Here is a 71,595-nt window from a genome sequence, read left to right as displayed (position 1 = left end):
ATACGAAATCAAGTAAATAAGCAAACTAGAGAATAGTTAGAAGATCATGAGTGCTCTGGAGAAAAATAAAGCAAGCAAAGGGCAATTGAAATACGAAGATCAGGGAAGCGCACCTGGGGAGATGACACTGGAACCAGGACTTGAAGGAGCCGTGGGCACTGCCGGGGATGAGAGCTCCAGGCCCGCAGAGAGCAAGGGCCAAGGAGTGTGTCCGGGTCGCTCAGGGACCAGCAAGGAGGCCGCTGCAGCTGGGGCCATCTGAGCAGGAGAACAGCTGGAGGAAGTGGAGGCTGGGGCAGTACGGACACCCAGTGTAGGGCCTGGTAGGAACAGTAAGGTCCTTGGCCTTTGCTGAGTAATGAATAGATGGTTTTAGGCAGAGAACCAACAAGCTATGACTCAGTTTTTGCAATGAATGCTTGTACTGGAAATTCTCCACTCAGACCTCTCCACCTTGCTTTGAGTCCCACAAGGCTGACGGTTATGCGGAGACAGATCCAGATTTTGCGGGGACTAAAGCTTAAACAACTGGGGAGTCTTGTTCAAGAAAAATGACGCAAAGTCATAAACATGTGACCTGGGAAGGGGCCCACGCAAGTGAGAGCCCTCAGGGCTCAAGCTTCCTGAGCATAGTCCTAAGCTGTCCTTTGACTGTATCATGGGTGCTCCTTCGCCCTCAGTGCACCTTGTAGCCCCACAGTGCACACATGGCCACGTGTATCCTGCAAACCCCATAAACTTGCTGACCAGCACCCCACTATTTTTTTAACTATCTGGCTTGACTTTTCCAAGTCTCAGATCCCTTGTGGGTAATATGGAGATAAAACACACCTCCCTTGAAGGTATCCTGGAAGCACCCAACCTGTAGCAGATGCTCAGATGACGTTTTCTTTTAAGGTCCACTTGGTGAGTCTCCATTTTCTCTGGAATCTTCCCTGATCAATCCAGCCACGTGGAACGAGCAATTGCTTTCAAACCTTCTGTTGCTTCCAATCAGCCACCTCCAGGCTGAAGCTTTTGCCCGTTTTCTGTGATGCTGGTATTTGGTCTCTTCAGCTCGGTTTTAGACTTTTGCAAACCAGGAACCTTGTCATCTCTTAAACTCCTCTCGGAGCCTAGGTACAAGGACATCAATTTCAGCCACAGCATTTCCCGAGCACACGTCACATACTAGGAACTGTCAGAAGCATGTTAAGCGTTAAGCGTATCGTCTTGTTTAATCCTGGCCGCCAGCCCCCATGTTAGAGACAAGGAAACCGAGGTGCGCGGTAGTTGAGGAACCTGCCCAATGTCACATCTTGCCAGCAGTGGATCAAAGATTCAAACCCAGATCCATCTCACTCCATAGCTGGCCCTGTTCATCGCTGCACTATGCTGCCTTTTATCCATATTTAAAGAAATATTTACTTATTGATTAATTGGTAGCCTCTGAGCATTAACGCTTCCAAGACCGTCTCTTTGTATGTCAGTCTGTTTTTCCCAAATGGCGGCTCCACGGAAAACTATATTGATCATTCCCTGTAACAATTTGTCATCTGGTGGTGGTGACTTCCAAACTGCCAATTGGCCAGGAGGGTGAAAATTGGGGCTGTTCAAATATCTTTTTTTTTTTAAGGAGTGGGAGTTCTTAAATGCCCCCATTGTAGCACATGTATCTTCTCCTGCTGCTGGGCATGTGTGGAAAGGGAAAATCCTGCCTGATTATGGGAGATGATCTGGGGCCTTGGGACCCTGAGTCTGGCTGCTGGGCTCTTTCCCTCCCCTCTCCCAACCCCAGAGCCAGCTGGCTGATGGGCGGTGACAGTATCTCAGGATAGAGGCCTGTCAAGTGGTTCTCATGTTGTGACAGTAGGCAATTATGATTTATTTCACAAGGAATCAACAATAAAGTTAGGCGGAGGGGTAAAAAAATCAGAGAACTTAGGATAACAAAAGCACTTGAAGGAATTTGGTTGATGGGTTTTTAACTAGAAGAGAGAAAAGGGAATATTTTGTAGGAAGAAATATACACATAAACATAGAATCACTCCCTGCATCTCTGACGGGCAAGAAATTCCCATTCTTCTAAAGCCCTGCTGAAACCTCACCTCCTCCAGGAAGCTCTCCAGATTTCTAAGCCAGACCAGATGACTTGGTCCTCTGAGCCCTCCCTCCCCACCCCCACCCATCTTTCCCTCTCTGGAGGCACATACTGTTTGCACATTACCTTGAAGTTCCTGGTGAGCTCATCCCATCTGTTCTGCTGGATTGTAACATCTTTCAGAGATGAGGCAATGAATTGTTTATGTGTGGTAGGTACAGGCCTATGGGGTATTTTGCACATAATACTTACTGTTTAATAAATAAAATGCGTGTGTGTGCGTACAATGCGCGCACACGTGGGTGAGGATTGGTGTCCGGTGTCCCCAGAGTAAAGCAGCTGTAAATAACCCCACCTCAGAGATGGAATATTTTTTGTCAGCTTCATTCCAGTGGGAGAAGAAGGAACAAATAAACCCCCAGAGGCCTCTCTCTGTTCAGTTCTGCACCGTTGGTTCAGAAACCTCACCCAACAGGTGATTCCCTGTCGTGTCTACACCCAAACCTCCCCCACATCTTTCCTCTCCGACATCAATTGTAAACACTGTCAAATTTTGCATGAAAAATGCTTCTCTTGTACCTAGATGTTTGACCCAACTATAAATAGCATCTAATTTTGTTTAAGAAGTCAAAATTAGAGAACCAAAGCATTCTAGAATCTTAGTAACCTAAGCATGAAACCAAGTTGTGAGGAAAGAGCCGTTGAAGGCATGAGTTTAAATCAAACAGGCCTGGTTTCAAATTCCAGTCTCACTCTTTCTAAAGTGTATGAATACCAGAAAGTCACTCTGTTTCTTCCTCTGTAAAATGGGGATAATAATGCTTGCCTCTGGGGATTGTTAGGGGTGAAAAGGATGTCAGTCCTAAAGCTCTAAGCACAGTCTACCTCATAGTGAGCCCTCAGTAAAGAGAGAGGATAAGGTTTGTTGGAGGTGGGAAGCTGAGGTTCCCATCTGTTGACTCCTCCATGTTTCTCTTTGGGCCACTGCCCCCCTTCTCTGGCCCTCAGTTTCTATGCCAACCAAACAACTGACTGAGATGGTCCCTTGTCCCTTCCACTTCTAAATGTCTATGAGTCAGGCCCAGGGAACACACAGCATGGCAAACAAGAACGTCATCAGAGACAGGCAACAAACCTTGGTACCAACCACTTCTGGCAGCGTGGCTTCGAGCAAATTATTTAACTGTTCTTAGCTCTATTCACTTCATCTGCAAAGGAAAACAATCCCCCTACACACTTTATAAATCCAAAGGCCCATGTGATCCAGTCCTATTTAGCAGTGAAAAATAATTTACAAGGAATTCCATTTGCACTAGAAACTCTCAGATAGTTCACAATAATATTTTTTCAAGTCCCCACCCCCCTGCCACTCCTCAATCGTCTTGTCATCTCCCTAGTTGCTCTGGAACATCTTACAGAGCACAACCATGAAATACTCCCACCAGCCTCAGCTACACAGGGTTTGTGCCCTCCTCTTGACCACCCCCATCTTCCTTCCCATAAGAATCCATCCTTTTTAGGAGAGGACTGGAGGAAGAAAACTCAGCACAGACAGAGTTCTCTTCATCAGGAGCAGGTGGGGTCAGTGGGAGCTGTGAATATTCCCGAGGAAATAAATAAGTAAGTTTTGTTCTGTCACTCATAAGTGGCTGTGGGAAGGCTGAAATTAGATTATTTGTATTAAGCAGTCAGTTCAGCATCTGACATGTAGGAAGTGCTGGAAATATGAGAGCCATTAGCGTTGTTGTTTCTGTAAACCTGCTTTTTCATGAAGACTTATCCCACTGCTGCCACCACAAAGCCCTCCCTCCCATGTCCCTCTTCCGTCTGACCATCTCCCTCACTCCCATCACTGAATTTCATTCAGCTCACAAGTCATAGCCATACCTGTGCCTGGAACAGCCCCTGTCGCTTCCTCCTTAGTGACATCTTGGCTCCTCTACCAACCTTTCAGTGTTTTGGGCCCAGGCACATACACCCTGGCCCGTCTGCCGACTCCCACTTGCCTCTCCCATTGCACAAAATGCCTTCCCGCCGTTGCTGCCAAATGTCATCCCATCTCAGAGTGTAGCCTCTAGTAGGACAAGGGCTACATCTGTTTTACAAGCTCCGTGGAGCACCTGGACCCAGACAGGGACTACTGGAGAGAGAAGCACCTATGTGTCCAGGCCTGGGTGAGGCACACAGAGGAATGCAGGAGAAGCTATGGAACTTAGAATACTACAAGGAAAGCAAAAGCTACAGGAAGCCATTGGGTTGTACGGTAGGCACCCAAAGGCATAAGACTTACTGAACATTGAGGGAGCCCCACTGGAGCTCATTTAAGGCAAAAGAGTGAAGTCTAACTTTGTGCCCTCTATTTTGTCCATTTCCCCACCCCAGCTCAGGACTAGAGCCTCCCTTTTACCTCCTACTGTACCTTGATCTTAAAAACCACAATTTCTCCATAGGTGGCATAGATGACCAGGAACAGTGTGACATAGTGTGACATCCTCCCTCCACCATTCCTAGGGTCATGAATATTCTAACCAGGATTAAAGCTTTACAAAATCAATGACGCCCCAATGGACAGATATCAGGCATCATCTTGCAGACAAAAGAGGCTGGATGGAAGCCTTCTTAGACCCCAGACATCCCTCCAAGTAGGAAAGTCAACCTTTCCTACTGGTTGAGTGAGTGATTGGAAGTAATGCTTAGCAGAAGAAGACACTTCTAATCTTTTCTAGCAGGAAAAGAAAACCTCAAAAAGCACTTTTTCAGCTGGATCCATGGTCACCGTTGAGGTTCACGTGGGGAATTAGTGGCACATGTGAAAATAATTTGTAGGTTTGGGAGACCTGGCCACCCATTATATGACCCGTGAGATGAGGCCGTCAGACCCCAAATGAGGCCACAGTAATAGCATCCACTGTGAGCGAGAGCCCCACCCAGCTCTGAGCTGCTCAGGACCCACATTGGAGCACCATATTGAGGAAAAACAGGGAGCCTGACCAAAAAGAAGGTCTGCAATACTTACTTCAGAAGGATTCATGGAAGGAATCCAGGGAATTTTTCCAGGAGAAGACAAGACTGCTGGTCTTTGGAGAGGGACGGAGCTTGGGGAGGGAGGAGAGAGTTTTGTAAATGAGTTGACAAGAGAGTGAGGTTCAAATATTTGCAGAGCCGTCGTATACACCACTGGGTAGAAATCACAGAGACACGTGCTTTCATGAGGACACAGATTTTTACAGGAAGCGTTCTCTGTCAGCCAGACCTGACCAAAGAACAGGAGGTCTTGCTGCACCTCCACTTGGAGAGTGTAGACTAGCAGAAGTGAGGGCTCTGTGGATTGGGTAGTTGGATGGATGGATGACGGATGGTTGGATGGATGAATGGATGGATGATGGATGGATAGACAAGCAGATGTATGTATGTATAAATGGAGAATTGAACAAATGTGTAGTAGGATGGATAAACATGTATGAAAGGATGGATGAAGGGAAGGACATACAAATGGATATATATAAGGATGTATGGGTGATAGATGAATGCCTTCCGAGGTTCTACAGTTACATGGTAATTTGGGCAAGGGTTACCTAGTCTTTGGGATTTCACAGACCAATACAATACAGGGGATTGACATAAAGTTACCAGCTTCTCATTTTGTCAAGTTAAGGACATCAATATAATAACTACCATCTATTGGAACAGAAGAAACAGATCAGAATGAAATAAAGAGCAGTCTTTCCCAAGTAGGGATCATTGATAATCTCTCTCTTCTTCTTCTTTTCTCTCTCTCTCTCTCTCTCTCTCTCTCTCTCTCTCTCACACACACACACACACACACACACACACACACGTGTGTGTGCTGGTATGACACTCATTTTACGCTAATATTTTTAGATATTATATTGTCCATATTTTTCTTATTTAATGGCCACATTATTTTCAACTACATTTCCTGAGCCACAGGCTCTAAGGACCTTGGAAAGGATCAAAGGGTCAAAAATTCATTGCCTTTGAGACCAGGCAGGTTGAAGCGGGTGCAGTGCGGACCGCGGGGATGGGACAGTGAAAGCCTAGAGAAGCCACACTCGTCTAGAGACAGCAAGGCAGCCTCAGCCCCAGCTGACCGTCACCACGCAGGAAGGCAAACCCAATGCGGCCAGCTAGATTTTCTGACCTACTGAGATAAGCTGGACATATGACTTTTATGAGGAACCTCTTGATTTAACAGTATTTGCGGCTAATTTTTAAAACTGGATCTGTTTTGGGGTCATCATCCTTGAGCCAATCAAAACACACACACACCTGTGGATCCAGTCTGGCCCGTGGGCCATGGGTTTGCAACCTCTGGTTTAGATACCCGAGTTGGGGTGGGTGGTGATGGAAAAAGGCACCATATAGGACAACCAAAGAGCTTCTCTGATTAATACGAGGGTCGAGGAGGGGCACCAAAAAAAAAGCCACCGGATTCCTCCGGGTGAATAATTTCTCTGCAGTCTATTTCCGAAATAGCTATAATTCGGGCTCTGAACAACCTATGATTTACATCCCGGCCGGTGTAAAAGATATTGTGCTGAGCCTTCCGAGTATGCTCTGTGTGTTTGTATAAATCTCCTTACTCAAAATATCTCCCACAGTTGACTGACAGCCCATGTAATTTAGCAGAAGGCTAAAAATTAAAATCTTCGAGCCTGCTGAGGGAGTGAAAGAATACAGTAACACTACGGCATCACCCCCTCGCCCGGCCGGGGCTCAGCAGATGCCAGGGCTGTTCATTTTGGAGACGGAACAAAATATTTGTATTTAGATTTATTAAGTCATTATTCCACCATTTGTTCCAATGCGCTTTATTAAAACCAGATCTCATCTCTGTTTTGAAAGTATTACCTGATTTACATAAGCTGGTCCCAGCCCTAATTACCGCTTCCTTTCGTGTCTTTTCATTTCGAGGGAGGTTTGCGCTCCCCTCCTGTTTTTGTCGCCTGGCTTTATGGCCCATATGTCTGCCTTGAGATAGCAAGAATCTTCAACCTATAAATAGACAGTTCAGAACAGCCCGGCTGCCAGTTATCTGTCCACACATCAACATTACCATAATTGCGACAGGGAATGTGTAATCTCTCTAATCACACGTTCCAGTCGGAAAACTGGATCGGGTTTCATAAATTGTATAATTTGAGGCTTTCCTGAGCTAACCACTGGGCGGGTAGGCTGCCGTGGGTCATCAAGGGCTTGGTCATGCCCTGCCGCCTGGCCCGTCCTGCCCAGGGTGGCGTAGCGACACACACACCTGTGGATAATGGCAGGGCCACCCTGGCTCTGGAATGAGGGCTCCTGGGGAATATGAGAAGCACGACTTTTTGAGGTCTATTATGAGCCTGGCACTTTGCACATGCGCTCTTTTAATTTTCACCCCATTAAACTTCTAGGGGACATACCATACATACTCCCATTTTACAGATGATACCAAGGCTCAGAGAGGCTAAGTGAGTATCCGAGTGTCACACAGTAAATAGCTGAGACTCAGATGCATGTCTGAGATTCCATACGGCGCTCTCAGTCAAGCAGCTTTCGTCTAGGACACGGCACCGTTGAAGGCTTCAGTGGCTTCCATTTCTTGTTCCTCTAGGATGCTTTCATTTCTGTCATTTTAGCTAATCTCCAGGACCAACCGAAGAGGTCTTTATAGATAACCAAACTGAGATCCTGAAAGTTTAAGTACACCGTCCAGAGTCACATAGCTGGTGAAGGTAGAACTGGGATTCAAAACCAGGCTGGATCCCACCCTTGTGTGTGCTCTTTCCCAAGCCTCCACAGCCCAGGTGTTGTCTGGGCGTCTTTCTTTCCTCTTTGGGAGGTTTTGTTTTCTTTGCCAGCCTCTCAGAAGGATGCTGTCATTGGGCTGGTGTCAGCAGGCAGAGCCCTGGGGGCAGGTGGAGAGAGAAGAGGGGCCAGCCTTCCGCCAGCCTCCCCGGAATTGCCTCTGAAGACCCCCAAGGAGCGCTGGGAAAAGGGCTTCTTTTGTTTTGCGTTACCAGCTTCCTCTGGGCAATGTTATTGAAGCTCAAGGTCTCCGGAGTGTGGTGAGTAGGCTGATGACACCCTGATAGATGGGCTGCTCCCCACAGGCCGAGCGCCGCTCCGGCTGTGCCCGGTAATTGCACAGCCTTGCAAAGTTTCAGATGTCTATTAGCTGCTTTGAATTGGGCGCTAATCAGATGATGGCCTTGTTACCAGGACGCTCCTTCAGGTCTCCATCCCTCTCTCCCCCAACCCTCTCTCTCTCAAAAGGAACCATCTAATCCAACCTGTTTAATTTTTCCAGATAGGAAACTGACACTCAGAAAGGGGAAGAGATCCAACGTATAAGTGCATCCCAAGTTCTTTTTTGTGTTGCCTGTTGAGCTGCGTGCATATGCGCACACACACACACACACACACACACACACACACACACATGCTACACATCCCCCCTCACTCCCATCTCTCCATTTATTAACTGGGTCTCCAAGCTCCTTTATCCCGTTCTGAAGAAGCACTCCCGGCCAGCATTTTAGGCAATAAATTTGGGACCAGGCTTTGCCTTCCCAGCCCTGTCCCTATAGTGTCCCCACGCCCCAAGGAGTCAGAAAACTTAGTTTTCAGGAGGCTCTATCATGGCCCCTGACCCATGGGTGATCTACCCTGAGCCTCTCCTCTGTCTCTGGGCATCAGAGCCGGGCCCAGCCGGTGGAGATGAGCACTCCGTACTCCCTCACTTCCCCCGCACAGGGGCTCTGGGCATCAAAGACAGTCCCAGAAATGACTGGACTAAGCAGGCTGAGCTCTGAGCAGGCCACCGCCCAGGGCATGGCACGGGAGTGAACCGGGTCACTACCTTCGGGGTGTGGTCCACAGACCTCAGCAGCAGCCCCTGGAAACTAGTTTGAAGTACAGACCCCCAGGCCCCAGCCAGCCCTACTGAATCAGAATCTCGGAGTGGCTGGGGGTGGGGGGGCGGGGGTGGTACTGTGTTTCAACAGGCCCTTCGTGTTTCAGTGTAAGTTTGAGAATGGTGGGTCCAGATCAGCCCATCCCTGGAGATCCTTCCCAGACGGAGAGTTCTTGGGGTTCACCCGCACTGTGATGGTTCAGGCCCCACTCAGACATTCCCACCTAGCCACAGCTTTTCCTTACCGTCCTCCACAGAATTACTTTTCCCCACCTCACGTCTTCTGTAGCATTTTAAGAATAATGCTCTTCAAGTGCAAAACCTGTCGCTTTCTGTTCTGTCGTCTCCCCTGCTGGACCCTGAGTTGCTGGCTCATCTGCAGGCTCCGCGGCTTCCCATAATGCCCGGCACACAGTAGGTATGCACTGCGTGTGTGCGTGTGTGTGTACTGAAGTCTAACTGCACTGAACACTGGGTCCCCAAGGACCCGGCTCTGTGGCAAACTACATGGTTTTTCTAGACCCACAAGGAGACTTCATCATTTTACAGCCAGCAAGGCTTTCTTCACACTTTTTCCCTGGGGCTTCTGAGGGCTGGCCCCAAGGTAATCTCTCAGGTCACACCGGGGAGCTCACCTCTCCTCCGCTGCTTCCCCCAGGGCCCACCTACACCTACCTCTGGCCAAGACCACCCTGTTGAGACATATCAGGCTTGGGCCTAACATATTAGTCATGCCTGGTGGCGGCTTAGCTCAGCCTAGGAAGATGCCTGTGGCAATCTTCTCCATTACTCCTGACCTAGATTGGGAGAGCTCATCCAGGGCTCAGAAGCCAGCTCTCTGGCGGAGGGGAAGGGCTCCTCTCCTCGGTGAGAAGTGACCAAGCAGTTTGGGAACGGGGGTCCTGCTGTGCCCTGGGAAGCCTGGTCGCCTCCAGGCGCCAAACTAGGTCCGCCTCCTCCAGGAAGCCTTCCTTGGTGACCTGACCGAGGAGGCAGGAGAGGTGTGTTCTCTCATGTGCCCCCTTCCCACACTCCAGCAAGCTCCTATTCTTGGTGCTTCAGGACCTCAGAGTCACATGGGATTGAGACTTACCTGCCTGAGGACTAGCAAGTTGCCCCAGATGGCCTGGCCAGTTCCACATCCTGAAAACAATGTCATAAAGCTGGAATCCCATTCCAACCCCTGCAGCAGCCCTGCATCCCCACCCCCGCCTGCGGAAACACTTCCCTCTCCGGAACTCCATTCACCCAGGTGGCACTCAGGTCATCAGCTCCCTATGCCTCAGGGCCCTCCCACGTGCTCTTCCCTCTGACGTGATCCTCGTTCCCCCTGAAGCATTTCAAGCACAACACCGGGAGCTAGGGGCTGGAGTAGCAGAGGCAGGGAGTTGGCCGGGAGTGGGATGGGGAATGCAGGACACCTGTCCCGTGAAATGGCACAGGAAAATAAAAGATAACAAAAACCAGTCCCTGCCATTAACCAGACGTGTGCCTTTGCATGAGTCCCTTACCCAGTCTGGGCCTGTCAGATAAAAGGCTTGGGTTTTCTACTGCTGCAGCACTCTCCTTCAGTCACGGGAACTAACTTGGTGGGCTGTGTGTGTACATGGGTGTGATTCCCCCAAGCACATATCAGGCCCATCTAACCAGATTCTGCTTCACCGGAGATGTGACCCGCTCAATGAACCACCTCGAGTCTTCCCCAGGCACCCACCGGGTGTCGGGTCCTCTGCTGAGTCCAATTTCCCACAAAGAGGTTCCTCCCCTGATCGGCCAATGCCTAACAATGATTAGCCGAGTGTGCCAAGAGCTTGGGAGGACCGTCCTCTTAGATGGTTTGGAGAGCCCCTGCAGCAGAAGGTGCGTCACTAGGGTGCAAATCAGGAGGCTTAGATGGCAGATAAAAGACCTGCTGGCTTCTCTGGCAGGCCCAGCCGGAGCGGTGTCTTGTTACCGAGTCTTGGAGCTGGACGCGGCAGCCCTGGAATGTGAACGAGATGAGCCGGGAGATTTCTTGTTGACACTTGTCCTGGTGAGAGGGTCCCAGCTTCGGTTCTCAGGTTATACAACACCTGGGCAGGTTGGCTCTGCAGGAGCTCCTAGTGCCCACGGGGAGGGGAGGCCTCCGTGCCCGCAGGTCCAGGCCTTCCCCTGCCCCTGCCCACAGCCCGAGGTGCAGGCAGGAGGATCCCTGGTGGGCCCTAGGAGGTTGTGATGTGACCTGGGCCACTGCCCTGACCCTCTGCGGAGGGGCCCTGGCCAAGGATGACATGGAACCAGACCAGGCTGCTGTCCCTTCCTTGGGGGAAGGCCTGGAGCAGGGCAGCTCCTACCTGAGGCCCTACTGTGTGTTGGGCAGCATGTGAAGAGTTTTCCCATATTCCATTTCATCCCCACCATGTAACTGAGAGGAAAGGTAAAATGAAGTGACTTGCCCTACATTAGAACCATGCCTGTCTTTTGCCAACGTCCAGGGCTCCGACCTCTGGTACAACGTCCCGTCCACGGGGGCGCGTGCCTGGCCCGAACTCCCTCAAGAGCTGACAGCCTCGGGGCTTCCCTGGTGGTGCAGTGGTTAAGAATCTGCCTGCCAATGCAGGGGACACGGGTTCAAGCCCTGGTCCGGGAAGATTCCCACAGGCCACAGAGCCACTAAGCCCGTGCGCCACAACTACTGAGCCTGCGCTCTAGAGCCCGTGCTCCACAACAAGAGAAGCCACCGCCATGAGAAGCCCGCACACCGCGACGAAGAGTAGCCCCCGCTCGCCGTAAGTAGAGAAAGCCCACGCGCAGCAACAAAGACCCAACGCGGCCAAAACTTAATTAATTAATTTTTTAAAAAGAGCTGACAACCTTAAATATGACAAATGTTTGACAAATATGCCTCAGCTCAGCGATGCGGGGGGTAGCCAAGTCCAGCACAGGCGGGTTGACGAGCCCAGATCACTCAGGGCATCCTGAGGCCCTGGCTGGGAACACCCTCCAGCCCTCGGCGGTGGCGGTGATGGTGTCCAGCCGGCGGGTGACTCAGCAGCCCTCGTTCCCACAATCTGGGCGGGTGAGCGCCCTCCCACGGCTGTTGGTTTGGCTCCATCGGCCCGTCTGGGGGTGCCCCGGCAGCCAGCCCCCCTCCCCCCCCCATCAGCACGGCCCTGGGGCTCGGGCCAGCCTTCCCACAGCTCAATCACAGGGTTTGCCCTCTTTTCTCAGCCCGCTGGCCTCTCCCCTGAGATTAGAGGCCACTTCTAAATTCCTCTGGCCACCTCAGCCCTCCCGTCGGCCAGGCTGTGGTGATTTCCTTGGCTCCCGTCACAGAGCCCCCGTCCTGCCCCCCGGAGGAGCTCAGCTCCCAGAGCAAACAGCTTGCTTGCCAGGCCCCGGGCCCCCCCGCTGGTTTAGAGCCAGTCCTGTGCCCTGCGAAGAGAGGGATCGGGGCCCAACCGGGGCATGGAAGCCAGGGAGGGAAGTGGATCTTGGCTGCACTTGCAAACGGGATGTGTGGGAGGGCAAGATACAGTTAGCTTGTGCAGGTAGGGCACAGGACCATCTGCTGGGTCCAGGGGAAACGCCACACCACACGCTGCGGCTCCCGCCCCAGGAGGCAGCGTGCTGGAGCGAGCTGCGCTGTGACCTTGAGCAAGGCTGGTAACGCTCACATCCTCTTCCCACATCTGTAAAATGGGCAAGACAACGCCGGCTGGCCAGGGCTGTACCACGCAAGACGTACCGCCGTTTTCATAAAGGGTCTGGCTGGCAGGAGGCCCGCTCCAAAATGCTCCAGACATGGGTATCTCTTTCTACTCTGTGTGTGAGCCCAACGGGCTTTGTGCAATCTTTTATGGCCCTCGTTTCACGTTCGTCATCCTGGGAGCCTGTTGGAAGGGACGTATGAGGCACTTTGCAAACGGTGCCGGGCACTGCAGGCGTTGGCTGTGCTGGTGTCCTCCCAGCGACTCCCAGGGGAGCGGGCAGACCTTACCCCAACCCCCGTATCTCCCCGCCAACACACACAGTTGACCCAGTGAGGAGCTGGAGATCACAAACAGGAAATACCTTGCTGACGATCAGTCCACAAGTTAGGACGGCTAAAGAAACTAACTTTGCTGAGCGCTAAGTGCCGAGCGCTGGGGATGGCACTTGAGGACACTGGGTGCAGAGGACACGGTTCCTGCTGAAAAGTCTCACGGGGCAGAGGTGGGGATGCGCCTACCTCCCAGACAAGTGGAAAACAGGCTGTAAAGAGGTGTGGACACCTCACCTACAGGATCCTGTTTCGGTGAGAAATCAGTGCCGCTCGGGCTTCCTGGAGAATGGCCTTTGGGCTTCGGAAGGCAGAGCAAGAGTTTGCAGGGTGGAGAAGTGAGAGAAAGGGCATGGAGGGCCCATACCCGGGCTGACCAGAGGGCTAGGAGGCTCTTCCAGAGCCTTCAGGGGCAGGGAGGAACCTCGCTGCTCCTCTCGGGTGACTTTGCAGTTGCGGGGAGACCCCTGGGGGACATCAAGACACAACCACCGAGGGACATGTGAGCAACCTGTGACCCGGCCTAGGCCTTCCAGGAACTGGTTGGGCAAGACGAGGCTCACCCCTGGTATATTTTGAGAGCAGTGCTGGCCAGCAGGGCTCCAACTGTGGGTGTGGCCCAAGAGGTCTGTGGTCACTTCACTCCTCGGGTGACTCTGCCGAGCCCTCAGTAAGTACACGGTTTTGCACACTGTTTCCAGGGACTCCCAGATATCCCCCCACCATCAAGGAAGCCCCGATATAGCCAACTCCTGCGTTCCGCAGATGAGGAAACAGAAACAGAGAAAAAATGTGACTTGCCGAAGGTCCACGTGAGTCAGGGCAGAACCGGACCTACACTCCTGGCTTTTGCGCAAGGGTTCTCCCATGGGCACCCGGCTGCTGTCGCTTTCTAAATACGTGTCCCTGCCCAGCTGCAGTCCTCAGGGTTCTATCTCGTGATGGAGGGGTGCATGCACTTTCCAGCACTCCCAGGAAAAGCCCGCTCCCACCCCGAGACTCCTCTCTTAGTGAAAACTTCTCACTCTGGTCTCCCGTGCGCAGTCCTGCTGGTTTGCTGCATCCCTGTGGCGGGTCCCGCCGTCCACCCAATGACCCAGGCTGTACACGGGCATCTTCTGCCCCTCGTCCCCCAGCTCATCCTCCACAGCCACCGCTGTCTGGATTTGACTCTCATTCCAATCCAGTCTTCTCTCTTTATCGCCGAGGGTCCAGGCCCTCCTCCTCTCCTGCTGGGGCTATCACTACCACCAGAAAAATCTTTCTAAAGCAACAAACAGGTGACTTTTCTGCCTAAAATCTTGCAGAGCTACCCAGTGGCCTTGAAAATTAAGTTCAAGCTCTCGGTATAGTCTGCAGAGCCCCCAGTGGCGGGCAGCATCTGCCCAGCAATGCCCCCCTCCTGCCTCACGCCCACTCCCACCTAGGCCGCGGCTAGGCAAAGGCTCCCAGTTGCCTCTAGACCATTTGTTACCACTGATCTTTCTGTCCAGAGGAATAAGATGTGCTTGGGCCAGCTGAATACCCTTTGACCTCAAGGTTGGCTTGCATGCTTGGTTTTTAAATTCAGTTCCCTTTTGACAGAAATGTTCTCAAAGGGCCCAATCCACCTTCCCGCTTCAGGACTTCGGAAAACCCTCACACACAAGAGAATCATTTGTAAACATCCTTCCATGGTGGTTTCCTTCCATAGGCGAACACAACTTTTTTTTTTTTATGTCAGGGGTATTTCTGGGGATTGAAATGAAAGTCAAGAGAAAGTGGTATTATGAGCATCAATGTCTAGCAGTGTGCAGTGACCCACTGGCTGGTGAATAAATAGCGTAATCAAGAAGCTCAACCCATGAATTCAACAGGAACAAGGGCTGATATTCAAAGTCCCAGACAGTTCAGTTGGAAGAATAATAAAAGCGCAGCTGAGATGGGAGCTTGGGACACCGCCCCCCTTTCCCAGCCCCTGCCTGGGCTGAGCCTGACGGCAGACCTCACAAAAACACAGCCCAAACGAGCCTCATTCCTGGGCTCTCATAACCGGACTTTCAGCTTTCTAGAACAACACTTCTTTTGTTATGTCTGCAGTGTGTAGGATCTGATAAGAGACTTGCTTAAAAGTTCAAAAGGGACCACACTTTGTAAATAGTTTCAAAGAGAAGCCCTATTTACGACGGGGAGGAGATATACCGTAGGAGATGAGACAACCTCTAAGTCAGACAAGGTGAGGGGGAGTCCCACAGCTACCTCTGTGGACCTGGGCTAACTGCTGAATGTCACCATCCCGGGTGTCCTCGTCTGCACGGTGGGGATCATAATGTACTTACCTCCTTGGGTGGGAGTAAATGATATCATGAAAATTAAGCACAGAGGATGTGCTCGGTAAACAGTCCTTGTGGTGGTGGTGACTGCCAAGGAAACCACCAACGTGAGCAGAACAGCTGTAGCAATACATGTTGAAAATAATTTTGGGCAGAATGAGACCATCTTGGGCTATGGAAACAAATGGTATAGGCCAGCCACCTAGAACTGCAGCTCAGGAAGGGAGAACTCAACGGAGCCAAAGCCTACGGGGGCAAGTGGCAGGTGCAGTGGGCTGAATAATGGTCCCCAAAGAGATCAGGTCCTAATCCCTGGAGCCTGTCGATGTGACCTTATTTGGAAAAAGGATAGTTGGAGAGGTGATTAAATTAAGGACTTTGAGGTGAGGAGATTACCACGGATTATCAGATGGGTCTTAATGCAATCACAAGTGTGTTTTTAAGAGACAGACAGGGGGAGATTTGATACACAGACACAGAGGGGAAGGTGATATGAAGACAGAACAGAGAGATTTGAAGATGCTGACCTTGAAGGTTGGAGTGATGGGACCATAAGCCAAGGAATGCCGGCAGCCACCAAACGCTGGAAGAAGCAAGGAACAGATTCTCCTCTAGAGCCTCCAGAGGGAGGGTGGCCCTGCTGACTCCTTAATTGGGGCCCAGTTGATGCTGATTTCAGACTTCTGGTCTCCAGAGCTACCAGAGAAAAGATGTCTGTTGTTTTAAGCCATCAAGTGTGCAGTGACTTGTTACAGCAGCCCTAGGAAGCTAATACATCCAGGACCATAGATTCTAGGCTGAGGAAACAGAGACTCAGAGAGCAGTAGTAACTCACCCAAAGCCACACAACATGTTTGCCTCAAGGCCAGGACCAGACCAAGGTCTCCAGATCCCTGCACCACTGTGCTCCCTCTTCCCTCTGCCCAGCTTTCTTCCCCAGGAGGCCTTAGACCCCTGCCCTGGGAAATCCTTGGTTGCCATAGTTATTTTATCTTTACTCACCCACTGCCCCAAGGTGAGCCCAACTAGTGCCAAGTGCTGTCCCTGTGGTCACGACTGCCCCCAGCCTGAATGTCCACCTGTCGCCTGTGTCACAGGTTGGGTTCTTTGGAGAGGGAGTCTGGGGTCCCAGAGCTTTATTAAGGATCTACACCAGTGAAGGAAGGGGGAGGAAGTTGGATCGGGAGGAAGGAGATTGAAGTCGAATTGCCATGCCGGCCTGACGAAGCCCCCAGCTGACCCCACAGGGAGTTGCCCTGAGTCCAGCTGAGGCAGCCAGGACCTCATACCCCCATCTGGCTCAGTCACCAGGTGCCGGCTGCCCTGGGAAGGGCCCGGCCTCCGGCGAAGTGGGTTTCTGCAGTGAGGCCGACCCTGACGGGGCTGACAGCCGGAGGCCACCTGCTGACCGCACTCCCTGCAGCTGGGCAGTAAAACCTTCCTTGAAGGAGGGCTGGGCACAGGCGGACCACAGCCCAGCGCTACCACGCATTCTGCAAACAAGAGCTGCATCTCAGCGGGGCCTGGACGGCTTGCCAAACAGCAGCCCCACCCTACACAGTGACCAAGACCCTCCCCACTCAAAGTGGGATGTGTGGACCAGGAGCCCCGACACCACTTGGGAAATGCTGAGAAATGCAGACTCTGTTCGGGGCCCCATGGTCCGTCTGAGAAGCGTGCTCTACCCCAGGGGTTGGATGACTCCAGGGCCCAAATCCAGTAGCTGTCTGTTTTCGTAGGGCCTTCGAGGTAGAGATGATTTTTGCCTCTTTTACGAAGAAGAACACGTAACAGAAACTGTATGGCCCCCAAAGCCTGTTTATTTATAACGTGGCCTTTTGCAGAAAACTGTCCCCAACCTCTGCTCCAGAAAAGCCAACCAGCAGGGGAGACCCAGGGTGCTGAGATCTTTCCCCGGAGCCCCCTCCTAGCGTTTGCGGTCAGCCCCCCGCCTCTTCCTCCTGCATCCTGACTTGTCTCTTTCTTTGCCCGCCTCCTTCTCTTCTCTTTACCCCACTTTCTTCTTTGATTTCCTTGTCTCCCCTCCTGACCCCTCGCTTCTCTTTCTCTCTCTGGGGCGTGCGTGTGAGTCTCTCCCTGTCGGAACGTGTGCATCTGAAGCTCCCTCTTGCTCTCATCTCTGAGACCGGCTTTGTGTCTGCGCATCTCTGTCTGTCTCGCCCTGCATCCCTCCCCCACACTCCAGCTACACATCAAAAGAAGCATCCTCACGCCGCACCCGGGGGTAATCAGCTTGGGCTGCTGTTCGGAGCAGTTGTGGGCGCTGCAGGCAACCCCCAGACCTTTCTATCCTCAGTCCTGCCACGTCCACACCTGCTCCGCGAATGCCCACGGCTTCTGGCATTCTCTTCTCCGCTCTGTCTGCACCATCATCTCTCCTTGCCCCCAGATCTCCCTTCTCCACGAGGCCTTTAATCTTTGCAGCTTTTTTTCCTGCAACATCCCTGACTCTCTTGTGAAATGCAAATTAATTAGCGTCTAATTACTCACCCGGTTCCGCATCTACAGCCTTCTCTTGTCAGGTTCCGGGAGAACATCTCTGTCATCCGCTGAGAACTGGGCCCCGTGAGGAGCAATTCCGGTTTAGGGAGGCAGGCAGCCTCGAAGAGGAGGCTGTGTCAGCGTCCACCTGCTCGGTGGATCCCAGGAACACAGTCTGGGTGGGGTGGCTCCGCCCACCACTCACCCTAATTGCCAGCATCATTCTGGGAAGTGACTGGGCCGAGGGCTGTGCCGGGCCAGGAGTGAGACCCAGCCTCTGCCTTCTAGGAGGTGACCACAGGGCTGAGCAGACAAGCCCTGCTTGTGTAGCAAGAGTCCCCATGCATGACCCTCCAGGCAGCAGCTGATGAAATGAGGACGTCCCCAAGGACCTGATCTAGTCTTTAAACTTGAACAGGCTGAGTTCAAATGTGGGAAGTAAATGGCAGAGGACTTGAGCCCATCCTAAACCACAGCGTCCTGGAGAGGCGGTTGGGGCGGACGGAAGAGAACAGGGCTCCGGTCCACCCGCTCCCTGGGAGACTTTAGGCCTTGACCCTCCGAGCCTCAGCTTCCTCATCTGGGAACTGATGGTAACAGGGCCAGCACAGTGAAAAGGGGCCTCTGGCTGCAAGGTGCTGGGCACAGTACAGGTGTTCCCGTGAAGGTCACTCGCGTTTTTCTTTGCCTTCGTGCTCCCAGGGGCCAGGGGTGGAGCCGTGCTGGGTGCAGGTGGAGCTGGATTTTTGTCCAGCGTGCAGTCCCCACCTTGGGTCCCTGCCCTGTCCTCCTAGCCTCTCCCGGTGCACCGTCACCACAGCTGCTCCCAGCGGCTCCATCCTACCCCAGCCAGTCCTTACAGGAGTTGAAAGGTATCTTCCACCCACTAACTGGAAGAAGCTGATCACCCTTCACCGGCCTGAATTCAGGAAACTCAACCACGAGAACTGGACTCTAGAACCCATCACCCCAGGGCTCACCCACAGAGGCTCTGACACCCCACACAGCCTGCCTCACCGTGTCCCGGAGATCCTCAGGCTTCAGCAGTCTGCCCACTCGCTCTGTTTATCCCATCCCAGCCCCCTCCAGTCCTGCTACCTTCACTCCAGCTGGCTGCGAGCAGCCTAGCCTCTTCCCAGCTCTGATTGCTTCCATCCAGACGGAGCCCTGTTCCCCGCAAACCCTCATCTCCCCGATGCATACGGTTCATGTGAGACCACCAAGCTCGGAATTCTCTGTTGGTCACTACTTGTATCTCTCAATGGTCTGAGTAGGTGTGAGTGTGGTCCTATTTCTCTAGCAGACTGTAAGCACCTTGAACGAGAGGACCACACCAGACCCCCGAGAGCACCAAGCACAGCACGGTGCTGGGGCCGTGACATGCCCAGCCAGCACGTTGGGGGATTGATTGGATGGCCTGATGTACATCTTCACCCGACTCGCTGGTGCCAGGTCAGCAAATGCGTTCAGTGGAGACTGGAGGATGTAGGCATGAGAGGGAACAAGGGTGCCTTGAGGAGCCACTGTGTGCCGGGCACAGATGCTAGTAGAGCGGCCTCCCAAGCCCATGCCGTCATTTCATGCTCATGACAGCCTTGTAAAGTACCTATTGTTCTTGTCCATCTTATGGCGGGGATCTGAGCCTGGGGGAGCTTAAACAACCAGCCCAAGGTTATACAGCTACAGAGTGTGGGACCCAGCCTACACCAGACCTGCCTGCCTCCAGAGTTCAAGGCCCCTCTGGTTGGCCCAGTTGCTCAGAGCTCTCTGCCCTCTCCCTCTGGCCTGCGTTGGCAAAGGCTGGCCAGTTGGCTCAACCCAGTGCTCTGCTGTTGGCCTCTGGAGCCCTGGTGGCCTTTGGTCCTTCCTTCCTGGCCAGTCCCTTGGGGCTGGAGCTGGATATCTGCACTCCTGGGGAGGCCCAGGCCACCCTGTTATCTGGGACACTGGTGGGGGCACAGGCACTGCCAACCGCCAGGCCTGGGGCCCACGGAGCTTGTGACCCTGCCTGGGATAACCAGTCCCATGTGCTGTCATCAACTGGGTGCAAAAGACCGCTGCCGCAGTGGGCTTCTCTGTTCAGCGATATCACTGGTACAACCCCTTCCCTCTACTGATGGGGAAACTGAAACCGAGGGAGGGAGGCGGCTTGCTCAGGACTCCAGCAAAGCAGGGCCTGGGACCAGGTGACCTGATGCCCAGTTCAGGGCTCGTCCTGCCACTCCCAGCTCAGTTTCACAAACGTGCAGAGAGGACAGCAGAACTGGGTGCTCTGGGGGCACACAGAGAGAAGCCTGGCTCCCTCTCTGCTTCCTTCAGGAAGCTCCACTCCGCAGGGGAGCTGCGCGGCACCGGGACAGGGCAGCTCGGGTACAGAGCAGCTTGGCCCCCAGGCACTGGCCGGGAGCGCTGCAGGGGGAGGTTGGTGGAAATTTTCCTGGAGGAAAGGCCATGAGGTGGGTAAGGTCTGGCTCAGCACACAGGCCTCCAGAAACGTTGACTGAAGCCCGGAAGAAAGAGGGCTTTCCAGGCTGAGGAGAGAGACAGGCCGAGCGGTAGGGAGCAGAGAGCTCAAAGGGCAGAGAGGACCCCAGGGGTGGTCCGAACACTCTGCCACAGGATGGGGGCTATAAAAGCTTGGCTGCCCCTCGTCCCTGTGCTCCGGGAGATGTCCCCGGTGCTCTGGTGGCAATCCAAGCCAGTGTTTCCCAAGACGGCTGTTGAGACACTGCCCCAACCTGCCAGGACAGCCCTGGGAGAGAGCACATTTCCCAAACCTCACCTCGCCTGAGGAGCTCAGTCTCCTCCCACCCTCTGAGCCAGGCCTCCGGGAGGTGCGCTTCCGTTTGCACTCCATCACCTGGCTCTCCTCCTCTGCGTGGGCCTTCTCCACCCTCTGATGGAAAGATGGCCATGTCCGTAGAACACGCATTCGCTGCATCGCCCAGCCTCTGCGCAGATCCCTTCCCCCCCAGCAACTTCAGAAAGCCCAGCCCAGCCCTGCTTCCATCACTCCCTCCTTCAGTAAGCCCTGTGGAGCCTGGGCAGGGACGCTGACCACGAATGAGACAGGTCCTGCTCTTAAGGAGCCGGCTGTAACTCACTGCAACGTATGCTAGAAAGTGGGCGCTCCCGCAAAGTGCTAAAGGGTGGGGGAGATGGCTTTCCGAGGTGACACTCAGCTCGGCTTCCTGAAAGAAGTGGCACATGTGTCCTAGAGACACATGCATGGGGCTCAGCACCACGTGAGATCCTGATATATTCAGAAGGTCTTGGCTGTGCAAGTAATTTGTCTGAGGGGCCTGGAGATGAGAGAAGCGAAACCGGGGATGAAGGACCTCGGGTGGCCTGGTGGGGAGCCAGAGAGGGGCAAGAGGCAGGGAAGTCATACCACCAGATTTGGGGAAATAAACCACTATGGCTACAGGGTCAAGAATTGAGGGATGGAGGTGGGGACAGGGGGGTGGGTAAAGGGGAGCTGCCTGGAGACCAGTGAGGAGGGGACTGCCAGGGCCCAGGGTAGAGAGAGAGGGCCCAGGCGATGGTTAGAAGGGTACAGGGAAGGAAGCAGAGACCGGGGATAGGTAGAAGGTGGGAGTGACAAAACTGGTGACAGGAGGGCAGGGTTGGGGGCAGGAAGGGGCAGGATTACAAAGGTAGGAGTGCCGTCAGGCCTACCTTTCTTGCTGGGGTGTCTGGCTGGCTGGAAGCGTGTGACCCTGGAGGGGACGACAGGGAGAGGAGCGGGCTGGGGAGCTCAGGAAAGATGGTGACTGGGAGTCATGAGACAGATGGGAAGCCAGAGGGAAGAAGAGGGGCCTAGAGTGGCGGCCGGGGAATGACAGCAGAAGGGGCGGGGCCTGCGTATGAGGGACCCAGCCTCCCCACGCCCAACCCCAGCCTTCTCTCTATTCCTGCTACCGGCCAGGGTTCTTGGCCTTCTTAATCAATAGAAATTGACCAGAGGCCAGACAAGAAATTCAGGCGCGGCTTTATTGGGGCCCCTACTGCAGCAGGGGGGGGAGCGAGAACAGTTTCCCTCGCTTGCTGGCTCCCCGAGGCGGGGGCAAGCTTGTTCCCTGTATGGGGTGAGGGTAGGGGTGTGTCCAGGGTCAGGTCAGGGGGCGGCTTAGGTCTTTTGCCCACCCCTCTGGCGGTGGTGTGTGCAGGGGGCATGCGCAGTACCCTGCTGTTGCTCCCGACACCCTGTCTTTGCTCCAGGCTCTTCAGAAGTGGCAGTTGGGTTTTTTTGGTCTCTTTGCATCTTTGGGGTCCAGAATTTGCCCCAACTGCGTGCATACAGTTATTTTTAGTCCGAACGGTTTCTTTGCATTTTGTTGCTTGAGGAGAGGTGCACACCTCCCCAGGCGCAAGCATTGCAAGCACTACAGCAAAGGGGCCCGGGTCCCAGCCTGTCTCACTCCCCTCAGCTCAGGCCTCTGCCTCTCAGAAACTGTCTGCTTATTTATGAATGCACCCCACCCCCAGCCCTGTTCCCATGGCAACACCCCTCCCCCTTAGCTGGTGGGGGAGTGTTGTCCAATCCCACCGGGGAGCCCGCAGCCCAGTGCCTGGCCGGGTCCCTGCAGCCATGGCTGAGATCAGGAGACTGACCAGCTCACCTCAACCCGCCCTGCCGGCCTCCTGTACCAGCATGCTATCCCTGGGCACCAACAAACATCTCCCTAATCTGTCCCTTCTCCCCAACAACCACCCTCAGCCGTCCCTCTGTGTCGAACCCAGGGCAGACCTTACACAAACAAGAACCCGCCCCCCACCCCATTCTTGTGTTAGGTCACTGAGGTGTTGAGCCTTACTTGTTACTGCACCATGCCCCAGGCTATCCTGACTAATACAGTCCCTGGGCTGTGGTGACCCCATGCCAAGCAAGCCACTTATTCTCTGCTTCCCCCAGCCTGGACAGTGGGGACCATCACCCCCTCCTCCCTACCCCAACCTTTCCAAGCTGCCCTCTCCTCTACTGCCCCAAACTCCAGCAGCCCTCCCTACACTCCCTCCCATTGTCATGTCCCCCGGCCTTTCCACCTCCCCAGCTGAGCTGTGGGCTCCTGAGAGCGAACATCAGGCCTGAGTGCCCTTTGTGTCCCTCAGAGAACCCACTACCGCGCTGCACGTGTGGGAACTGAACTGAGAGGCACGGCAGGCGCCTCAGCCGCACACAACATCCTCCATCCTGGGCTTCCCTTCCGTCCCCACTCCGTCCTCCCTCTGAGAGCCCGTTCGGGGGGGAGGAGGAGAAAGCCATGACAGAGAAATGGAAAATATTCCTGGTATTGTTCTAAGGCCACAGCCTACGATTGTGGAAGGAAGTGGAGGGGGGGCGGCTGGGAGATGGGGAGGAGAGGTTAACAAGATTTAAAAAGCCATAATGAGACCACAGCACAAACCCTGCAATTATGCTCCCAAATTTAATCAAAACAGCTTCCCGCACTGGGCCTGTAATGCATCTAACAGGCCCGTCAGTTTCTGCCTCCCAGGCCCAGCCCTTGAGATACCACAGAGCCCAGAGTCCTCCTGCAGAGCTTGGGGCGGAGGCAGGGCCTGCCTTCCAGCGCCACCCACCCCCCGCCCATCCCACTGTGACAGGCCTATGGGGTTTGAAGTGGCCTAGTTAGGCCAGGTCTCCAAGGAAGCTCTCCTTCCTTCTCCACTCCTCCCCATCACCTCCCCGCCGCTGATTTGCAACCTCTGCAGCGGGCTCTCCACGGCCCTGGCTACCAGCTGTGGCCCCAGGTTTCTCAGGAACGGTTCCCTCAGAAACGCCCCCTCCACCACCACCCTGGAATGGCCCCTTTCTTAGTCAAACCCCACTGCAGATCTGGCCTTGCCTGGGTGTGTTGACCTTTTGAGAGGAGAGGTATTTTCTCCAAATGGTTTTGGTCTCCCCTGGCACGTGTAGGTCAGTACCTTTGGTAGTGGGAGTTAAATGCCCACTGATGCTCTCTATGCTCTCCTGCGTGTACCAGCCTCCCCTGGGAAAGGGTGGGGGCCGTGTGACTAGTTCTGGCCCATGGACTGTGGCTTCCAGGTCAAGTGAAGCATAAACATCCTTTCTCCATCTCTCTCTTCCCCTGTCCTGGTGATCTTGGATGATCTATACTTTGGTTGGTGCGTAACAAGGTGAAGAGGGCTACCCAACCCACGCTGCACCTTTACAATATGATAGTTTATAAGAAAAATGTATATTTGGTCATCTCATATATATTTCATCTTAGTCCATGGTTCCAGGCTCACAGCCTCCAAAATCCTTGGAATTTCCCAAACGTTGTGTGATCGAGGTGTCTTTTGTTATGTTCATGAGGTGACTCTTTTTGGACCTAGGTAAGCTCAGTCTGGGGACTGGTTGCCAGGAAAACCAAAGATTCGTGGGTTGGAACTTTTGGTCCTACGCCCAGACCTCTGGGGAGGGGAGAGGGGGCTGGAGGTTCAATCAATCACCAGTGGTCAATATTTTCATCCAACGTGCCTAGGTAATGAAGCCTCCATAAAAACCCAACAGGAGGGGTGTCAGAGAGCTTCTAGGTTGGTGAACATGTGGAGATTCGGGGAGAGCTCCACGTCCTTTCCCCATACCTTGCCCTGTATATTTGCTTCCACCTGGCTGTTCCTGAGCTCTACCCTTTCATTATAAACCAGTAGTCTAGTAAGTAAAGTATTTCTCTGAATTCTGTGAGCCGCTCTAGCAATTACTTGAACCAGTGAGGGAGTTACAGAAACCTCTGATTTATAGCCAACTGGTCAGGAGTCCAGCTGACAACCTGCACTTGTGATTGGTATCTGAACTTGGGGAGGGGGGCAGTTCTGTAGGACTGAGAACGTAACCTGTAGGATCTGACCCTAACTCCAGGCAGACAGTGTCCAAATTGAGTTGACTGGTAGGGCACCCAGCTGGTATCAGAATTGCTTATTGTGGGGGAAGAACCCACACATCAGAATTGGTGTCAGAATCGGAGATGTTGGCCCAAGTTCAAGCACAGCCTGGGTGAGGGTGGTCCAGGCCCGAAGAGGAGTTTAGATTCTTGGTGATTTCTGGTTTCTAAAGGGAAAAAGCGGTGATTGTCCTCTGACACCTAGGACTTATGGTATTTTGTCAGCCAGGGACCAGTCTTTTCTACCAGAGACTGCGCTAGGAACAACTCACGGAGGATTCCAGTCCATCCCAACCCATCCCATCCGCTCCTCCAACGAATACTGGCTGAAGATAACTCGCCTTGCTTGTCCTCAAGAGGAGAGGGGAGACAGCAGGGAGAGCAGAATGCAGACGTCCCACCTAGAGGACCTGAAATTGAGCCCAGCTGGCCTCTGGCTGGTTACTTGGCCTCTCTGAACCTCATTTTCTAAACAGAGGTAATCATACCCCTCCACTTCCCTATCTCCTAGTGGTTTTGAAAATCAAAAGAGACCTTTGTTGACAAAGTGGGTGGCAGGTTGTTATGAAGAAGATAAAATAAGGTCTTAGTTCCTCGGGCTACAAGGTAGACAGTCATAATGCAGTTAGAGAGGTGTAGATAAGGGGTTATGAGAGAAGGGTGGGGGGCAGCTGGGACGATGGAGAAGGCAAAAGAGGAGAGGGAAGGCATTGAAATGAAAGGATGAGTATAATCCCAACAGGCAGAAATGGCAGACAAAAGATATCCCAGCAGAGAACAGGGTAAGCAAAGGTATAGAGGCTAGAAATAATAGAGCAGTTTGCAGAGACAGTACAAAACGTCATCGATATTTGTAGGGGGTCCTTGGGAGATAACACTGTAAGTGTATCTGGGGAGGTGACAGAGTGCCTTGAACACTAGGCAGACGCATGTGGACTTTATTTGGTAGAGTTGCGTGTGTGTGCGCTTGGGAACCTGTCAGAAATGCACGTTTCAAGCCTCACCCCAGGCCTCCTGAAGGAGAAACTCTGGGGTGGGCCAGGAATCTGGGTTTTATCAAGCTCTCCAGGGGATGTTAATGCTCCCTCAAGTGGGAGACCCTCTGATGTAGCGGGTGCTGTCAGCACCCAGCCCCGCCAGCTTCCCTCCACCACCATCAGTATCCCTCTGAAGATGGGCTTTCTACAGCCACTGAATCCTGCCCTGCCCAGGCACGAAAAGACTGGGAGTGCCAGGAATTAGTGTCCCAGGGGAGCAGCTGTCACCCAATGGTTGACAGGAGTTGGTGCAGTATCCCCAGCTCCGTGGCCCCTCAGGTGGTGTGGCTGAGATGGGGTTTCACACTCCATCCCACAGCGGTCACGGCGGTCACTGCAGTAACAGCCCCTGCCTGTGTGGGGCGCCTTCCCTCCAAGTCTGACTTCTCCACCCCCGCTGGTGTTCTCTGGGACACAGCCCAAATGAAGCACTGCCGCTAGAGCCCTTGGCTCTCCTATTCCGGGGGAGCCAAGATGGCGCACACATGTGTCAGGGCCAGGATGGGGTGAGGATGGTGTCAGGGCCAGGATGGGGTGAGGATGCTGACTTCCTGGGCCTGGAATGGCACTGGCGGAGGAGGCCCTGGGAGAGGAGGCGAGCAGCCCAGAGATCAGACAGAGGAGGAAGGAGCGCTGGGAAGATTGCAAGAGCGAAGCGGTGACGGAGGGCTTGAAAAGGAAGGGGTGCGGGGAGAGGAGATCACCTCCTAAAGCAAAATTGCCAAGACCGGAGTCATGATGGGCTGTGGGGCCTCAATGAGAGAGGGAGGCCCAGCCTACCTCCAGCACCTTCTGATCATCCCCATTTCATTGATAGAGAGACTGAGGCCTGAGAGTGAAATATCCAGGCCTCAGAGCCAGTCCAAGACCTGGGGTCAAAACCCAGGCCCGCAGGCCAGAGTCTGTTGTTTTCAGGCCACCCTTGGGGACAGAGCCTCCAGGCTGCTGGCTCCATGAGGCCACACTGCTCTTTGATTCTTGTACCTCCGAAGAGCCTGGTGATAACTCTGGACCAAGGAGGGGCCCTATTCATCCAGCGAGGGTTTGATTCTTCCTCGGAACTCTAGTCCTTCCCTCAAAAAATTCAAAGCAGCTTCTACAGCTGGGCAGCCTGCGTTTGCCACAGCTGTAAATCTGGGCAGTTCACCTGTCATCTTCGCGCCTCGGTTTCGTCACCTGTAAAATGAGAGTAAAAGTGCTTCTCATTAAGCTCTTAGACGAGTACCACTGTTGGTGCCGCCGTGGCTGTTCTTGTTCTTGCTGATTACATTGCTAAGTTTGGAAAACTCCCAACTCTGTCATTTGTTAGTGTATATTCATCCCCCAGCTAGTGGCAGAGCTGGGGTTCAATGCCAGGGCTGGTTGACACAAGAACCCCCCGTGCTATGTAAGGGTAACATAATTAAACACCAAATGATGGAAGAGTTTATTCAGCCCATTCTTTTTTAACCTCAGAACTTTCTTTCAAATTCTCCGTATCGATATGTTTCCAGAGGATGCAGGTTGAGGAATGTTGTTCTGGCAGTGTATCTGCTGTGAGGCCAGAGAAACAACGTCATAGAATTGAAATCAGGTCAAGGAATTTGAGTTCTGGGGCTAGTTCTGTGGCTTCTGAGCTCTCAGATCTCGGGCAGGTCGTTTCTTCCCCATGGCCTTGGTTCTGCATCTGTAAAATGGGTACACACAAATCCCTGCCTCTCTTACAGGGTTGTGGGGAGACTCAGGCTTGTCTGGCTAGTGCTAGGTGCTAGCGGGGAGAGACAGGTATGAGAAATCCCCCCTGTCCTGTCCATGCACAGGGAAGGGGGTGTCAGAAGAGAGTGGGGGGGGGGTGGGAAGGAGTGTTTATTGAGCATTTACTATGTGTTGAGCCCTAGGCTAAGGGCTTTACTCTCATGTAATTTTCCCAACAGCCTTGTGAGCGTGGGGATGTTATTCCTATTTACAGAAGAGGAAGGCGGGGCTCAGGGAAGAAAGACAAATTACCAGTATTGGCGGAGCTAAGATTTAGGCTCCAGTCCATCTCCAAAGCATGGCCCTTTCTGCCGGGGCACACTGCTTCTTACTTGGGGGCCACCAACAGACTGGGGTGAACCCTTCCTGGGAGGCAGCATGTGCTGGGCACTGGGACTCAGGAGATGGGGGAAATGATGCCACTGCAAAATGGAATGAGAATACAATAATATGAGTATTAGATGCCGTGGTAACTTAAAGGAGGAAGTACCAGAAGGCCTCACAGAGGAGGAGGTACTTGACCTGGGTTTTGAAGAATATGTAGTTTTCCAGATAAAGAAAAGAAGGTTCTTCAGAACAAGAGGAGTTGCATATATAAGGCAGGCAGATGTCAAACTGCTGGCCACTTAGAGGAACTGCAAATGGGTCTCAGTTACCAAGAGACAGGGCCACAGCTGTATGTGACTTTGAGCAAGTTACATAACCTTTCTGAGCCTCAGTCTCCTATTAGATGAGATAAATGTGGACGAAATTTACATACATTGTTCTCACTTAATCCTTACAAGCTTGTGAGCTGAGCTGGATGCCAGCACTCTCCCATTTTTGCAAAGGATCAGAGAAGGAAGGAAATTGCCCAAGGACGTACAGCCAGCCTCATTGCAGATACTGCCCCTTAACAACCTGTTATATTGACACAAAAATCCTAAATAAAACATTAGCAAACCAAAACCAGCTTTGAATGAAAATATTAATGGGCCATGAGGAAGTAATTTTTATTCTAAGAATGTGGATATCATTCAATATTAGGAAATCTGTTAATATAAGACATTGTATCAATAGGTTAAAGGAGAAAAGCCACAGGATTATTTTTTTTTCTAGCTCTTTAATATTTTATTTTTATTTTTTTTTTTCAAACATCTTTATTGGAGTATAATTGCTTTACAATGTTGTGTTAGTTTATGCTGTATCACAAAGTGAATCAGCTATATGTATACATATATCCCCTCCCTCTTGCATCTCCCTCCCACCCTCCCTATCCCACCCTCTAGGTGGTCACAAAGCACCCAGCTGATCTCCCTGTGCTATGCGGCTACTTCCCACTAGCTATCTATTTTACATTTGGTAGTGTATGTATGTCCATTCCACTCAGCTTACCCTTCCTCCTCCCCATACCCTGAAGTCCATTCTCTATGTCTGTGTCTTTATACCTGTTCTGCCCCTAGGTTCTTCAGAACCTTTTTTTTTTTTTTAGATTCCATATATATGTGTTAGCATACGGTATTTGTTTTTCTCTTTCTGACTTACTTCACTCTGTATGACAGACTCTAGGTCCATCCACCTCACTACAAATAACTCAATTTCGTTTCTTTCTATGGCTGAGTAATATTCCACTGTATATAGCCACAGGATTATTTTAAAAGAAATAGAAAGGGGACAATAAAATGCCACATAAAAATCTCATTTAAAAATAAATTTTAAGTAAACTAGAAATAAGACATTTTCCTACCTTGATTTTTTTTAAAGCTTTCTCAAATCAAACAGCCAACATGATAACTGTGTGAAAAACTAAAAGTATTCCATCAAAATTAGGAAAAAGGCAATGATTCCTGAAACACTCCCATTGTTTACCACTGTCTGTGAGCTTTCGCAGATACAGTAAGTCAGGAAAAGATATGAGGTGTAGCTACTGGAAGGAAGGAGATGCAATTATTAAATGGTGTAATTTCCTACCTAAAAAACTTCTAAAACAAAAACACTAAAAATCCTTTAGAACTAGTAATACTCAAATAACTAATGCAAGATAAATGTATATTTTTAAATCAGTTTTTATATGTACCAACAAGAACTAGCAAGACTATTACATTTGGAAAACAAGATCCCATTCATAATAGCCAAAAATATCGTAAATGTGAATTACCTTAACCATAAATGTGCATGATAACATGAAGAAATAGAGAAAACATTTCAGAGATATAAACATTTGACTAAATGAGAGATACAGCATATTCCCAGTGTAGAAGACAACTACTATAGGACTTCCATGGTGGCGCAGTGGTTAAGAATCCGCCTGCCATTGCAGGGGCCACGGGTTTGAGCCCTGATCCAGGAAGATCCCACATGCTGCGGAGTAACTAAACCCGTGGGCCACAACTAAGCCTGCACTCTAGAGCCTGCGAGCCACAGCTACTGAGCCCACGCGCCACAGCTACTGTAGCCCGTGTGCCTAGAGCCTGTGCTCCACAACAAGAGAAGCCACTGCAATAAGAATCCCTCACACCGCAACGAAGGGTAGCCCCCGCTCACCGCAACTAGAGACGGCCCACGTGCAGCAACGAAGACCCAACGCAGCCAAAAATAAAATATAAAAAAAAAAAGACGACGACTTCCATAATGATGTTCGTTTTCCCCAAATTGATATCTGTTTAATGCAATTTTTAAAAAACGATGGAATCTATGCCTTGATCAAGTTATCTAAATTTCTAAATTATTTTCAGTTTCATCTAGGAAAATGAAAAGGCAAGGCTAGTCAAAAAGATTTGGGGAATTAGGTATAATGAAGGGAGACTTTCCCTACAAAAATTGCAATGTAATACAAATTTATAAATAGGATAAAATAATATTGTCATCACCTAAGAATAGCACTAAATAGGCCAGAGGAAGAAAAAAAATATATCCTTAAAATCAGACCTCAGGATATAAATGTGCTAGGTACAAAAAGTCAGTAGATGATCCAGTGATAATTTATATCAGGAGGGAAAGGAAAAATTACTCACTGGTGCTGGGGCAATTGGTTAACTACTTGGAAAATTAAATGAATTCAGATCTTCACTTACAGAGGATTAAAGAGCGAAACATATAAAGGAAAGCCACAAAAATCGTAAAGAGGAAATGTGACAATAAAGTATTTGGTGAAAAAATACATTTGTATGTCTAGTAGGATTCAAATATTCTAATATTTAGTGCAAAACAAATACTTTAAGGATTATGGATTTTTATTTTTATCCTTGTTCCCGTCTGATTTTCAGATTTTGAACTATAAGCACATAATCTCTTTACGATTTTTGTTAAGTGTATAAGATTACACCCTAGCCTGAAATCAAGTGATAAGAGATAAGAAGGCCCTTGGACAAGTCCAGAGTCCTCTATGGTTTGTGTGGTTATTTTTACTACAGATCTCCTGGTGACATAAGTGTCTAGGAGAGACCCTTCTGAGCTGTCACTCACACCCAATCAATTCTGGCTTCAAGATCGAGCTGCAGCACGTGGATCGGAAACCACGTTTGCTGCTCGGAGGACCGCTGGCTTTACCTGGCTGTTCCTCGCTGTCTTCCTTCTGCCCTGCTCCACGCTTTTTGCTCTTCTCTGTAGAGGCAACATCACTGTCTTTTCAAGAAGAAATACAGGGCTTCCCTGGTGGCGCAGTGGTTGAGAGTCCGCCTGCCGATGCAGGGGACACGGGTTCGTGCCCCGGTCCGGGAAGTTCCCACATGCCGCGGAGCGGCTGGGTCCGTGAGCCATGGCCGCTGAGCCTGCGCGTCCGGAGCCCGTGCTCCTCAACGGGAGAGGCCACAACACTGAGAGGCCCGCGTACCGCAAAAAAAAAAAAAAAAAAAAAAAAATACAGAGGACACACACACACACACACTTCCTTGCCTTCAATGAACAAGCAACATCAGCCAGATTCACATTTCCTTAAGAAGAGAGAGGAACCTGGATGGAAAATGACCTTCATCTGTGCCCCCTCCTGCCATCCAGCTGAGCTCCTGCCTGGCCCCGGAATCCATGCATCCCCGCCTTTACTCCCCCTTCACCTGGTTGCCACCTCTATAATTTTCCAAACTTGGAAGGAGGAGCAGGTACACCAAGATTGAATCAATAGCTCTGGTTCTGCTTTCAATTTGGTGGATAACTAGAGGCAAGTCACTTCCCCTCTCAGACCCTCAGAATTCTCATCTGGAAAATGCACTAGTAGGAGGAAACCATCTCTGAGGCTTTCTCCAACACCTACATGCAGATGGGTAAATTTCTCAGGGGAGGACGAAGATTCTGGATCTCCTTGGTAGCTGAACAAGGGATTCACAAAGGTACATGTCCAAGGACGTCCATCACAGCGATGGCTGTGGTACGGGATGTGTAGGTGACCTTAACATCCCTCACCTGAGAAAAGGAGAATGTGGTAGGTGCATATTTTAGAAGACTCTGTAGCAGTTGAAAACAAACACTAGATGTACGCAGAAAAAGAAACAGCATTTTATGAAAAGGAAGAAAGAGAATGAGATCAATAGCCGTGCATGTAAATGCACCTGAGCAGTGTCTGTGTGGAGAAAGGAGGCTGATGCTTTCGTGATGCGTAGGGCGTGGAACTGGAGAATCCCCAGACTGCCTCACTGTAAAATCCGGCCCCACAGAAGCACTCCTTTGGGTCTAAGAAACGTGTTTGTTTGTTTGCAAGACACAGATCTGGTCAGAAGCTGTTCCGGGTTCCACATGAGAATCTGAGGTGACAACACGATACTGGACAGAAATCTTTTGAACTACTCTGTGAGTCTCACACTGGGCTCTTATCTGGCTGGGCTCGTCTGTTTCAGGGCCGACTTTGTTCTGGGCTCCTTTTGGAACTGCTTGTAAATGTACTTCTTGTCCTTCCGGTTACACCTGCCTTCTGCATGGTCCCTGATACTTACATGGCGTGCCTTCCCCTCTCCATCCCAGAGAGCCATCCCTGGAGACCAGTTCCCTAAGGAGCGAACACCTCGGGGGTCCCCCTCAGCTGAGACCTTCAAGGCTCCCATCTGCTGGGAGAGGGACGAGATGTCAGAAGGCAGAAGGGAGAGAGGGCAGAGAGGGGGTGGCAGGGGGGGCCACACAGGCAAACATGGCTGACTTCTCTATGAGTTCAGGAGCAGCCCGGGAACAAAAGGGAAAAACCAGCCCTGCTGGCCGGGCGTGGCTTCCAGGACAGCCAGGGCTGCTGCCATGTGTTTCCAGTGTTAATGCACTCATGAGTGAATGTTCCTTTAGAAGAAGCTTGGACAAGAACAGCAGAAGTGCTTCAAGAAGTCTCTTATTCGAGAAGGGAGGAAAAAGGAAAAGGTTCTTCAAATAGGTAGCGCCAAGGAGAAGAAAGGAAACAGACGTCGTTTGCATATTCCCAGAAGTAGAATTACTAGGTCAAAAGGCATAAGTGTCTGTAAAGTATATATTGTGCAATTGCTTCCTAAAAGTATGAAATTGTAATGCTACCCACCGCGGTTGAGTATACCAGCCTCACTGCTATCTTGCCAGCACTCAGTGGTATTGTTTTAAAATTGTGTTAGCTAGTTTGGTAGACGGGAAGTCACTTCCTCTTCCTCCAACTTGATTCCATTCAGCCGGCTTTCAAAGCACACCCACTAGGTAGGTCTCAGGCGCTTGGTTTGTCCCAGGAAGTACTGAGCTGGTTAATTAAGGCAGGGTCCTCGCTCTGAACTAGTGTGCACACCAGCTGAGTAGCTGGAGGGAAAGAATGCGCCTGGGGAGGGTGACGATGCGAAATGTCAGGATGGGAACAGGCAAGGCTGGGAGCGCAGAGGCCAGCCATGGCTTAGGCCAGACACCGCTCATAGGCTCTCCTGCTTCGCTCCGGCTCGCATGAGAGTCTCCCAGATCCACATCCAAAGGGCTTCGCTTCCCAGCCTCAAGCTCACCAAGATGCTGCCTGACAGCCCCCTCTGGGAGAGAAGCCGGACCTTCCCTAAACTCCTTCCTAAACTAGAGAACCATGCACAGCTGAGAGAAGGGGTATAGAGCCATGAAACTGCAGTTCTAACCTTAGTTCTGCCACTAACTTGCTAGTTGGCCTTGGCAAGCCCTTCCCTTCCTCTGAGCTTCAGTTTCGGACAGAGTGGGGAGGTGGGATACTTGCATGCACGTGTCTAATACTTTTTGCCCTCCCCTTAGGGGAAGAAAGTCACGTCCTCACACATCAGGCCAGTAAACTACAGTCCAGTCAGTCCCAGAGCCAAAGTAACAGACTGTCCATGTCTTCATCCTAAACCCAGGGAGATGGTTTCTAAGAGGAAAGATGTCAAAGAGGGCGTTTCTAAGAAATCTGGGCTGGGGAGAGCAGGCTGCAGATAAAAGGGCCTGATAATCATTGATCACTTACTATGTGCTAGTTCCCTGTAGGAAGATTCTGGCAAATGCTATCTTTATTCCCACCACCACCCTAAAAGACAGCCATGTTACCCATGTCTTGAAGATAAGAAAACAAGCTCAGAGATTAAATCACTTGTCCTGGACCCCCAGGCAGAAATCCACAGATGAGATGCACCCTCAGTGCATCTGACCCCAAAGGCCATGCTCTTTTCTGAGCAAACTGACCAGGTCAGAGACCGACCAGGCTGAATCTGGCCCAGGGATACACGTCATTTGGCTTTAAAAATTGGAAACGTTTACAGAAATCCAGCTTCTGGATTGGAAAATTGGGAAATCTGGCCACACAGAGCACTTGTTCCACGTGGCCGTGACGAGCCAGAGCTGCGTGGAGGCCCAGACCTTTGGAGAAGCCTCTCTAGTGAGCCAGGTTCCTCTCCAACTGGCCACCTGGCTCTTGCACACCTGCCGGGCCCCTCCAGGCACTGCTGCCCCTGTGAGCCCTGACCTGGGGGAATATTCCTGACCCTGTGTCCAGCCACAGGGAAAACTGGAGAATAAAGGCAGGAGACGCCTCAGCTCCCTGCTGCCTGCACTTTGTGCCTCCTCTTCCTCCCCTCCCCCTCCTCCCTCCCCTCTTCCTCCCCTCCCCCCTCCCTCCCCTCTTCTATCTCCTCCCCCTCCTCCCTCCCCCTCCTCCCTTCCCTCTTCCTCCCCTCCCCCTCCCTCCCCTCCCCTCCTCCCTCCCCTCCTCTATCTCCTCCCCCTCCTCCCCTCCCCCTCCATTCCTTTCTCTCCTTCTCCCTAGTCTTTCCCGTCCTGGCTCACAGCTAGACGCATACAGGCACTTTCTGCACCCTTACACACAACCATCCTCCACCCCCTTTCCAGCACACGTTCTGGTCTCCCCAGGGAGACTGCAGACCCTGTAGGGACAGGGGTGTCTCTCACCTCTTTGACACACAAGACCGGCACAGCCCCTCAGAGCAGAAGCCCAGCCCTCCCCAACCCCGCCCCTCCAGCCCCGGTTGTAAGCTCTCATTGCCTCTGATGTCCTGGCAGAGGCCTGGCGGGCTGGGGAGGAGAGACCCCACTTCTACCCAGATGCCCTGAATCACCCCCACTCCCCTGCCACCATGCCAGCGCTCCTGGGGCAGTGCTGCCTCCCCATTTACACCAAGAAGGCCTGGGACTCACTAACTGGGAGAACTCATGGGAAACCATGAGCTGGACCCCAAGTCGACGCGCTTGGGGCACTGGGCTGTGTGAGTCAGAGACGAAGTGAGGTCTAGCCCCGCCAGGAGCCTCTAATCTTTGGCAGATGGTTATCTGAGACCCTGGGTCTAACTTCAGGAAAGCCTGGACTAGCAAGGCCACTCTCTTCCAAATCAGGCCAGAGAGCTCAGAGCCTCAGGAAGGACGGGCCTGGGACTCAGCTGAGAGCACTGCTGTTCACTCCCTGGGTGGCCTTGAGTGGGTCTCCTGCTCAGTTTCTCCATCTGTAAAATGGGGCTCAGGGAGCTAATGCGTGTGATGGTAAAGTGCCACGTCTGTGTAAGCCCCCAACCGGAGCACGTTCCCAGAAGTGGGGGGCAGAGGGGGAGACTCGGGCTTTTCCACGGGGAAAGGAAAGGGTGAGAAGTTCTCAGGTTTGGGCTTGCGTTACTATCACCTGTGGAGCCCCTTAGAGGCATAAATCCTGACTGTATCCTTGGAGAGGCTGTTCTAAGGGGCAGCCTTGAAACAGTGCATTGGGATGAAAGGTATCATAATTTTTCCCATTAAAATTTATGGAAGTGGTTTTTCATTTCACGGCTTTCCAGTTAGCAGCAAAGTTTTCAGGAACAAATTCTAGTCATTCAACAAAGGAAAGGTGTGTGATTCTGGTCGGAGGCAGAGGAGCAAATGAACTGGCCTAGGTCATAGCAATCGCTGTCCCTGAGTGGCTTAAGTGGCAGGAGCCTTATGTATGTTTTGTCATTTCAACCTTCCAATAGCCACCAGTTCCCAGTATGGTGATGGGATAGGTATATCCATACTATAGGCGCAGAGAAATTCGAAAACCCCGAAGGTTGCCTGACTGGCCAGTGGCAGAGCTAGGATTTGGAATAAGATTCTCACCCTGGCTCCCAAACCAAGCATCTTTCCTGATCCTCTCTGATGCCTTCCTGAGGAGGGCCCTTCCTGCCCCCTGGCCCATCCCCTAAAAAGAGCCCATGTGGTATACGGCCCATGGGCTGTGCATTCTTTTGGTTCTATTGGAAGAAGCCCTCAGAATGGACAACTGGAGACAAAACAAAAAGTACAATTAGGGCTTCCCTGGTGGCGCAGTGGTTGAGAGTCCGCCTGCCGATGCAGGGGACACGCGTTCGTGCCCCGGTCCGGGAAAATCCCACATGCCGCGAAGCAGCTGGGCCCGTGAGCCGTGGCCGCTGAGCATGCGCGTCCGGAGCCTGTGCTCCGCAACGGGAGAGGCCACAACAGTGAGAGGCCCGCGTACCGCAAAAAAAAAAAAAAAAAAAAAAAAAAAAGTACAATTATTGTTAAGTTCAAGCAAAGAGACGGCACAATCCAAAGAGCAGACTTGAGGAGTCAGACCAGCTGGTTGAGGACAGCTCTGCTGTGTGAAGTCTCCTGACTCTCTGGACCACAGTGTCTTCAGCAGTGAAGTGGGCATAGTCGTGTCCACCACACTTGGTTAGTGCATTATGACATAACCTATGAGTCAATTCTGGGTAAACCAGAAAACAAACAATTGTGCAGAAAGCCAGATTTTTCCAGAAGATTCCAGAATGCCCAAAGATTATTTATAAGTTACAGGTTTGTCTTTATATTTCCAATCCATGCCTTGACTTATATTCATCTTGCTAGCTGATAGTAATTAAATCTATTGTCAATGACATGAACCTGTTTGGTTCAGCAAGTAAACTAAAATGATTATTCTAGACAGTGCCGGGTTTTCCCTGTTGGCGCCGCTGATTTATGGACATGCCTGTAATCATCAGAATCAGAAAGAGCAACTTCCTGGAAAAGGTGCAGCATCTATTCAGGTTTCTGGTACTGATCTTAAAGGTCAGCTTGGTGAGCAGTTATTAACCGCTCTTCAGGGCATTTTCTTTCTTCAAACATGTTTCCATATTGTTCAAGGGGAGGGAGCCCTAGCATTCGTAGTAATAAAACATTGCATATGAAACAGCCTTAGAACAATCCAGTACATCGACCTGTTTTACGTGAACGATGAAAGTATTCCGGAAAAAATTGACGTTAAGAGGGTTACCTAGTGTTAAGTAAAAAGTTTATTTTACATAAAATTTTTAAAATGATTCGTTATGTACAAATTTTTAAGGTATTCCTTACGGACCCGTTTCAAGGAATGGATTTTTGGTTGTAAGGGAATAAAATCAACTCATCAGTCAACATGAAACAAACAATATTTTATAAGGACATGCACTGTGGGGCAATTGTACAAACAAAGGTTTCAGAAATGCTTGTGTCCCATTCATTCTCCTAAGTTGCTTCAATATTCCTCCTGCGATACCACACCCTGGGCAGTCGCTTAGCAAACCCTTCTCTCCTTGGCTAGAGCAACAGCAAACATCAGAGCTGCCATGTGCGAATGACCACATTCCAAATAAGCCGAACAGACAAGTACTATCTCGTGGTTTGACTTTTAAGGTGTAAAAAAAAGAGATTAATTATACACAGGCGCTCCTGTACGAGCCTTCTTCCAATGTTCAACCAAAAATATGTAGTCCATTATATTCTGGGAAGAGGAGTGGATTTGGAAGAAAATGGTCCATGCAGAAGCCATAACACATCCACTTTCTGACCTGTACTCTGGGCACTGGTTTGCATTTATCACCCTGGCAGAGCAACCTTCCTCAGGAAGGGAGCACTGACTCCTGAGTCAGCCTCTCTGGGTTCAGAGGTTGGCTCTGTTTCTCGTTAGCTGTGTAACCTTGGGCCAGTTGCTTAACCTCTCTGTACCTCATTTCCCTCATTTGTAAAATAAGGAAAACGGGCTGATCATTTTATCAGGACTCCAGTTTCACGGGTACTGATGGGTCTAGGGCAGGGGCTGGCAAACTTTTTCCGTAAAAGGCCAGATAGTAAATTTTTTCAGCATTGGGGGCCATACCTACAGTTTCTGTCACACCTACTTGATTCTGCTCTCATAGCACAAAAGCAGCCATGGCCAACATGTGCACAAACAAGCGTGACTTTGTTCTAATAAAACTTTATGAAAACAGGCAGTCGTTGGCTCAGAAACTGTAGATTGCCAACTCCTGGGTTAGAGAATGTCAGAGGCAGAATAAGGGAAGCAACAGTGAGAATAGACAGAGCCAGGTCAACAGAAGGGGATAAAAGAAAAGGTTCTGAGCACAGGGAATGATGATGGAGGGGGCAAAAAGAACTGGTGGACTCCCCCTCTACCATGCTGGTGGCCTGAGCGCTGGTCATCTCCTGGCCTAGAATGCCTCCCCTTCTCCCAGTCCAGTTTCCACGTTCCAACTCCTGGGGGTCTCTCCCATTTCATCCACACCCTTGACGAGGGTAGGGACGAGGGTAGGCTGCCTGGATGGGAAGTGTGTGGTAGAAGCACAGTCCCAGGGCCTGGAAGGGACTGGGTTCTAGGCCCAGCTCTGCCATGAACTTGCTGTGTGACCTTATGTCTGGGGACGGAGAGGCAGCTGTAGGGACCTCCCATACAAGCCAGAGTTTGCCTTGGGAGGCATCACAAGATGAAACTGGGGACAGATCTGTGCCAACTCTGTGCTGTGCCCCCGTCCCTCCCTCCTTCCTCCTGGCCTCCCCAACCTCTTCCGCAGACCTAAGGCACGCAGTCCATTTCACCCCTCCCGTACCCTTGACTGTACCTGCAGCTTCTTTCGCCTTTATGCGTCATATTCTCCCATAGCCAGAAGGGCCTTCAAGGTCACCTAGTTAACCCTCTCGTTTTTCAAATGAGGAAACTGTGGCCCAGAGACAGGAAGGGATTTCCCCAAGATCACAGGTAGCTGTCCTGCCTGACAGCCTGTGCCCTGCCTGTGTCTCTGCCTCTGAGGAAGCCCCACCCTCAATCTCTACGTAATGCAGTACTGGCCCAAACAATATAATTCTTGGTAAGAATTATAAAAAAGTATCCTTTCCTCCAGCCAAACAGAGCCCCACACCAGCACCCCTGGCACGGCAAGCAGATTCTAGGAATGCAGACCCCATTTGGCCTCACAGCTGGGTGCCTTGTGCAGTGGACAACATGCACAGCCTTACATGGAGGTCCTGGGCCCATGCCTAGTAGCAGGGATTGGTGTTAAGCTTGGCAAACCACAGATCACAGACCCATGTGGAGATGTCAGGGACAACTCAACTCACAGGTCATCATTGCCAGGGAGGAGTGCAAGCTCAGTGTCATACTGGAAATCTGGATTCTGGAAATCTGTAGTTTCTAAATGTTGGCAAGGAATTCCTTTAAAAAAAAAATACAATGGAGGCTGATTCTGTGCAGACCACACCGACAAGTCAGTGGGCCAACAGATTTTGCCATTCGACTGCTCCAAGCCCCTCAGGAAACAGATGTGAGATGACAGAGAAGTGACTGGTCCAAGGTGACACCTTGAGCCAGTGACAGGCTGTCTTCCAGCCTTCCCCGATGCCTGTGACCCACACTGCGCCTGCATTTCACAAGTCAGCCTGGATTGCACACACACCTCCTGGCCTGGCCCCGTCCCCAGCTGATATTTTTACCAAATGTCACAGCAGTTTGCAGGAAGGCCCAGGGTCTGGCGTGAGCCAGTAAATTATGGTCGCTTGCCAGAGAGCTGTAAACAGGATTCTGATTAATGAATTCCTTAATGGTTGGGCCCTGTGTGCAGACGTTGTCTGAGTATCACCCCCGGCAGATACACGAGGAGGAGTTGGCCGGGTGGTGGGAAGGTTTGTGTCATGTCTTTGCCTCAGAAAGGGAGCTCTAAACCTGCTGGCCCCCAGCACCTAGAGAACCACTCCTCCCCCACTCTTAATTGTGCACTTGCCCCGTCTGAGCTCACTCCAGCTGACGTGTACATAAGACCAGAGAAAGAGATGATGGATCCTTGGGTGAAAATAGAATTGGCTGGCCTCCGAGGTGATCTCAAGAAACTTGAAAATGCCCTTATCTGAAACCAAACAAAGAGCCTAGAAGCCTTCTCCCTGACGCTGCCTGCCTTGCATCTGGCGGGACCCCAGAGGCCTGAGCAGGAAGCTCTGGATCACATCCTCTCTTGCTTGGAGATTGGAAACTCAGGCAGCAGGAGCCGGACACAAACCTGTCCAGACTCCCCAAGGATGTGGGAAGAAGGGAAACACGGGAAAGTCACTGACAAGGGAATGGTCCTGCTGTGTGACCTTGGGCCAGTCACTTGACCACTCTGGACCTTGTGTCCGCCTCTGTGAAATGAAAGACCCAGAGCACGTGATTCACTCAGTTCTCTGTACCGGGGCAGATGAGGTCAAAGCTAAGGGCAGAGAGGGGTGACAAGTAACCCGCACAAGTGGCCGCTCCCCGTCCCTCGCCCAGGGCCAGCCTCGCTGGTGGATCCTGGCTTTCCTTGCCAGGATCGGGGACAAGCCTCACAGGCTTTCTCGGTGCAGGATTCAAGGCAGCCGCCACCACTCACTCCCGGCCAGCAAGTGTGAGAAACGCGATTTGCCGTCCTCGAACTGGAATCGTTGTCTTCTCTGCTTTAGTCTAGGAGTGGCAGCTTGTGTGATGGAAAGAGCTCTGGACTGGGAGTCAGGAGACCCGGATGACTGTCGTGACTCTGCTGTCGGCTCCTTGGGTAGGACACCAGACCTCTCAGAGTTTCCTCAAAGTCCTTTCCTGCTCCGAGTTCATGGGTCAGTAAGAGCAGAGTCTTTTAATTATAATAGCAGTGGCCATTCACGCATCAGGCACCGTGCAAACACTTTAGGGCATTTTCTCACATAATCATCGTAATACCTGACAAGAAGGGATTGCTATTGTTCCATTTTATGGGGGAGGAAATTGAGGTTCCGACAGATGAAGTAAATAAGCCCACGTGTACAACTAGTAAGTGTCCCAACGGTCAAACCCAGGCAAGAGGTGCTTGTTATGGAGCGATAGCTAACTGATACACAATCTTACCCCAGAGCCACACTCTTGAGTGTTGCTGGTATACCTCACAAGAGGCAATCCAGAGTAGTGGGTAAGAGTGTGTCTCTGGAGGCAGACAGGCTGGCTTCAAAATCCCAGCTCTGCCTTTTACTAGCTGTGCAATCTCAGGCAAGTCACTTCAGCTTTTTGTGCCTCCATTTCTCCCTCTGTGAAATGGGGGTGACAATAACAGCATAGCTACTTTATTAGGTTATGTGATGATTGAGTTACTATAAATATATGTAAAGTGCCCAGAATAGTGTCTGGCACAGAGTGTTCACTTTTTTTCTTCCTAAAGAAAGGAAATTCTCAGGCTCACGGACAGTCAGGGTCACTTACCCAGTCAGGGCTCCTGGGGACTGTGGCAGGAATCCTGCCCATCTGCTGCCTCTTACATCCTCAGTCCCTCAGAGAGAGAGAGAGAGAGAGAGAGAGAGAGAGAGAGAGAAGTAGAACAAGAAGCCCCAGAAGGAACATCCAGGGGAATGACCTCTCAAGAATTGTATAAAATGTACGCTTACAGGGTTGCCCTGGAAATAGATGCTATTAGTCCTACTTTTCCCAGATGACGAAACCAAGACCCAGAGAAAGAACTAGCCCTTAGCCAGTATCCTAATTCCTAGTCCAGGGCTTATCCCTCCAGCCCACCTGGCCTTTTCATCCTGGTGCTGATGCAGTGATGGGGGTCCTCCACAGAGCCGTTCCCCAGCCTCAAGAGTGGGGCAGAGGCAGACTCTCTGGGGTTCAGTTATCCAGCCTTCTTTGGGATGAGGTGGGGGGATGCTCATGGCAGGGCCAGTCCCCCTCCGAGGCCTCCTGTAACCAGAAACACACAGGAAGGAGGATGGGCCAGATGCGGCAAGACAACAGAGCCCCAGGTCTCATCTTATAAGAGAGCTCTTCTGCCATCTTTTAGTTTCTCTCTTTTTCTCCGTATTTCTTTTTCCTTGGTCCTCTGTTGCTATTCAGCCAGCATCCCCTCTCCTTCGAGGATAACCCTCCCTTTTACTTTTCCAATGGGCTGAGCACCAGGAAACAAAACCTAAGACTTTCTGAACACCCAACATGTGCCTGGTACAGTATAAACATCCCCCTTTTAATTGACACAACAACCCCACAAGGGATGAATGGTTACCCCACTGTCACAAATGAGGGAAGAGGGGCCCCAAGCGGCTAAGTGACTTGCCCGAGAAGACATCTTCAGTAGATGTCGGAGCTGGGATTTGAATCCAGACCCTCTGCCCTCAGAGCCACACCATTTCCATCACACCACCTGTCCTCCCCCAGAGGAGGCTGGGAGCCCGGCACAGAGATTCCACTATGGAAACAGTGAGTGGAAACTGCATTAACGAAAGGAGAGAGTGAGCCAGGCCAGGCCCCCAGGGCTGGGTCCTCAACAGCCTGAGCCCCGGGAGGAGCTGGGGAGAGATGTTCCCAGCATCCTCAGCAGCTAATTACTGGCTTCACTTTTTCCTTTCCCTCCTTGGATGTTTCTGATACCCTCATCAAGTGATGCAAACTCAGCCTGCAAAGCAGGGCTGCGCCTCAGAGCTGGTGAGGGGGGGGGTGCTGAGAAGGAGGCTCCAGGGCCCGTCACAGCCCACTCCAGGAAGGCAGGGGCTCCCGCTGGCTTCACGTGTGGCTGAATCCATGATCCTCAATAAGGATTTGTTGGGTTAATAAATTGAGCCGCCCTAGGTGCTGGTTTCCGTGCCCTGATGTTCATGGCCGTATCTCATAGCATCCTTGCGGCGTTCACACAATCAACATCATCAGTAATCCTCCCTGTGTGTCCTGACTGTGTTGAATGCCTTCTGAGTGTGGTCTCACTTCCTGTTCATGTGACACCCCTGAGAGAGCCCTCTGGGGTCCCCCACCCCACCCCGTGTTGTCCCAACCTCACACTTAGCTCCCAGAGGAGCTAAGTGACCTCTCGCCGTTAGTAGGTGGCTGTGTCTGGGGCCCCGCCCAGGTCCTTTGACCCCTGAGCCAGCAGAGGGTGGGTGCGACATCTCACTCACCAGAGACAGGAGCTGGCCTGGGGCTTCACTGCTTCTGAGTGTGGCTCTCACCCGACCAGGACTCCACTGGGGCTGATTCCCTTCCAGACCCAGGCTGTGCTTGTAGCTGCTCTTCCCTGCCTCCCGACCCGCCCTCCCCTAAGCTTCGGACACACCACACTAGCCCATATAGTGCTCCCCACTTCCCAGCCACCCATTGCCCATCTGAGGCGTGTGGCATGAGGGTGAGAGTCCGGTTACATCTTGACCTTCGAGTGCTGTCAGTGAAACCCACGCCTCTCTGGTCAAGCCTGCAGCTGGGGCCCCTGCAGCCAGGTCACTGTCTCCCCGCTTCTCCCTCCCTTCCTGCTGCCTCCACACCCTTCCCCACCATGCCACCCCCTCCGCTCCCTTCCCCTCTCTCTCAGCTTTCCTTCTCCTCACCCAGAAAGGGAAAGGGTACAGCACTCGGGCTCTGGAGGCTCAAGGCCCAATGTCAATTCCCACTCACCCATGGCTGGGTGACCTTGGACAAGTCACTTGTCCTCAGAATGAAGGTAACAAGCCAGGTAGGGCCTCGGGGCTATGGGAGGAAGGGGCCAGCAAACATTTGGGGGTGCCTACTCTGTGCCTGGGACTCCTTAGGGGTCACTCTGCCTACTTCCCCCTTTGCAGCCTCCCCAATGGGCTGGAAAGGGGTTCACCTAGAAGCAGGGACCTGGACTATCCTCCTTTTATTTATTTATTTATTTGGTTGGGGACGGAGCTGTGTCTTGCGGCATATGAGACCTTAGTTCCCCGACCAGGGATCGAACCCTTGCCCCGTGCAGTGGAAGAGCGGAATCTTAACCACTGGACCTCCAGGGAAGTCCCTATGTCCATTTTTTAAATGAGGAAAATGAGGTTCAGAGAGATGAAGTCATTTGCCTAAATGCTCCAAAGCTTGTAAGAATTTGGGTTTGAATTTGCACGAGCTCCATCCAAGGACAAAACCCGTTGTCATCCACTCACTCAGCATGTGTCTTCCCTGAGTACCTACTGTGTGTCAGGCACCTTAGCAAGACATTTTAAGGCACAGCCCTGCTCTCCCAAGTGACTGGATAGGTGTCAAGGGCCAGAGGAGATGGTGGGTGGGAAAGCAGCAACCTTTCCTCCCCTGTAGACCTGTCTCTGCTCAGCCAGTCAGAGAGGCCTGGGTGGGCAGAGAGGCCAGAGGTTGCTGGTCGACCCCTATGAGACCACTCAGGATCTCCTCCTTCAATCCTCCCTGACACTCAGGTATAAGATTGAAATTAAATCAGCAGAGGACCCTTGGGCTGGGTCCAGATCCCACCTCAGCCTGTGCCCTCAATGCCCAGGGGCTCGCTGCTCTGAGAAGCACCCCTGCCTACCCCAGGTCTCTTGTTCTGCTGGTCTTGCTGTGCAGAAGCCCTGCACAGAGACGGAGGCATAAGCAGAACCTGGCCAGTGCACAGGGCACGGCCAGTGCCAGGAGGAAGCCCTGAGCATGTGCTAACGCAGAGAGCAAGATGGGAGGTTATTTTTAGAGGCAGCCTGGTGGGGTAGCCGTCTGTCCCACTGCACGATGACATGGAGATGCCCTCTGGAGAAGGACAGGAGCTTTGCCATCCAACACTCGGCTTCTCCTATCCTCCTCAGAGCCTGGGCAAGCCCACCTCCTCCAGGGAGACTTCCCGGGTTCTTGCAATCTGCCAATAACCCTTTATTCTCAATTTTGCGGACAGGGAAGCAGGGGAGGGCAAGGGAGTTACTACTGCATGTCAAATGGCCCCTCTGTGCCAGGTGTCTTCAGCACATCCCCTTATTTAATTCTCAGGACTCCTGAGAGGTGGGCATTACTCATTCTCATTTCACAGAAGAAAAAAATTGGCACTCAGAGAGGCTAAGTAACTTCCGTGGGGTCACACAACTCGCAAATGGCAAAGCTAGTATTTAAACCCAGGAGTGCGTGATGTCAAACCCCGCCCTCTCTCCACTCCATGGTGGCTCTTGGAAGCATGTCCTCTTCCTGATTTCTGGATGAGCCTCTGACCACATCTTCATTCCTCCGTGTGACCTTCAGGCCTGACCTTCCCCTGAACCCTGGGGACTTCAGGACGAGTCAGCCCTGGCATATGGCTCTCGCTGGGGAATTTAAGCATTTATTAAGTATCTACTATATACTAGGCACTAGGCTCCGTGAATCCCTTTGGGATTAATCACTGGTGCACTTAATCCACTCAGACCTCTGTGCTCTGAGCTTTACCTCTATTCTTCTATTTAATCCTCATGGTGACCCTGGGCTGCAGCGCTATTATCTCCATTTTGCAGATAAGGAAAATAAGGACTGGAGAGATTAGCTCTCATTTGCCCAGGGCTTTGAGATCCCATGGTTTAGGGACCCTATTACATGTGCATTAGCTATTGAAACATTTCCTGCCTTGTTCCCATCAGGTGACTCGTAACTACATGGAATGCTGAGGGCTTGAGGGATCTTGGGGACCCCCTCTGGTTTTGTCCCCTAATCCCTCATTTTATACTGACCTTGAGGCAGGTTACAGTCATTTAACTCTGTCCCTTTCGCCGCTGGGAAAGGCAAAGCCCAGAGAGGGGACGGAACTTTCTGCACATGGCACAGTGACAAAGACAGGACTGTCCCTTCTTCTACCTACACCCCATTTGCCCTCAGCTGTAGACAGAGGCCCTTGGCCTTGAGCCTGAGTGGTCCAGGACACAGTCACAAGGTGGGGGTGCCCTTATAGCCCTGTGCACTTGATCTCACAGGAAGCCAGAGACCCTGGGTGGGGTTCCAGCTCACGGAGAGGTTAAAAAACTCCAGCATCAGGAAGGGACGTACATTTTGGAACACACAGAACTCAAGCTTTTCATCAGGAAGCAAGGTCAGTGGAAGGCCCTGCTGGGGCCAGGGTAGAGAGTGTGGTGCAAAAGAAGAGCTGGGATTGGCAGCCAGAAGACCAGGCTCTGAACTTCTGAGTCCCTGTAGGGCCTTGGTGGCAGGGGCTGGGGTCCTTGACCTCTCTGGGCCTCCTTCCCATCTGTAGAGAGGGGGAGGCTGACCAAGGGGTCTCTCGAGTTTCTACTTAGCTCTGTAAAGTGGTAGGTAAGGCCTGACATCCTGTTAGCGGGACAAAGGGACACCAGGGACAAGGGCCCACGTGGGAACCCACAGGAAAATGGCCACAGGCCTGTAGCATCCACAGGTTGGGGGGAGCAGTCAAGGGAACTCTGGGCTCAGGCAGGGAGCAGGGGTGAGGGTGAGAAGCTGCTTCTGCCAGGAAGGGTGCCTGAAGAACAAAGTACCCTCTTAACTCCCCCTGGAAGGCTGCTGGTGGAAAAAAGCAGGAGCCCTGACAGTTGTGAGGCCAACAGCCCTTCAACCCTCCTGCAAAGATGGCTGCGGTGAAGAGGGTACTGGAGCGAGCCGGGTGCCGGAGGGCAGGTATATGAGCGTCCTGCGGTCGCTGTAACCCATTACCACAAACTGGGTGGCTTAAAGCAAAGAAATGGATTCTCTCACAGTCCTGGAGGCCAGAGTCCTAGGTCAAGTTGCCAGCAGGCCCCGCCTCTGGGGACTCTAGGATCTGTTCCTGACTCTCCAGCTTCCGGCGGCTCCAAGAGTTCCTTGACTTGTGGCTGCCTCACTCCAATCTCTGCCTCTGCCTTCAATGGCTGTCTCCTCTCTGTCTGTCAAATCCCCGCTGTGTGACTCTTCTAAGGACACTTGTCATTGAATTTAGGACTGTCATTGATCCAGGAGGATCTCTTCGTCTCAAAATCCTTAACTTAATAACATCTGCAAAGACCTTATTTCCACATAAGGAAATGTTCCCAGTTTCTGGGAATTAGGACGTGGACACGTCTTCCGCCGGAGTATGGGGATGGGGATGCGGATGCGGATGGCGATGAGGATGGGGGTGGGGATGGGGTGGGGGTGGGGATGGGGTGGGAGTGGGGATGGGGTGGGAGTGGGGATGGGGATGGGGATGCAGATGGGGATGAGGATGGGGGAGGGGTTGGGGGTGGGGATGGGGTGGGTGGGGGTGGGGGTGGGGATAGGGATGGGGATGGGGATGGGGATGTGGGTGGGGATGGGGATTAGGATGGGGATGAGGATGGGAGTGGGGGTGGGGTGGGGATGGGGTGAGGGTGGGGATGGGGGTGGGGATGGGGAAGGGGATGGGGATGGGGATGAGGATGGGGGTGGGGATGGGGTGGGGGTGGGGATGGGGATTCGGATGGGGATTCGGATGGGGATGAGGATGGGAGTGGGGGTGGGGTGGGGATGGGGGTGGGGATGGGGGTGGATGGGGTGAGGGTGGGGATGGGGATTCAGATGGGGATGGGGATGGGGATGCAGATGGGGATGAGGATGGGGGAGGGGTTGGGGTGGGGATGGGGTGGGGGTGAGGATGGGGATGGGGGTGGAGATGGGGTGGGGGTGGGGTGGGGGTGCGGGTGGGGGTGGGGTGGCACACCATTCAACCCACTGTAGCAGGATCTTGGCCCCCCACCCTTGCTGGCTCTTGGTGTCTGAAAAGCCTCTGGCAGCTCAGCCCAGCTGGGTGGGGAGTCCCAAGTGAGGTGCAGCCTGCTTCCCGCCCACCTGCTCGGCCCAGTCTGAGGCAGAAAGGCTGAGGGCAGAGACACTCCCGAGAGGGAAGGAGGCTTTTCTGCAAAGGTGGCTCCAACTCTGGGGCAGCAGCAGCTCCTGCAAGCCTGTCTTCCAGCTCGGAGACAAATGAGCCAGCTAATACAACTCAGACTGGAAGGACCAAGTCTGAAAGGGACTGAAGGCCATCAAACTACTTCCTTCTGAACCCAAGGGCAGGGAGGGCAGGGAGCAGGTGGAGGGCTGCTAGGATTCGGGCGCGGCAGCAGGATGCGTGGCAGAGCCTCCCAGCGCAGCTCGGACACAGTCCAGGGGCACCATCTTTTCTTCCCAGCCCAAGCACAGGCCCAGGTTTGGCAGATCTGTCCCAGCTGGGCGCCTGTTATGTCATCAGAGTCCTTGCCAAGCATGCCTTCCGATCTGGGGTCTTGGAAATTCTTCAGTGAATACATAAGGCCATTCTCGCTCCAGACCATTGGAGGTGAGCTCTCAACCAGGCAGCTAGTTTACTGAGTGCTGTGGCCCAGCTCTGAAAGAAACAGCGTGGGGGAAGAAAGGCATGGGGCGTTGTCCAGTGGTCAGGGGGCTACAAACTGAGTAGAAATTGTGCACGCAAAGAGAAGTACAGAGTGTGGCCTGAAGGGTGACAATCAGGGGACAATGGTGTGGGCAAGAAAGCATTCTGGCGGCTTGGGCACACTGGAAGGAGGTTTGCGAAGGGAGATTGGCTTTGGCGGATAAGGCTGGAGTTGGGTATTACGGGGCCCAGGAACCACCCAGTCTTGGAGCTTGGGAGTGACAATATTGGGCAGGGATATCAATTTAGGGGCCACTAGTAAAACAGATTTGGGAGCAAGAGAGAACAGGGCAAAGTGACTAGTCGGGAGACCATTGTCCAGACCCTGGAAGGATAATAAGAGCTTGAACAAGGGTGGTGGCTCTGGGACTGGAAACAAAAGAACATAAGAGGGAGAGATGGAGAAATGGATAAAGACTCAATGAACATCCATTCTGGGCCAGACACCAGGCACACTACATCTCATCCTCCATCCCGTCTCATCTGCCGACACCACGGGACGGCCGGCTTCCTAAGAAACATCATGTGGTCCGTAGGAAAAGGAGAGACTGCAGAATGAATAAAATGGATTCACAAAGTTATTTTACCTGCAATGATTCCAATAATTACAATGTCCTATAGCCAAACCTGTAGTTTGTGATTGCGAGCTAAAAGTAATGAACAGCATGTGTCCCACGTGTGGGGCACAGTGTCCCACTGGGATTTCATCATCACCAATAGCAGTCCAGTAACAGACGTTGTGTCCCCTAATAGGCCAACCATGCCATTTCCACCTCAAGCTATGGGAATGTGCACACGGAACCGTGTCTGTGTTTATCATCCCCATTTTACAGATGGGGACACGGGCTCATGGATATGAACTCACTTACCAGGGTTCACAGAGATGTGAACCCAGTCTATCCAGCGAGAACTCTTTCCACTCCCTCCCTAACTCCCAGGAAGGGGAACAGCTGTGATGACTCAGTGACTGATACCTGCTGACAGCCCAGGAGGAAGGGCACGCGCACGCAGGGCTCCAGCCGGCACATCAGCCAGCTCCTGGAGGCCTGAACCTCCCAAACGGGCAGCCGAGGGAAGGCAATCCCTCTCCTACTTGGCCAGGCTGTCCCTCCCACCCCCGGGAGCCCTGATTGAGTGCGGCACTTTCAGAGCAGTGAAGGATGAAAATGGGAAAGGAGGCGAAGGAGCAGACGGGGAAGGAGATAGCATCTTGCCCAGAGGAAAGACAGCACCCTATTTAGGCCAGACGGAGGGCAGCTCTGCCCAGATTTTGCTGCACTGCCTTTTAGCACTGTAATCAAATGCCTTACAAATGGGTTCGCCCGGATGTCAAAAATCCAGTCGGATACATTTATTGGCCTGACAACCAATTTTCTGCGATGTATCGTCAGGGACCGATGGTCCATTCGTGCAGCAGGGGAGTTGGTGATAATGGAGCCGGGAGAGCCATGGTGTGCCCTCAATATTGTCTCAGGCTGTCACGGGGAAGGAAAGGAGCCTGGGCCCACAGAGGCAGATGGACAGACAGATGGACAGGGTGTGCCTTGAGTCTCGGGGCCTGCACAGTGGGGGAAGTGCTGGATGCAGAGGAGAGATCGGGTCATCTCTGGCTGGCACTGCCTCTGCCTAACCTGGGGTCCTCGGGGTCCTCACCAGCCACTTCGGAAGAATGGGAGAGCGAGAACCCGGCAGGGCTGCTGTGAGGCCCACATGGACTCAGGTGGCATCTGATCTTTGTCCTGCATGCGCAGGGCATGGAGAAAGGGAGTCATTTAAGATATGGCTCCAGTCCTTGGGGAGCTCCGGGAGAGCGGGGGAGGCCAAGTTAAAAGGTCGGAGGGGACCACAGATGCCCTCTCCTCTCACGCCTTTCCAGTTGGTGCTGAGGAACCCTAGGAGTCTCCAGGAGCGCCCCCTTGCCTTGCCCAGGAGTTGCCAAACTGAGGTGCAAGCTCCGAGCCCCTGATTCAACCATTACAGCTCCACTTATATCTTTTATGCCTTTTATTTGTTGGGCTTCTGTGTAAAGTCACCTTTGAGCGAAAGGCTGCCTTCCTTTAAAAAGAAAAGTTTGAAAAGCACTGATTCAGTCCAATCCTCTCATTTTACTAGCAGGGAAACTGAAACCCAGAGTAGTGAAGGGACTCCAAGGCAGTCTAGGAGGGCTCCTCAGAGGAGGTGACGTGCACTGAGGCTTGAAGGATACGCAGAATTTCCCCTGTGTCGGTTGACAGGCAATGAGAGGAGGAAGGAATAGCTACAACGCCCCAGGCCAGTTCCCACTTCTGGGGCTCTGCTCAGGGTCCTGTCACCTGGAGGGTCCTGTGCCCCACTTGCTAACGTTTCTCCTCCGCTGACAACCAGCTATGCCACTTCCTCCATGAAGCCTCCCCATCCAGAATGAATGGTCCCAGCACGCTTGCTCCTGTGACAGATCATCTGTGGGACAATTTAGCTCCTCCACAATTCTGCCTGCCCTGTGCCCAAGGTAGGTGTTGCCATTGCCATCCAGCCAAAGACCACGAAGAACACACCTGTATTTGAACAAAAGCGAATGTAGTACCTGTTGCAACAAGGTTGAACCATGGGGGACAGTGGGACATCAGCGAGAGGGTACGAGAAATGAGTTCTAGGATTTGGGCTGGTGATAGGCGATCTGGAGGAATTCAAGGAAGCAGAGTCTTGTTCTGGTTTGAATGCTGTCAGGAAGTGGGGAGGGGGAGTAGTAACTCTACGCCTGGGTGACTTAATGAATCTTATCTAGGAGGAAAGAAGAGAGCAAAGCGAAGACTGTAATTGCTTAAAAAGCTGTAGTCCCTGATGTTAGCCAGAGTAGGGGGATGTTTGGTGATTTTTATGGCTTGGACAGTGTTCCTGTTTTTGTCTGCGTTCAGATACGATTACGGAGTGGTCTTGTTTTTGTCTTGCTTGTGGCCTTGTCTGATGTTTATATGCTGGGGAATTGTTTATGCTCTACGGGGGCGCGCAGCAGCCCGGCTGGGGTGCCCAGCCAGCTCCGGCTGTCAGGGGCTCTCTGCCTCCTCCAGTGAAGGGCCCAACTCTTGCTCTTTTCTGCCTCTCCAGCCCCGAGCCCAGGGCCTGGCACTCAGCAACGGTGTCCTACATCATACGAGAGGGTAGGTGTACAGGGCGGCTTTGAGGAATGAGCGTGGCTGAAACCAAGGACATGGCGGGGTTGGGGGGTGCAGCTGGGGGTCAGGAGGAGGCTTCGAATGCCAGCTAATCAATGAGATAACCAAGGTGGCCGCTCTGGAAGGTATAAAGTACAGGCGGACGGTGACAGATTAGTTTTATCTACTGCCCCTTCCTCCCTGGACATTGGCCTGGAGACTCACAAGCTGTTCGGCAACCTCGCCAGCCTCCAGAGACAGGAAGGGAGGGAAAGCACAGCTCAGCGGAAGCCGGAGAAGCCCACCCTCATGGGCGGGCTCGTGAGGAAGGCTATTTAATCCGAGGATGCCCCTGACCTTTCCCCCATACAACAGGGACAGACGCAGGGAGCTGGGCTGCATCCTTCTCCTTTAAAACGAGAAATGGAAGCATTACTCACCACCCCAGCTGTTTATCATGGTCTGGGGACATTAATTTGACAGTGTGTCAGTTTCCATTTGGTTTGGGCCTGGTGGAGGCTCCCCTCGAAACACCTTCAATTAAATGCAGCTAATAACACAGAGCTATTTTGAGCGTGCAGAGCCCTCTGCCCCTCCCCCCAGAGCTCTGATGTGTGTGTGGTGTGTGGCGGGGTGAGGCTGCAGTTCACAGCGATCTCAGTAAGGGATCATTTCCCACGGATCTGGGTCCCACACCATCGCAGGCGAGTGAAGTGCAGACAGCACAGGGAGAGTGGGGAGAAGGAACCGCCTCAGCCGCTGGATGAGAAGATTCCAGCAACCGACCAGGCTGTGGCCCTCTTCAGGACATCGGGAGCTGTGGTTCCCAGTGTAGAGAAAGCAAAGGTTTGGGAGTCCAGCGGACTTGGTGGTGGATCTCGGCTGTTCTTCCTGCTGTGTGACTTTAGGCAAATCCTATAACCTCTCTGAGCCTGTTTTCTTATCTGTAAATGGAAACGAGAGTTCTTTCATGGAGTGAATGATGTTTCATGTTGTTTTATGAACTCAAACAAAATATTATACACAGGAGGCTTATTAATTCATTGGAGATAACTCATAATAACCTCTCTCTTCTCCTAAATTCAAATTTAGGCAAAGACCGTTAAGACACTCAAGGCTTCTTCAGTAAGACTCGGAAAGTGGCAGAGTGTCGCAGGGAAGGCACGTGGTCTCCAGTGTGACGCCTCTGGGCTCCAATGCCACCTTAGCCACTAACTAGCCTTGTGATTTTGACAATTTGTTTAACCTCCCTGTGCCTCAGATTCCTCATCTATAAGATGGAGACAGTCATGCCAACCCTCCCTAGGACTGCTGAGAGGATGAAACGGTATGACATACAGCGTACCTAGCATAGAGTCCATGCTTAACCCACGTTAGCTCACGTCTCCCTTGCCCAGGCCCTGAGTCTAGAAAATAAGTACCAACCTTGGTAGTTGTTACATTTCAGATGCGTGCCAAGCATTGGATATGAATGATCTCATTTTCATCCTCAAAATGCTGTAAGTTAGATACTGTTAGTAGATTGATCAGCAATATCTGTTCAACCTAACATCTTCCATTCTATTGATGAGACAGCTGGGCTCAGGGATGTCAATGCACTCAGATCAGGCACACTGACCAGTGGTGGAGCCGAGGTGGGTTCCTGGCAGTCGACACCGGAGCCCATCAGCTTAGCCCGGCCCTGGGAATAAAGCACAACGGCCACCGGTCTCGCTTTCACAGGATGATCCTTAATTCAAGCCTAGAAACACTTGGTCACACCCAGTTAGAGATCTGGAAAGACCCAGTGTAAGGGTCAAAGCGAGGCTCTGTGTTGGGGGAGGGAGGGCCCAGGGGGGCATTCAGGACTCTGCACAGCAAGTCCAGAGGGTTGCTAGGCTCCTTGGGGACCCCAGGACTCAAAGTTCACATTCTGATGCTTAGCCAGCCCCTCAGAGGGCTACCCTCTCCACTGGAAGGCCCCAGACAGGAGAGCCAAGAGTCACAATTCACTGCACATCCAGCCACCAACAGCCCCTGCAAAGTGTGATACTGATTAGGCTGCAAATGCCGCGGTTCCTCCAGAGCTGCTCTGAGGGAAAGCCCACGGACCGCCTTGTGCCACCACTGAGATCTTACTTGTCACAGACATGATACTGACAACACCAGCCATGATTCAGGCATGCCCAGTTCAGGGGAAGCATCTTAGTCTGGGTAGCCCCAGCTCTTTTTTTTTTTTTTTTGCGGTACGCGGGCCTCTCACTGCCGGGGCCCCTCCCGCTGTGGAGCACAGGCTCCGGATGCGCAGGCTTAGCGGCCATGGCTCACGGGTGCAGCCGCTCTGCGGCATGTGGGATCCTCCCGGACCGGGGCACGAACCCGCGTCCCCTGCATCGGCAGGCGGACTCTCAACCACTGCGCCACCAGGGAAGCCCCCGCCCCACCTCTTTTTGAGGCCTTTGCCACTGGCTTGCTCTGTGGTCACGAACCAGCCCCTTTCCCTCTCTGGGCTCTGTCTCGTCATCTGTAAAACGGGGCCCTGAATTAAGGGCCTTGCCAGTTCGTCCATCATGGAAGGTCCACAGGTCTCTATGAGCAGATTTCAGAAGGTGACCCTACTGGTATACTGGAACGCCTTTGTTCCAGAAGGAATGAGGTGAAGCAGTAAGATTCTTAATTTACAGTTACTAACCATCCTGGCTGATTTCAACTCATGCTATTTTTTCAAATAGCTTTTTAAAAATTTATTTTTTCTTTTCCTATACTTTCCCTCCCTTCCTTAGAGGAAAGACTAAGGAAGAAAATAAAGGAATCTACATTCCCTTCTTCCCTCACCAGCATTGTTTTCTTTTTTTTTAAACTGGTTGAGACAAGCATGTGGACATTTCTTAGCAAGAACGAATGCCTTTGTCAGCTTCCACAGATTCACCAGAACGTGGTGTTGGGGAAACCTGCAGAGACCTGAGTTTCAATAAGATCCTCACAGCTGTAGAAGACCAGCCAGGCGTTTACGACAGCCTGCCCCTCACTCTTGACCCCAGGCGAAAACGGCAACACACATTCTGGAATTTTGGCAAAATTGATACAGCAATTACAAAACAAGTCCGTGACTCTTACAGTGACATGGAAAACTATGTACGTTCTAGGTGTAGGAAAAAAAAATCAAGACTGGAGTCTGATTGAACATGGTGGATTAAACGCACCTTGGCCTTCTCTCACATTCAGCATCTCATTAAACTGATGTCATGGGGGAAGTGTATAAAATCCCAAGTCCAAAGTGGTCTGAGACATCAGAAGGTAAGAGATTTCAACAAACGTCCTGACTCTGGAAAGTCGTTCTGAGTGGTAATGACTTGGCAGAGTGGAGAAAGCTACAAAATCAAGCACTTGAAGAAGGAGACCAATGAGAAGCAAACTGATTTGTCTCGAATTCCTGAGAGGTTCCGTGCTTGCCGGTCCAAGTCTGTAAAAGGCCGTGGTGAGTCTGGAGCAGTTGCGCTCCCAGACCCCTCCCCACTCTCCGTGGCATCCGCATGGTGTCAGACCTCAACCAGAACTCGAGAAAGTAGAAAGCAATGGAAACACATGTCCCCAGAATGCAGAGAGGGACACTATTTCTGACACAATTCTCTACGCAACCTGATTATAATCCACGTGTGACGATGGAATAAATACATTTCAGACATGAAAAAATTAACCTCCCTTTAACCTAACCTTTTCTTAGGAAGTTACTATAGCACGTGCTTCGGCCAAACAAGAGAATAAACCAAGAAATGGGAACCCACGGGAGATAGGAAACAGGAGATCCCACCCAAGAAACCGGCACAATTTCCAGTAACTACCTTGCACGGGGCCCAGAGCCCCTAGAGGAGCCCAGACCGCAGCCAGTCCAAAGGAGGGGTGAGAGCGGGAGGGGCGTGGAGATGAAATGGTTGTTTCAAACTTTTAGAAAACAATAACGATAGACATTTGATAGCTCTCTTGGAGCATAGAGAACTGAGCCAATGAAAAGCAAAGAAATTAATACCAAGAAAAACAAAATGATGTACAAAAAGGGGAATGTAATCATAGTGCCTGACTTGAGTCATGGGGAACGGTATTTTCGCAGCCGCGATAATGTAAGCGCGGACCAAAACTGTGATATAACATAGCAGGGTAAAGAGAGAAGAAGAAATGGGGGTGGGAGGGTAGGGTTTGTAAAGTAGCTAAATCCTCAGTTGCCAGAACAAGAAGTCAATAGATAGTCGGGGTAGGGGGTGGGGGAGGCAGCAGTGTAACAAATTATTTAGAAGTATATGGAGATATATAATAGAAGCACTTCCTCTCAGGAGTGGGGGAGCAGTGAGGAGCCTGCGGGGAGACAGCTGCTTTGCACATGAAGCCTTTTAGTTATTTGGGTGTTTTTAGAGCTATGTGCATATATTAGTTTGGTAAACGTAAAAACTATTTTTTCAAAACTTATCCGCAGCTAGATCGCCACTGTCAGTTCTTGAAGCCAAGGTGACCCAATCCCATATCATGCTCACTGTGACTCCGCAAAACAAGTGGCAAAGACCATGGGTAATTTCAGGCCATTTGCAAGACTATGACTCCCTGTTTGCTCCCAACCTGATTCTCCCACTTTTTGTCCCTCACCCCACACCCCCAGCTCCATATAGGACAGCTTTTTGCTGGGTTCTGTTTTGTTTTTTGACTCTGACTTTCTGTGGATTCAGAGATGCTCTTGGTTTGCTGGATTCAGTGCTCCTATTAAGGTTTTTTCCTTCCGTTTCTTCCCGTGGTTTCCATCCCCCGGGTGAGGCTCCCAGCGTTGCATCTACACCACACAACCCTGCTCACTGGCCCCAGCTGATTGGAGCAAAGGGTGACCACCTGACCCAAGCAGAGCCAATCCAGTTCTCCCTGGGAAATTCACAATTGAGACTGAGAGCCAGACAGCTGGATGCTTTCTTGAATCGCGGAAAGGTAAATGTAGGAGCTGTGGGCTGGAAGACTTCCAACTCCATGCGCGTGAAGGGCAGACAGTCAGTCTGGAGTGAGAAAGAGAGAGAAAAGCCCAGACAAGCAGGAAGAAGCCGCCTCAAGAGAGCATGTATCCTCAAGTAGAAAGATAGGCCAAGAGAGAGGCTGGATCCTCAAACGGTCCTCCCTAAAGCCTTAAATTCTTCCCGCTCCTTGGTTTCCTTAGGAGAAAGCCTCCTTTTCTGATGAGGCTAGCTTAAGTTGGTTTCTGTCACTTACAACCAAAAGAATCTTAAGTAAAACCAACCCATCTCACTAAATTCTGAATGGGGAGGGCAGGTGAGGAGAAGACATTTGATTTTTTTTGAGATTCCAGCATCTATTCCCCTCCCTCAACCGTCCCCAATTTACTTTAGGGGACGTTTCCCTCCCCCACCTCCCCACTCTAGGTCACAGCACGTGGCCTCAGTTTATAGGAAACACAGGAGGACTGTGTTTCTCTGGGGCGGAGTGGGGATGGGACCCCGGAGGCTCCTTTGCTGGAACCTTCCTCCCAGTGCCCTGGTTCAGCCCGACGATGGACAGCTGACCAATGAGACTTTCTCCTGGGACTCTGAACCCCGAGCAGAGGCAAGGAATGAGGCCAGGCTGGCGTGCATTCATTCAGCCCATCAGCAACGGCCAGCCAGGGAGATGGGCAGGAGTTTCTGCTCCTGAGGCGTTCTGGGGGCCCCCTGCTTCCATCAGTTAGCTCCTGGCTATTTTCATCCTTCTTTCCATCCTGTGGCCTCCCCAACATTCTTCCATCAAACCCCCTCTTTTATTTAAGGTAGCCCAATTTGCCTTCTGTTGCATGACCTATGCAGGGAGGGGAGACCAAGTTGAGAATGGACAGCTGGGTGTGGACCCTGACAGCTCCGGCAGGCTCCCTCCTCTTTGGGGATGACCGGAGTCGGCACCCTCAGGTTCAGCAGTGGTGGTACGAGGGGCTCTTTGGTTGGGCAGGCAGCAGAGGTTTCAGAAGCAGAGTAGGGGAATGACTGGCAGGCTGATGCCCAGGCTGAGCTCGGGCGGGGGCTGGCATTGGAGGTTTACTGTACACTGTGTGATCATGATACTGTTTTTACCGCCAGGCTGGTGTGGCCTGCACAGCAGGGATTATACAGCGAGGGAGTTGGCTGGAAGAAGATTATACAGTGAAAAAAGGCTGGGGAGAAATGAGCAGTCTTTGTTTTTCTCCTTTTTCTTCTGAGAATTCCCTCTCCCTTTCCTAGCCTGTACTGCCATGTCAGTGACCACCTTCCCTGTCTCCTGTCCCTGTACTCAGGTGAGCTATGCCCGTAACTCAGTATGTGTCCTTCTGTGTTCAGATGCATGCCGGTATAATCCGGTACAGACCTGTGTCTACACACACACACACACATACACAGGCGGGTACTATTTGTCACTAATTTACAAAAGATGGATCATCTTGCTTTCTGCATCTTGCTTTTCCGTCTTAATAGCCCCCCGCACCACCTCCAGTCTGTGCTGATTGCATTCTTCTTAGTGGCTGTATCCACAGTGTCTTTACCATTATTTATTCCGTCATTCTCCTAGCTGATGGGCATCCGCTGTGTTCTGTGTGTGCGCGCGCGCATACACGTCATTCAAATAATGCCACAATAAACATCTTTGCACTTACATTTTTACCTAATGGAGCTTTTATTTCTGTGGGCTAGATTCCCAGGAGTGAGACTGCTGGGTTGAAGGGTGTATGCATTTTTTTTATTTTAATAGATGTCACCAGATTGCTTTCCACAAAGGTTATACCACCTCACCTTTCCCCTAAAACCTAGAGGGGTACATCTTTCTCATAGTTCTCCAAGACTGGCAGGGAGTATTTCAAAATATTAATAAGGGTAGTATTTGGATCTTGGGACCTTGGATGTTTTTCTCTCTTTTCTTCTAATTTATTTTCCAATGTCTTCTCCTTTAAAAAGAGGAAAGCTGCAATACATCTATTTTAACCAGCCTCGGTCCCAGTCCCACCTGTGCTGATCCTCAGGTACAGATTCTCGGCAGCCTTCAGGCCCTGGGGCTCACTGTTCAGCCCTTCCCAGCTGCTCCGACCCTTCATGGACCTGTCATCCCATTCCTGAAAGCTGGGGACCCTCCAGGACCTGAACACAGGTCCACACGTCATCAGGGTTACCCTCATGGAAAGCATATGGTGCCCTGGGGGAAACTTCTAGTTTTAGAAGCAGACCGATCTGGAGTTGACTCCTACTTCCTAGCTGAGCTTTGCTAAGTCGCTTAACATCTCTGAACCTCGGCTTCCTTACCTGTAAAATGGGGAGAACAAAGCAACTACATCACAAGATTGTTTTGATTTGGTTTTTGGCCACGCCATGGGGCAGGCATGCAGGACCTTAGCTGCCCAACCAGGGATTGAACCTGTGCCCCCTGCAGTGGAAGGGTGGAGTCTTAACCACTGGACCTCCAGGGAAGTCCCTACAAGATTGTTAAGAGCAAAGTGCTTAGGAAGACGTCTGCACACACTGCACGCATGACGGTCTGTTACGTAAATAATGTCTGCCTCGTGGCATCACTGTGGGATAATGTGCACCGAGGGGCTTTTCTCCCAACCTTTGTGGAGAATCTACAGATGTGCAGTATAGGCCCTGAGCCAGGTGCCCCGATGGGCTCAGCACCCTGCCTTACTCTCCCTCAGCTGCGTGCCCACGGCCGTCCCCGTTCTCCGAGGGCGCTGCAGTGGCTTCTGGTTTTGTTGTTTCCCCTCTGCTCTCCCAGTGTCTGGCCCGGCTTCATGGGCTGCCCTCAGGAAGGCCTGCGCTTGGAGTAAGGCTCTGCTGTCACCCTCTTGACATTCTTGAGCACCTGCCCCATGTCTGATGTAGCAGGTCCTGCCTAGCACGGCGCCTACATGAAGTGAGCCCTCGATCAATGTGTGTCAAAATGAAGCAAACCAACTCATAAATAAGATATTGCTCTGCCTTCTAAGCGCTCACCGTCTCACTGGGAAGACAGCCTGAAGGGCGCTAAAACCCCATACAGCACGTGGGGCGGCAGTGACAAGCCTGGCTTGGAGTCGGACAAGCCTGGACTCAGGCCCCGAGTGTAATGCTGGACACATGACTGCACCTCCGGGAACCTCAGTTTCCTCAGCTCTAAACTGGAGCTAGGACTCCCAGCTCAGCCAGTCCTGGAAGGCCAGCTCTGAGGTGGAGAGATGGGAGGCGTCGCCCTGCCGAGCTGTGTTTTGAAGCTGGGCTCGAGCAATGCAGTGGTAGCTCCTGCCTCTCAGGTTCATAAAAGGCCTCATTTTCCAGAATCCCTTGGATCTCCCAGTCTGGTCCCAGTTCCTTCATTGGCCTTATTGGGGCTACTTGCCTGGGAACTCTGACGTGGGTCCCTACACGCTGAAACAGGGGCTTTCCTTGGCTTTCTGTACAGGGGAACAGGCTTTCTGTACACAAGAGCCTGACTCACATAGCGAGGTCACAATGTACCGCAGAGGACCACAGGACAGCATGAGCAAATCCGGGCTTCCAGGAAGCCCCCTGATGTGACACCCAGGCCACTCCTCCCAGCCTTATGTCCTGGGACCTCTCCCAGTCTCCAAGGCCAGGCCTCACCCTTTCCCATCTACTTCATGGTCCTTCCTCCATCCTGGAGCCCGGCCCTCTCCAGCATGGCTCCAGAGGCATGTGATATTGGGCTGTAGGAGTGGAGATGATGGTGCAGCATCTATAGCTGGCGATCTAAGCCTTGCGGAAAGCAATGGAGTCCCCAAGTGATTTCCAACGTTTCAAAAGCCCCAATGGGAATCCCACATTGACCCAAGCCTGACAGTAAGGCTCACTGAACTCCAGGGACTGAACCTTGGCTGAAATCATCTCAGTTCCACAGGCAATTGAACACTCTGGGACCTGGTCCGATTCTGTGAGCAGCGGCTTAGAGAGATTGCTGACTGAAAAAAAAAAAAAAAAAGATGGGAAAATGAATTCATTTGGCAGACGCAATCTTTCACCTTCGGGGGCTCGTGGTAGCTCAAAATAATAAAAGAGGCTCTTTCCAATGAACATCTTGTAGTAGGTTGGTCTGAACAAACTCGCTAAGAAATTAAGATTCGCCTGTGCTTCCTCCCACCTCCCTTCTCACCCCCCCCCATCATCACCTCCCTTCATCTCTTACCATCACTTCCTCCCCCGTGAATCCTGTCCTGGACTGACCTACCTTCCTACGTAGGGCTGACCTTCCTAGGTGGGATCCCCCCTGTGGGAGCAGAGGTACCACAAGTTCTGCCTCAAAGTCACACAGGTTTTCCAGGGCCCACCCCTTCCCACCTCCCAGCCCGTCCCCACCCTGAATCTTCCCGAAGGGTCGCCCTGAGGACGAAAAGCAGTTTGCTAACTCAAGGGAGAGCGGGGAATTCGCATCCCGGGTATCAGTGAAATTTATGAGTCATGGATATCACAGGACCCTGTTTTCATTTGACTTCATTCACCACTTCCTTTCTTCATATTAATTTCTCCCAACAGCCCACTTATCTTTCCTCTTGGAGCCCTGCCCACCATTACTTTCCCTGATACGATGGTATCTCTAACAGCCTAAAGCACTCAGCGCCGTGATGGCTTTGGAGTTGGCTCTCTCAAGCACTCACAAGTTACTCTCTGTGGCTAATCAAATATCCAAACAACCTCCCCCAGTGATTTGGAAGAGCTTGGTGACAGCAAGACATCAGCCACAGAGCCATCAGAACAGGGCACGTGTGTTTGGTGGCAGGCAGAGAGGCCAGTTTCGGCTGTGTCACGTACCTAGTGGCAGAGGACAGTGGCTTTTCCTGAGAAGCAACTGCTGTGTGGTTGCTGAGCTTTGGAATTTTTTTTCCTTCCTTTCTTTTGAAGGCAAAGAGATGCTCCACGCCAAGGGTCAGCTGGGTGGTGGTTACATTTTTTTCTCTGACAAAATGAATCATAGCAGCAACAGCAGTGGTTAAAGGGAAGAGACTGTATCTAGGGGCTGGTCTCAGTTCTGCCCAGAGAACCTTGGACAAGTCACAGCCACTCTGAACTTCTGTTTCCTCTTCTGGAATATAGGAGAATTGGGTTAAATGGTCCCTAAGGTTCCCAAACCAGAAGCTGACTCAACTTTATATCATACCTTACAGCTTAAACACTTTCATGCTTGTTACTTCATTTGAAGTTCACAAGAATTCCATGAGTGAGCTGGGAGAGGAATTATTATCTCCATTTTATAGCTGGGAAATGACTTGCCCCGGGTTAACGCATCCTGCATGGGACGGAGCCGAGCCTCCTTCATGTCTGGTCTCCTGGTCCATACTTGTCCCACCTCCTGGTGCAGACACGGCAGACTCTGTGATGCAAACCACCCTCCCCCTTCATCGCCACACAGGAACTTCCATTCAAGCCAGAAATCAGGGGTCATCCCATCCACTTAATTTTCCGTTGGAAAAACTGAGACCCACAGGGGTAAGTGAAAGGACCTTCCCAAGATCACACCGCAAAGGGTCCCCGTCTCCTGACACCTAACCCAGGGCCATCCCACCCACCTCTTCTCCTCATGGGTACCACAAGGGTGAGAGCACCTGCATCCCAGGCCTGTGCTAAGGATGGGACTGTCAAAACGTGACACTGTTGAGTTCTGGGCACATTTGGGACACACCACTGTGTCATCACTACCCACACTGCCTGTATGGGGCCTTGAGAAATTTTCACTGGCCTCTTCTTGTGGGCTGATGTGTTAAGAGAGCTCATGACAGGCTGGTCAGTGCCCTGTCACCCTCAACGTCTCCCTGGCCATCCAGGATCGCAGCAGCCCGGCTCATCCTCTGGGCTCCTCCAAGCCCTCCGATTTCTGCCGAGGCCCAGCCCCACCCTACTCATCCTCTCCCAGACCCAGTGGGAAGTTGTTCTCTCCACCCCCACCCCACACCTGCCCTGCTGAACAGACAGGCACAGCCTGCAGGGTCCCCCGGCCGCCGGCCTGCAGCCCCTGCTCCCTCCGGCCGGCCTGGCAATACTGACTGTCTACTCAGCCCTTAGTCAGCTGGCCCCAGTTCCAGACATGGCCCTGCAGAGGTGAACGCTTCCTTCCCACATTCCCATGACACTTTGAATAAACCTCGGTGAGCCCTCATGCTCTCACATGGCCATCACCTGTCTACAGGGCTGTCCTTTTAACTGGCAGCTCCCTGAGGCTGTATTTTATTCCTCTCGGTGTTTTCAGTGCCTGGACCATGGCGGGGCTCAGTGACCTTGGAGGGAGGGAGGGCAAACTTTATATACTGCTAGGAGCACAGGTCTGGGTGCCAGGCCCACCTCCACTGCAATCAGCTCCACCATTCACCAACACGTGAGCCTCTCCAAGCCTCAGTTTTCTAATCTACAAAATGGGGAAGATGATATTACAGACCTGATCAGGATTATAGGGGATAAACCATGGAAAGTGCTTAGCACATCACAGTAACTGGGAATTAGTATTATTATTATTATTAGGGAATTCCCTAGGAGGTTCTCCCCCTGAGCTCGCAAGAAAGCCCCAGGGTCTCTACACTATCTGCAGGAAGAGCCCAGGGGAGTTGGTAGCCGCATCCCCTGCCCTCCCTTCTCCTCCAGCCCCAGTCGGAAAACCCCTTTGTCAGGTCGCCCCAGACACCGCCAAGCTGTTTTCCTTTTCCTTGTTGACACGGGGAAGACCTGGCCACCGAGCCTAGGGCTGGGCCTCCCACTCTTTTAAGTGCAAACACTGAGCTGTGTATTTTGGGCCCCTCTGAAGAGCCGTTTCTGGTGAAATACCAGGTTTTGAAATACTTCACTGCTTGTTTGCCTTTGGAAGCCCGTACACGCTCGGGTCTCTCAAGAGGCTGGAGGCTCTGTGCGGTTACAGAACCAGGCGACACGGTGGGGGAAAGGCAGCGGCCCCCAGCTCCCTGGACTGGGCCTGCTGGAGGTGGAACAGGGGACCCCCAGCCTCCAGGAGTCCACATCCTGCGTGGGGAGAGCAGACAATGGCACACGGAGACCAAGGCAGCATGTGAGGTGAGCCAAGTGCAAGGACAGACTAAGGCTTAGGTTCAGACCAAGAGTTGGAGTGAAAACTGAGCCTCCTGGGGTCCTACCTGCAGAAACGCCCGCCGGGTCCCCCGCCCCTACTTCCTCCAGCCCCTCCCCTCCTCCATCACCCCCTACTTCCAGACCCACACAAATACATAAACTTCTAGGCCTGCCAAGAGCCAGTTTGGGAGGACTGGACGTTTACTTGAGCCACAGGCTCTAAGAAGGAACCATGATCATGTAGCCCAGCAGCAGAGCTAGAAGGAGCCAGAGAGAGAGGCAGGGCTGAGTTGCTGGGGACCCCGTGGATTGGAGCTGGTCCTCTAGGGGGACGAGCCGCCACGTCCTGGGTGGTCATTTGGGCCAAGTGTTTTACACGCCTTGTTTATTTTAAAATTCGTGAGATGGGTTTCTTCACAGGCGAAGAAACTGATGCTAGAACAGATTGGGCTCCCTCCTTGTCTAAGGGCCAGGACCCTGGTGGAAGCTCCTAGGACAGGGGTCAGTGACCTCTCTTATAGGCAGAGGCTCTAGGAAGAATGTGCTGGAAGGAAGTAGGGGCAGGGCTCACAGAAAAGGGAACATGGAAGAAGCCGGCCCAAGAGCATCAAGGTGAGATGTTTGGGACAAGTTCAGAGGCTGTGAGAAGCCCAGTTCGGCAGGGGAGGAAGGAGACTGGGGAGATGAGGACAGAACAGAGACAGAAACTGACCGAAGAAGGACTTCCAACCCTCCTGCCAGGGGCCCCGTCTGCAGAGCAGACGGTAGCAAATAATGTCCGAGAACCTTGCGTGCGTGTGCCCAGTGCCTGGGGATCCCCTAAGGAGCAGAGATGAAAGGCAGAGAAGGGAACTGATTTATTTCTACAGGCATCTCCTGGGTCCTCCATAATGCAAACAGAGTTCAAAGCTGATGTCCTAGAGCTCACACACATTTCGCACAGAAAGGGCCCTCTTGTCAGGCCTCCACTCAGAGCCAGTTGACCCTGAGAGATCTGGATTCCCAGCCCCAGGCAGACTAGAAGCTCTGGTTCAGATGTGGCATGGGTTAGAGGCAAGCACGGGCCACAGGAGAAGGGGTTGCTGAAACCAACTGGGAAGAAGGGTACGGAACCACCAGAGAAAGTGCTCCAGCCGCGGGGCTGGCGAGAGCCATCTCACAGAGGAGGGCTTTGGGTGAGAGAGAACTGGGCCCCTGGACTCTGCTGTTTAGCTAAGTGAGTGTGGAAAACTTCCTGCGGCCCTGAGAGTCAGTTTCCCCATGGAAAAGGAGGCCTAAGGCCACCGACAGGAATGAAAGAACACAAGGTATGTGGGTCACCAGCTGAGTGTCTGACTCACTTGTTTCCTGATTGCTGTACTTGATGTCATCCTGGGGGAAACTCAACCCATCCTAGAGCAGTAGTTCTCGAACTTGTCTACACACTGGAATCATTCAGGGGGCTTTAATAAACGCTCACGACTGGCTCCACCTCACAGAGACTCTGAATTAAATGGCCTGAGGTTGGACCTGGGTGGCAGGATTTCTTCAGCTCTCCAGATGATTCTAACACGCAGCCAGGGGGCTGAGAACCCCTGCCCTGGAGGCAACTATAACCCAACCCAACCCAGAAATAGGCACTGAGGGTCCGCATCATCAGAGTTGCTGAGAAGGGGCTAAATATCTGGGTACCCAGGGTCTTAAAGCAGAGGAACGTATTTTAGAAAGCTTTCTGTCAAAATGGTTAATTTCTTTTAAGCTTGGGCTCTTAGGGGAGTAAAGTTCAATTATCTGGAAAACTCACTTATGTGGAACTCCTCACTCCCTGATGACACTGGCTAAATGAGGTGTTACAATTCTATAGATTCTCAAATTAGAGTCTCTGTGATTCTCCACCCAGAAAAAAAATTATCCAGAGGCTTGGATTTGAAACACACCCTCGCTGCCCAGGTTCCTCAGGCAGCTGGGCCCTGCTGAAACCTTGTTTCTGGGAGGGAAGGGCTCCCTGGCCTCGTGGGAAGGTTTTTGCTTCAAGCCCCAGCCAGCCAGAGTGACATGCCCGTGCCGATTTGTCTTAGCTCCCGAGGCCTAAGCCCATTTCCGCATGAAACAGCGAGCACTGTCTTCTCCCACATCCAATAACCACATCCTGATATGCTGGGAGAATCACTCTCACCACACATCCTGCAGAACGCATGGTTCCACATGAACATTTTGAATGGTTTCTTTTATAAAGGATAAAAAGAAAGGATTTGTTTCATTTGTTTTATTAGCCCATTTTTAACCAGAGGGCAGAGAAGAAAACAAAAGATTTTTTGATTATTAAAATCTCATTTTGTTCTTAAGGACCCCACACAAGCAAAACCCAGAGAGGGAACATTTATCAATGAGTTTTCACAACCCAAATAAGGAGAAGAGGATGGAAAGAAGGGTCCATGTCCCAGGACCCTTTACAGTTTTTTGTCATTAGATATTAACTTCTTTGTTTATTTAGTGCCTGTCTCCCTCACTGGAAAAGAAGCTCAAGGAGAGCAGGGTGGGAAGATGAATCCCACTAGGATACACTAGTTACCTGCTGTATGAGTTGGCCCTAGCTCCTGTAACCAAGTACAGTAAGTCCCCTACGTATGCACGTTCAAGTTGCAAACTTTCAAAGACGTGAACGTGCGTTTGCATGTCCGATCACGTAAGTTAGTTCACATTATCTGGTGTACACTGTCACGTGCGTGCATCCTCTACAAGTGGTTGTGCTTTTGTGTACTTTACTGTACGGTACTGTATAGAGTACAGTAGTACAGTATCTTTAGTTCAAGCCCAGGATGTCCAGAAGCAGGCATAAAAGCAGCTGTGATTTAGCTGGTACTGCTAAGAAGCGCCAGGAATTGGAGGCCCAGAGAAAGGGCGAAGACAAGAGGAAGAAGGAGTAACTGAAGAACCGAAGGGATTCACGACGCAGGAAATGCAAGGGGATTTTCTTTATTTGAGGAGGCACTGTTAGTTTTTGAGGCACAGGTCCCGAACACAGAATGGTACACGAAGGTTGCAGTAGCTGTTCAGAATGCAGTCCAGTGCTACCGTGTCATCTATGACGAGAAAAAAAGAGCTACTGCCCAGACATCACTGGATCGTTTTTCCAAGAGGGTAGATAGAATTGAATCCAGCAAGGAGCCAGAACCTGTGCCATCACTGTCAGGCGTGAGTGAAATTGCAGCTTGCCCTCTGTCTCCTATCGCTGGCAATCCTTCAGCTCTACCGTCTCCCACCTCCTCTCCCCCACTCCAGTCAGTAACGCTTCTTGCCTGTTCACTCGATGTCAGCCCCTTATGCCAGCTGTTGTACTGTACTACTGTACTTTGCAAGGTACTGTACTGTAAGATTAAAAGTGTTTTCTTTATTTTTTGTGTTTGTTTTTTATGTATTATTTGTGTGAAAAGTATTATAAACCTATTACAATACAGTACTTTATAGCCAGTTGTGTTAGTTGGGTACCTAGGCTAACTTCGTTGGACTTACAAACAAATTGGACTTACGAACGCGCTCTCAGAAGGGAACTCATTCGTATGCAAGGGACTTACTGTACCACAGACTGATTGGTTCTAAACAGCAGAAATTTATTGTCTCACAATAAATTGTCTCACAATATTGATCTATTGTCTAGATCAGTTTTGATCTAGAAGTCTTGAAATCAAGGTGTTGGCGGGGTTGATTCCTTCTGAGGGCTATGAGGAAGAAGCTGTGCCCTGTGCATGGGTCCTCTGTGACAGCAACACATGGGCTTCATCTGAAGAGCTTGGAAGTCACAAAAATGAGCCAAGGCCCTTTCTGGATGAGCCTGATTTGACTGGGCTGGAGTGGGAACCAGCACTGGTGCCTGCGCTCTACAGCCCGTGAGCCACAACTACTGAGCTCGCGTGCCACAACTACTGAGGCTGCGAGCCACAACTACTGAGCCCGCATGGCACAACTACTGAGCTCACGTGCCGCAACTACTGAGCTCGTGTGCCACAACTACTGAGCCCGTGAGCCACAGCTACTGAGCCCGCGAGCCACAACTACTGAGCCCGCGAGCCACAAATACTGAGCCCGCGAGCCACAACTACTGAGCCCGTGAGCCACAACTACTGAGCCCACGAGCCACAACTACTGAGCCCATGTGCCACAACTACTGAAGCCTGCGCGCCTAGAGCCCATGCTCCACAACAAGAGAAGCCACCGCCATGAGAAACCCGCGCACTGCAACGAAGAATAGTCCCCGCTCGCTGCGCGCAGCAACAAAGACCCAGTGCATCCAAAAATAAATAAATTTATTAAAAGAAAAGGATATAAATCAGTTCCCTCACCCCCACCAGAGCCAGCTGTTTGACGTTTACCAGCACACCACTGTCTTCAGGTTTGGCTGCCATCTGAGGTCAGAGTTTTCATCCATATATCTTCCCTTCTAGGACAGGCTCCACCCTGAGGGCTCCTAGCTTCCACACTGGCGAGGTGCTCTCTGTACGCTTCACCCCAGGGCTTTGCTCTCTGTCCATCCGAGCGGCTTTCCTGCCTCCATCACCTGCCGCCCACAGCAGCCCAGAGCAGCCCACCCTGGCCAGCCCCTGCTCTCTGGGGCCCTGGAGGGATCACAGAGGCTATAAAAGCAGGTGTCAGCCCCAGAGGACCACAGCTCGCTGGAAAGAAGCCAAGGGCAGAGAGCTAGATGACCACGAAAGATGGGGGTGACGGGTGAACAGAAATGAGGGAACCTCAGAGCCCAGGTTGTGCTATGGGTGTGTCAACAACACACACTGTACACATAGGGCTCCACTGAGGGCAGTGTAGTGCTGGCAGGCGGGTAGCAAGGTGTCAGCTGCCAGTCACCCACGGTCATCTCGCAAGGGGAGCACCGGGCTCCACATTATTTTATGGCCCTAAAGACATTTCTACATGGATCTGTACTTCGGATCCTCTGGGCCTTTTTTGCGTTTCCCTGGATCCCTGGCCAGAAGCCCCTGCTGGACCCTCGGGGACATGGTTGTGAGAGAGCCCGAGCAGAGAGCCATCCTCCTCGAAGAGCCCTACCCAGACCTCCCCTCTCTCTCTCTCCCACCCCTTTGACCAGCAAGCCTCTCTCCTTGCAAACCCCAGTCCAGCCAGCAGTGGATGAGCTCACCTGGTTGGCTCCAGCCAGCTTCCACTTGGGTGCATTTGAAGCTCTTACACAGGAGAAAATAAGCTTGGTCCAATCTTCAGGGGCAGCATTAATCAACTGGAGTGGGTTCAAGAGCAGTGAACCAGCTACACGCCAAAGCCAGGTCACAAGACGGAGGGTGGAGGCCTGGGGACTGGGTATCCTTAGGTCTGGTGAGGTTCTGACTCCAAGAGTGTACTCTAGAAGTTGACAGAGTCACTACATGGACATGGAATTCATCTTCTATATGGCAAGGGAGGGCAGACCTTGGCCAGAGCAGAGGATCCGCAAGGCAGACACAGCTTATTTTTGCAAGGTGCTGGCTTTCAGAGCTGCCCAGACTACTGCTGGTACGAGCCTCTGAAGTTGGCAAAAGCAAGGGTCAGACTGGTCAAAGAGAGCCATGTTTTAAAAATTGCCACTGCCAGGGAATTCCCTGGCGATCCAGTGGTTAAGATTCCACGCTCACACTGCCAAGGGCGCGGGTTCAATCCCTGATCAGGGAACTAAGATCCTACAAGCCGCGTGGCGAGGCAAATGAAATGAGATGAATAAAATAAAATAGAATAGAATAAAATAAAATAACCGCTGCTAACACATGGGGCAGAGCCCCCCATACCGCACACCACTCTACCTCCGCAGGGGCTAAAGGCCCCAGGAAGGAGTCGAAAGGTGGTACTTCCCGTGTGTTTACCTCCTCTGATGTTAGAACCCGGCCATGCTTCTCCCTCCCAGCCCTGAGATGCAAGACATCTCTGAAGCATGGTCTCAAAAAAGGCTGGCTGAGATGTAAATGACCAATAACAGTGAGACCCTCTCAGCATCTTGGGCTGGGAAGGCATGTTCACCTGGACCAATGGCTGAAGCTAAAGAGAAAACTTACAAGGTGTAATGTCAGGCACTGCCGAGCTGGACATGGGAGCTAGAAATTACAGATCTCAGTGCCAGGTCCTGTGCTGGGAGCTGGACTCTGCTAGCTCATTTAATCTTCCTTCTCAGGAGGTCACTAGATATTTCCTGTAAACCTACCTGGTAGCAGAGACAGGCCTGATGTGGAAGTGCAGAGGTGAATCTTTAAAAATATACATTTCTGCCCTCTCCCCTCCACGGAATAGCATTTTACATTATTCAATAGAAAACCACACCTGAGCAGATCTTTCAGACAGATGAAATAGAGAGTAAACTCAGCCCCATCATGAAGGATCCCTTGGGTTGCAGAAAGATCAAGAGCCTCTGTAGGTAGCATCTCCTCCAGTGTTTGTTTTCAGATCATTAAATACTTAACAGAGGGAGAGACTAAAAGCCAAAGTGTTCCAAGCTACTGCTGATTAAGTATCAATCAGGAATTAAGACAGAGCAAGTCTGAAATTGTAATGATCTTTTCAAGGACAGGCCATGTCCACTTGATTTTTTTTTTTTTCTCTCAATGTGCCTGGCAGGAAGCTAAATGACTAAAGCATGTGGTTAAACATGGGACACCTGGTGCCCTCGCCACTCCGATGGGTATCGCTCTCCTTGGTTTACAGGCATGAGCCCGGGGCTCTCGGAGGCTGTTCCAGTGCCCTGTAGTCCCACGGCCACTGAGTGTGCACATGGGGGACCAGGATTTCATCTAGATGGTGAGTGCCGACCCCACCCCCATTATTGCACCTCACAAGTGCAGGCAGAGGGATTGAGGGAGACCAGGCCTGCCACCACACTTGACCTTACTTTCGAATCCCGTTCCCTAACAGAGCTGACAGAGCCCTGGGCTCTGGGGCAAAGCCAAGGCAGCTCACACGCACTGCGTGTGGACCGTGTTCTGAGTTTACATTGTTCTGCTGCACGTATCGTTCAACTGTCACAACCTCCAATCAAGTAGATACCATTATGAACCCCTTTACTTGACGAGAAACTGAGACGGAGGGAGGGTGAGTGATCTGTCCAAGACACCCGGATGGTAAGTGCTGGGCCCGATGCACAAACCCAGCCCGTTTGATTCCAGCATCCCCACGCTTCACATCTGCCCCTTCCCATCCCAGCTGCTGGGCAGGAGAGCCAGCCTCCCCTTGCTGCAGACTGGGGCCCCCAGCCCGCTCTAACTGGCTCCGAAAGGACTCTGTTCCCTTGTGGTTCTGCAGTCAAAGGGTTAACTTTAACTCAATTCCCCTTTCAAAGGAAATGAAGCAGAGGCCCTGTGGGGCGGGTAGGTCCTATGCCTGAGTCACTTTGGCACTTAATTGCTTATTATTTAATTGCTGTATTGGGGAGCACAAATTGATCAACTGCAAAGTTATTAGCAAACTCCAGTTTTAAGGAAATAATTACTGAATTCTCCCTCCCTGGGTTGAGTAATTCCTTCCAAGATGCTCAATGACATTAAGCATTTTCACCAAGGCCGCTAGCAGCTCTGTAATATGCAAATAAAGTAACTCTGTAATTACCAATAAAATGCTTACTGAAGTGACAAATTTTTACTCAGCAGTGAGTTGGGGGGAAAAAAATGGCGTCATTTGTTTTTTAAGGATCCTTTAAACTTGTTAGTTGGCGTTCATTTCCGTGCTGCTCTATGGTCATCTAAAAAGACAGCGGAGGCGACAGGCCTCCCTCAGTGGGAAGAAGGCCCTCCTGGGACTTCTCTCCTCCACCCAGGCTGGCTCCTTATGGAGAGGCGTGAACGTTCCACTCTGGGCGCTGGGGGGATCGCAGGCACTGCGCAGACTTGCCCTGGGTGTCTTTATAGATGCTGGGAGGCTGGCTTTCAATGGGGCTCAGGACTGATCTCTCCAGGTGGATAAATAAAGAGTGACCTCTCAGCCAGGGGCAGCTGCTACACGATCCTTCTGAAGCCCAAGTACGACAGCTGTGTTGTTCCTCTGTCTTTCAAACCCTTCCCTCGCACTCCAAAGCTAACACTGTGAAGTCCAGCTGTTTGCCTGACCCTCCAGGCCTTTCACAATCCATCCGTCAGGGCACTGGGCACAGTGAGGGCTCCAGCTACCTCTTCTCCAGGCTCATTCGTGCCTCCCCCTCCATGCAAGCGTGATTGCTTCCTCTGTAGAGCAGCGTCTCGGTCAGCATGGGCTAGGTTGTGCAGCAGTAGCAAGCAA

Source organism: Lagenorhynchus albirostris, chromosome 1 (genome assembly GCF_949774975.1).
Source record: "Lagenorhynchus albirostris chromosome 1, mLagAlb1.1, whole genome shotgun sequence".
In the NCBI taxonomy this organism is placed as follows: Eukaryota; Metazoa; Chordata; class Mammalia; order Artiodactyla; family Delphinidae; genus Lagenorhynchus; species Lagenorhynchus albirostris.
Note: the sequence above shows the minus strand (reverse complement) of the source record.